General features: G+C 56.4%; 4 protein-coding genes across 4 annotated transcripts in view; 1 reads left to right on the top strand and 3 right to left on the bottom strand.

The window, feature by feature from the left end:
* Positions 1-9179, top strand: part of TCIRG1 (T cell immune regulator 1, ATPase H+ transporting V0 subunit a3) — a 12861-nt gene extending 3682 nt beyond the window's left edge. Inside the window, exons 4-19 of the mRNA XM_065404334.1 lie at positions 250-344; positions 614-740; positions 936-1018; positions 1450-1543; positions 1803-2015; positions 2797-2947; positions 3210-3349; positions 3450-3607; positions 4325-4415; positions 4546-4664; positions 5379-5592; positions 7022-7138; positions 7319-7438; positions 8285-8402; positions 8763-8934; positions 9098-9179. Coding sequence (XP_065260406.1) covers positions 250-344; positions 614-740; positions 936-1018; positions 1450-1543; positions 1803-2015; positions 2797-2947; positions 3210-3349; positions 3450-3607; positions 4325-4415; positions 4546-4664; positions 5379-5592; positions 7022-7138; positions 7319-7438; positions 8285-8402; positions 8763-8934; positions 9098-9179 — 2094 coding nt within the window. The remainder of the gene's footprint in view (positions 1-249; positions 345-613; positions 741-935; positions 1019-1449; positions 1544-1802; positions 2016-2796; positions 2948-3209; positions 3350-3449; positions 3608-4324; positions 4416-4545; positions 4665-5378; positions 5593-7021; positions 7139-7318; positions 7439-8284; positions 8403-8762; positions 8935-9097) is intronic.
* A 2424-nt stretch (positions 9180-11603) lies between these two features.
* TBX10 (T-box transcription factor 10) lies at positions 11604-20790 on the bottom strand. Its single transcript, XM_065403439.1, has 6 exons — positions 20566-20790; positions 14775-14887; positions 13472-13573; positions 12847-13018; positions 12092-12247; positions 11604-11675 (listed from the first exon to the last, which is right to left on the bottom strand). The coding sequence occupies exons 1-6, from the start codon at positions 20788-20790 to the stop codon at positions 11604-11606; spliced, it is 840 nt and encodes a 279-aa protein (XP_065259511.1).
* Positions 20791-26121: 5331 nt separating this feature from the next.
* Positions 26122-39326, bottom strand: LOC135877915 (regenerating islet-derived protein 4-like). Its single transcript, XM_065403438.1, has 8 exons — positions 39274-39326; positions 35977-36095; positions 35030-35176; positions 33852-33966; positions 32899-32971; positions 29560-29623; positions 27043-27122; positions 26122-26224 (listed from the first exon to the last, which is right to left on the bottom strand). The coding sequence occupies exons 1-8, from the start codon at positions 39320-39322 to the stop codon at positions 26122-26124; spliced, it is 750 nt and encodes a 249-aa protein (XP_065259510.1). The 5' UTR covers positions 39323-39326.
* An 18753-nt stretch (positions 39327-58079) lies between these two features.
* MPEG1 (macrophage expressed 1) lies at positions 58080-61463 on the bottom strand. Its single transcript, XM_065403948.1, has one exon. It carries the CDS (start codon positions 61461-61463, stop codon positions 59301-59303), a length of 2163 nt encoding a protein of 720 aa, XP_065260020.1. The 3' UTR covers positions 58080-59300.
* Between the last annotated feature and the right edge of the window lie 7142 nt (positions 61464-68605).

The raw sequence follows: 68605 nt of genomic DNA, 5'->3' as shown, positions 1-68605 counted from the left end.
AGAATGGAAGGGAATCTGGGAGGCAGAGAGGGGATGGGTGGGGGTCCTAGAGGTTGGGGGGCAGGGAGGGGTGGAGCGGGTCACCCCCAGGGCTGGGCACTGGTGTGTGTGGGCCAATGGTGGATTCCTGGGGGAGAACGGAGAGGTTGCCAGGTAAGGAGGGGGGCACCGTGGCGCCGGTTGCCTGGGGAAGAAGGGGGCCCCGTTGGGCTGGGCAGCTCCTCTGATGGTCTCTCTCCTGTGTGGCAGGCATCACTGGGCTCCCCCGCCCGGCCCCGCGCCCTCTCGGACCAGGAGCCGCTGCTCAACCCGTCCACGGCACCGCGACTCGATGTCAAAGTCAAGTGAGTCGGTTCCAGAGCGGGTGGGATGAGTTCCAGGTGGGGCAGCAGCCGTGAGGCAGGCCCCCCGCGGGACGCTGGGCAGCAGCTGTGGGGCAGGCCCCATCTGGGACAATGTGGGGATTAGGGGGAGAGCGGGGCTGTGCCTGGGACACGGCGGGTTCTGTGGTAGTGCCATGGATGCCGTGGTGCCCTTGGGCGCTGTGGGACTGTTCTGCCCTGGGATGCCAGCGCCCCCCCCCCTTGGCTCTCTCTTCTCTCCCCTCCCCCAGCTTTGTGGCGGGCGTGATCCACCCTTGGCGGGTGACCTCCTTTGAGCGGCTGCTGTGGCGCGCCTGCCGCGGGTACCTCATCGCCAACTTTGTGGAGATGGCGGAGCCCATGGAGGACCCAGCCACGGTGAGTGCGGGGCGGGAAGAGGGGTTGGAGCAGGTCTGGGTGTCTGTGAGGGGGGCAGGCCTGGAGGGGACATGGGTGGATCTGAGTGGGGTGGGGCTGGGGGGGTTTCTCTGGAGCCTGGGAGCATGGGTGGGGGTGGTTTGTAGGCACCCCTGTGCTGTGCTGAGGCTCATGGGTAATGTGCTCCCCCTGCAGGGTGAGAGCATCACCTGGGTTATCTTCCTCATTTCCTACTGGGGGGAGCAGATCGGACAGAAAATCCGCAAAATCTCAGACTGGTGAGTGCTGCCCCCCGCCCGTCCCGTCTCCTCGCCGTCTATCTGTCTGCCTGTCCACCCCCCTAGCAATTCCTGCCCCAAGCTCCGGTGCTCCATACGCCTGCTGCTGCCGCGTGAGGGGTCCAGGTGCCACACCGGAGCCGCTCTTGTTCCTGTCTGGGGAGCTAGGAGTCCGGGGGGGTGTCTTGGGGGCAGCCCCTCCCCTGCCGCCTGGTGTGGCTGTTCCCTGGGGGGAATGGGAGCAGAGTGCCAGGGCCCCCTCCAGCTGGCTGGCCCGACTCCTCATGCCCATAGGAGGCGCAGGATTGATGGCAGTCGTTTGTGCTTCCTCCCCCCCCCCCGCCCCCCAGGCTGTTCGGTTTCTCCCACACACAACTCAGCCCCCCTCTCCGCCAACATGCCCCCCGCTCACCTGTGCGTGTCTCTCCCAGCTTCCACTGCCACGTGTACCCCTACGCCGACAGGGAGGCCGACCGGCTGGAGGTGCTGAATGGGCTGCTCACCCAGATCAATGACCTCACCACGGTGAGATGGGGGGGCCCCGAGGACACTCCCCGGTCAACGACCTCACCGCAGTGAGATGGGGGAGCTGCGGGGGGGGAGGGGGCGAGGACACTCCCCGCTCAACGACCTCCAGCGTTAGGGTCCCAGGCTGTAAGGGAGATGGGCAGCAGTTGAGGCCCCTACCAGGGTGGAGAGGAAATATTGGGCTGGGGGGCCCCAGCTGTGTTGGAATATTGGGGGGGTTGGTGTCTGCCCCTGTGAACCTCCCTCCCCCCGGCAGGTGCTGGGGGAGACGGAGCAGTACCTGTCCCAGGTGCTGCAGAAGGTGGTGCTGACGCTGCCGGCCTGGCGCGTGAAGGTGCAGAAGATGAAGGCCATCTACCTCATCCTCAACCAGTGCAGCTTCAACGTCATTGAGAAGTGCCTCATCGCCGAGGTGTGGTGCCCCGTGCGTGACCTGCCACAGGTGCAGGAGGCCTTGCGCCACGGATCGGTATGTGCCTCCACCTGCCCCCCCCATGCCACGGATTGGTACATGTTCCCCCCCCCCCCCCACGGATCGGTACATGCCTCCGCCTGCCCCCCCCCCCCCGCCACGGATTGGTATATGTGTCCCCCCCCCCCACGGATCGGTACATACCTCCGCCTGCCCCCCCCCACGCCACGGATTGGTACATGTCTTCTCGCCCCCCCCCCACGGATTGGTACGTGCCTCCACCCCTCCTCACGCCATGGATCGGTACATGTCGTCCCCCCCCACGGATCGGTACATGTCTCTGCCCCCCCCCACACCACAGATTGGTACGTTCCCCCCCCCCCGCCTCCCCACCGATTGGTACGTGCCTCCGCCCATCCCCATCCCCCCACACCATGGATTGGTACATGCCCCCCCCACACGGATTGGTACGTGTCTCTGCCCGCCCCCCCATGCCACTTATTGGTACATGTCTCTCTCCCCCCCCCCCCACGGATTGGTACATGCCTCCACCTGTCTCCCCCCCCCCATGCCACGGATCGATACATGTCCCCCTGCACGGATCGGTACGTGCCTCCCCCCCCTCCTCCCCCCCCGTGCCAGTCCATGTTCTCCCCCCTCCACGGATTGGTAGGTGTTCCCCTTCCGCGTAGGTGTGCCCCAGCCGCTCCCCACCCCCTCCTACAATGCCGCACTTCCCTCCATGCCCTGCCCTGCCCTGCTCCCCAGGTGGCAGTGAGGGGGGGTGGATTGGTGTTGCCTCGAGGCTCCCTGGTCCCAGGCCCGCCTTCCCTTGCAGCACAAGAGTGGCTCGGGGGTGGAGTCGTTCGTGCACCGGATCCCCAGTTCTGAGAGCCCTCCCACCCTCATCCGCACCAACAAGTTCACCGCCGGCTTCCAGAGCATCGTCGACGCCTATGGGGTCGCCAGTTACCAGGAGGTGAACCCGGGTAAGGGACCCCCGGGGCCACCCCCCCCACTGCCCTTGGGTTGGATCAGAGCCAGCGCCCTCTACAGGGGAAAAGCCCCATGGCCCATTCCCCACCCTCTGAGCCATCCAGTCCCCGGTCCTGGGGCCAGATTGGAACCAGCGCCCCCAAGAGGGGAAAGACCCTGTGTCTGGGCTGTGGCAGGGTGGTCTGGGCCTGTGTGGGGGTGAGGGGCCCATGTGGGGTGGGAGGGCCTCTCTCTGACATCTCCCTGCCCCCACAGCGCCCTACACCATCATCACCTTCCCCTTCCTGTTTGCTGTCATGTTCGGGGACGTGGGCCATGGGCTGCTGATGTTCCTTTTTGCCCTCTGGATGGTGCTGGCAGAGAGCAGCCCCCGCATGAGGGAAGCGCGCAACGAGGTGAGCGAGGGCGGGGGAACTGCTAAGGTGGGGGGATGGGGGAGGGCTGGGCTGTTATGGAGCTGTGCCTCCATCTGTCTGTCTGTCTGTCTGTCCCCAGATCTGGCAGACATTCTTTGAGGGGCGCTACCTGATTCTGCTCATGGGGGCCTTCTCCGTCTACACCGGCTTCATCTACAATGAGTGCTTCAGCAAGGCCACCGCCATCTTCCCCTCCGCCTGGAGTGTGGCTACCATGGTCAACCACTCCAACTGGAGGTGGGCACTGCCCCCCCGCGGGATCCCCGCCTGATACCCTGCTCCCCCCGCGGGACCCCCACCTGGTACCCTGGTCCCACCCGCAGGATCCCGGCTTGCTCCCCTGCCTGGTACCTTGCTCCCCCTGCGGGACCCCCACCTGGTAGCCCGCTCCCTCCCGCGGGATCCCGGCCTGCTCCCCTGCCTGGTACCCAGCTCTCCCTGCAGGACCCCACCCGCTACCACCCCATGGGATCTCCACCTGGTACCCTGCCCCCATCTGCTATCCCCCACGGGGTCCCTCTTCTCACACCCCCTGCCTGCTCCCCCACCTGGTACCCTGTTGTCCCCACCCCAGGACCCCCGCCTGCTCTCCTGCCTGGTACTCTGCTCACTACCCTCCATGGGACCCCTGCCTGCTTCCCCACCTGGCTGCTGCTCACCCCCCAGGACCCTGTCTGCTACCCCACCCCCTACCTGCTACCCCCCACGGGGTCCCTCTTCTCACACACCAGCCTGCTCCCCTGCCCCTATACCTGTTACCTACCTGTGGGATCCCCCTCCCTTCTGTCCCATTCCTGGCTCCCCACCTTCACGTGCCCCCTCCCTGCCACCTGCCCTGCATGCTCCCCTGTGTCAGCACTGCCTCCCCACGTACTGCCCCTCCTGCAGATCCCTATGTGCCCCCCACTCTGCCCAGCCCCTCCCCCCAGCACTGACACCCCCCTGTCCCCACAGCTCCGACTACTTAGCCAGCCACGCCTTCCTCACCCTGAACCCCAACGTCACTGGAGTCTTCAAGGGGCCCTACCCCTTTGGGATCGACCCGGTGAGTAGGGAGGGATGGGGGGACGTGCTGGCCAACTGCCTCTCCCCCCCACACACACCTCCGCTCTGCTCCCCCCACTGGGAGCTGCGTGCCCACCCTGGCTCAGACGCCTCCTCTCACCTGGCTGCAGGTCTGGAGCCTGGCCAACAACCACCTGAACTTCCTGAACTCCTTCAAGATGAAGATGTCGGTGATTCTGGGCATCATCCACATGAGCTTCGGGGTGCTGCTCGGTGTCTTCAACCACCTGTGAGTCGCCACTGCCTGGGGGGCTGCCGACGTCCACCCGCGCTGCCCACCTGTGCCCCCTCGCTTCGGCCCGGCAGGAGGAGAGGGCTACAGAGCCTGGCGCATCCCCCACTCTGGCCCCACCCTTTCCTTGTGCCCGGGGATCTGCATCTGCGGGAAATCCTGGCCCTGGTGGGGGGAGGATATTGGCCAAGGATTGGCACCTGAGCCTGCCGACAGCCCCTCAGTGGGACGGAGACCCCTCGCCCTCAAGCCTTCCCAGCCCTGGGGCATGGCCCCAGCCCTTCGGGCAGGCAGTGGCACTGCTCTGACCTGACCTGGCACCAGTGCCATGTGTCTGTCTGTGCAGGAGCAGCTCCCTGGGGCTGGCATCGGGGCCGGTGCCCAGTGCAGATGGGGCTTGTTCCAGCCCCTTGGGGCTTTGTGAGGTGTGAGCTGGCCGTGCTGCCAGGCTGGGGAGGAAGCCTGCCAGGGCTGCTCTGGGGCTCCTGTTGCCAGGAAGGGATGTGCCCCCAACTCTGCTGCGCTGCCTGACTCCCCTGCCCAGTCCCCCAGGGCACACCCTGAACCCCTGGCAGGATTGCTGCTCTCAGTTCCAGCCAGGCCAGCAGCGCAGGGCCCCAGGCCACCTTGCAAGGGTCGCTGCTCCCTCCATGGGGGCGGGCAGCCCGGCTATGCAGGGCCCGGGCCGACTCCCCTCTTGCTGGCACACAGGCACTTCAGGCAGCGGTACCGGGTGGCACTGGTCTTCCTACCCGAGGCGATCTTCCTGCTGGCGCTCTTCGGCTACCTCGTCTTCATGATCTTCTACAAGTGGCTCACGTTCAGTGCTGTCAACTCCCTGCTGGCACCCAGCATCCTCATCCACTTCATCGACATGTTCCTGTTCACCACGAACCCCGACAACTACCCGCTGTATCCGGGACAGGTAACCCCGACAACATTTGCTGTGCCCGGGATTGGTAACCCGCACAGGTAACCCCGACAACCCCTCTACTGGAACGGGTCACCCCGACAACCGCCCGCTGTGCCTGGGACGGGTAACCCCGAGAACGGCCTGCTGTAGCTTGGTTAGGTCACACCAACACCACCTGCTGTGCCCAGGTCAGGTAACTCCGACACCACCTGCTGTGCCTGGGACAAGTAACCCACACAGGTAACCCCGACACCACCCGTGCCCGTGCCTGCTGTGCCCATGACAGGTAACCCCGACAACCGCCCGCTGTGCCTGGGACAGGTAACCCGCACAGGTAACCCCGACAACCACCTGCTGTGCCCAGGACAGGGAACCCTGATGGCCACTCACTGCTCTGCCCGGGATGGGGAACCCCCACACCAGGCCAGCATCTGCAGCTGCTTTCCACTGCTCCACCCAGTCCAGTTCCCACCTGCTTCCCAGATCAGACCCATAGGCCCAGCCCCACTCTCTGGCCAGACCCAAGGCTGGTGTGGTGGGACCCAACCTCCGGTTCTCATGTGCTGCTCACCCCCTGGGGCTGGGCAGAGCCGGGTCACTGGCCTAGCTCTGGGTCTCTTGGGCCCACACCCAGGGGCAGCCCCACGTCTGCCACCCTTCCTGGGCACACAGGCAGCACAGCCTGGCCAGCTGGGCCCTGGAACCAGCTCCTCAGGTCGCTGTGGGCGCCCTGCGCGTCTCCATTAGCCCCGTCGGGGCCGGTGCAGCAGGCCAGCCAGGGACACGGGCTGAGGCATGTGCTGAACCATTTGACTCTGGCCATTTGACTCTGGACAAAGCACGAGAGCTACAGAGCTTTGCACAGAAACCGTCCTGCCGGAGGGCCCGGGTCCAATCTCCCCTGGATGGGCCCTGGGGCTGGGCAGCCCCTCCACAGCCAGGGCCCCCTGCCCATGCTGGTGTCGGCCCCCAGCACAGAGCAGCAGCCTCTGTAAAAGTCCCTCTTTTTGACCCACGTGATTCGAGGGGGGAGTGCAGCTCGGTGCGGAGAGTGGGATGTGCTTGGGGCCGGGCGGAGCCAAGGGCCTGGATTGCTCTGTGCCAGCTTCTCTGCCAGAGGCATCACACTGGGTGCCGAGAATGGCTGCGCTAGTCCCCTAGGGGAGCCCCTGGAACAACATGGGGTTCACTGCCTGATGCGGCCAAATCCCCTGCCTGTCACAGGGCCCATCCATCCCCCTCTGCCAGCGCAGCTCACACCAACAGGCCCCTCCGGCCTGGTATCCCCCCCCCCCGCACTAGCCTGCTAATCTCCTGCTCTGCACCATGCCCATGCTGGATCGGACCGATGGCCCCTCTAACCTGGTCCCCCCCCCCCCATGTTGGCTCAGCCCGTGTCGGGGGTGGGGATGCTGCTCTCATGACCCTCTCCCCACTGCAGGTGACGGTGCAGAACGTCCTGGTCGTCCTGGCTCTGGCCTCTGTGCCTGTCCTGCTCCTGGGCACGCCCGTGTACCTGTGGTGCCAGCACTGCCGCAGGGGGCACCCTCGTCTTGGGGTAAGGGGCTGGGCGGGGCCCTGGAGGCCCCTGGAGGGCTGGGCTGGCAGCAGGGTTGTGGGGCTCTGTGGGACCTCTCCTAAGGGAGCTGCAGGTGCCGTGGGGAGGGACGGGGGCTGTGATCTGTGGGGTGTGTCCCCCACCCCTCATGTCTGATGTGTGGCTCTGGGCTCTACACAGCTGGGCCCACCTGGGGACGCCGGGGAGCGCCAGCCGCTGCTGAGCTCGCAGGAGCCGGGGAACTCAGTAAACGTGATGGAGGCCGACGTGGAGCGTGGCGGGCGTGGCCCTGAGCCTGAGGTGAGATCACTGTGGTGGCTGGGGAGAGGGACGGGTTTAGTGCCACTGGGTGCCGGGACAGTGTCCTGCCAGTCCCACTCAGCATGGGGGAGCCCCACAGCGGCTCTGGCCCCGGTCACGTTCCAATCTGTGGGCCGGAAATGTCCCTGCACTGAGTGGGGGCGGGGCCATTCAGAGGGGTGGGGCTTGACAAGCTGCTGCCCATCCCCCCAGCATGGCACAGAGTGGCCCCTGAGTGGAAGGACGGGGCCCTGCGGTGGGCAGGAGACCCCGAAGCTATGAATGGCAGGGACGGGATTAGCCCCCCTGCCCATCCCAGTCTTCTCTCGCTCAGCAGTGCCCTCACCAGCGCTCTGGGTGGGCACAGGGGGCGGGAATGGGCGCTGCTGGGTGGCTGGGCTCCCATGTAGCCTGTGATCTGTGGGCTGTCCCCATCCAGCACTGCGAGATCCGGCCCCAGCCAACAGCCAGCTGGGTGAGCTCCAGATGGTCTGTGTCTGCCCGGGCCCACGGCCAGGGGCAGAGAGAGCTTGTGGATGGGCCTGGGGTCAGCTCAGCGTGCCAAAGCTGGAGGAGAGTGGCTGGGCGTGGCGCCCCGCTCCCCCCGCCCGGTCCTGCCTTCCACCCCGCGGCCGGGCGTGGCGCCCTGCTCCCCCCGCCCGGTGCTGCCTTCCGCGGCCGGGCGTGGTGCCCCGCTCCCCCCGCCCGGTGCTGCCCTACGCCCCGCGGCCGGGCGTGGCGCCCCGCTCCCCCCGCCCGGTGCGGCCCTACGCCCCACGGCCGGGCATGGCGCCATAGCTGGGTGCTGCCATTCACCCCGTCCCACTGCCTTGGTGTCTCCCGCAGTTTGAATTCTCTGAAGTCTTCATGCACCAGGCCATCCACACCATCGAGTACTGCCTGGGCTGCATCTCCAACACGGCCTCCTACCTGCGCCTGTGGGCGCTCAGCCTGGCCCACGCACGTGAGTCAGGAGTGGTGGGGGGGGGTGTCTCACAGCCTCCTACCTGCACTGAGCCTGGTCCACACATGCTTTGTGGCTCCTCATGCAGACCCCTGGAGAGAAGGGGAGGAGGTTATGGGTGGCTGTGGGGATGGGGGGGAGGCCTGCCGGTGAGGGGCAGGGCGGGGTGGGTGCGGGGAGGGAGGCGTGGGGGTGGGAGGGAGGCCAGTGAGGGGCAGGGCGGGGATGGGTGCAGGGGAGGGAGGTGTGGGTGCAGGGGAGGGAGCCTGTGGGGGCAGGGTGGGGTGGGTGGCGAGGCGGGGTGGGAGGTGTGGGGGCAGGGGGGCATGCCGAGCTCTGACCCCCCCATTCCCCCTGCAGAGCTGTCGGAGGTGCTGTGGACCATGGTGATGCGGAACGGTTTCCTGCTGCACGTCTACGCGGGTGGGGTGCTGCTGGTGCCCGTCTTTGCCTTCTTCGCCGTGCTGACGGTGGCCATCCTGCTGGTGATGGAGGGGCTGTCGGCTTTCCTGCACGCCCTGCGCCTGCACTGGTGAGCCCCCCCGCCCCGTACTCGCAGAGGGGGGAGCTGGTTTGGACTCTGGGGTGTGGGGGACGGGCGGGTCTGGGGTGGGGCAGCCCCTGGGATGGGGGAGGCCCTGGGTGAGTTTTGGGGGGTGATGTCTGCGCTGACCCCCCTCCTGTGTTGTTTGCAGGGTGGAATTCCAGAACAAGTTCTACGTGGGCGCCGGGTACAAGCTGAGCCCCTTTGCCTTCCCCCCCGACAGCTGGGAGTAGGGCCAGCTCGGCACCAGGTGCCCCCCGCCACCCTCACCTCAAGGGGATGGTGCCCCCTCCCCCCCTGTCCTGGGGCAGGGGGCTCCCTTTGGGTTTGCACCTTCTACCCTGGCTGCTGCCCCCCACCCCCCTAAGCCTGGCGCTGTTTCCCCTCCCCTGCCCCTCCCCTCCCCTCCCCTTTGGTCTGGTGCTGTCATCCGCTGCCTGCCGGAGCCTGGTGCTCCCTGCCTGGGCACAGCTTACGTCTGTCCTGGCTTTTGTACGATTAAAGAGTGAAACTGTCCCGTCCCTGTCGGTGTGTAACGGGAACCCACCGGGCCTCTGGTGGCGCTCACGGGGCCTGGCCAGCTCAGCTCCCGGCTCTGGAGCGTGAACCTGCCCTGCCCGGGCAGCTCTCCCCGCCGGTCTCACTCGAGGGGCACCTTGCACAGCCCCCGCTGGAGTGGCGCTGCAGTTACCTACACTGGCACCAGCTGGCGCTGTCTCCCCTTGTTAAACTGGGCCAGCACCCCTGGGTGTGGATCATGTGCCAGGCCAGCTGGGGCCAAGGCTCCGTTGGTTGCACCATGGTCAGCACTGGCTGGGAGGGAGGGGGGTGCTGAAGGCAGCTCCTGCCTGGGCGGGAGGGGGGGCAGGATCTGACCAGCCATGTGCCCTGGGCACTGCCCTGCCCTGTGTCCTGGGCATGAGCTGTGGCTCCCGTTCCCAGGGGCAGTGCTCAGAGCTCCCCCCACACCAAAGGCTCGTGCAGGGAAGTTTAATGGCCACAAGCTGGGGAGACTTGTGGGGCAGCTCATGGCCCAAAGTGAGAGCCTCGTGGCCTGGGGGGGCCGGCCCTGCAGCAGCGGAGAGGGAGGGAGCCAGGCAGCCCTGCCCCCAGCAGCTGGCTACGATAGGGGGAGCCCAGCCTGGCCAGGGATACTGTGAGCCGGGCGGGCTCCTAGTGAGACGCTCAGGCTGGAGCCTGCCTCTGTCACGCTGCGGCTGGGCTTGCCATGGGGCAGGCGTCTGAGTACTTGGGGGGGTGGGGGTGAGTTAGAGTGGGTCCTATGTGCCCCCAAGCAGCCGGGGGACAACCCCGCTACCCATCACTGCTGCCCGTAGTTGAGGGCAGGGGGGCTGGTGCCGTAGACGTTGAATGGGTGGAGGCTGGCGGGCAGCGGGTAAGGTGCCACCCGTGGCTTGGCCCCGACGTATACGCTGTGGTAGGAGAGGGGCTTGTACAGGGGGGCCCCCAGCTCTGTGGGGAGAGGGCGCCGTGGAGCCGAGCTGTCCTGGAAACCGCGGGCGCCGGCGAGTGGCACGAGCGGGGGGTGCTGGAGCTGGGCGGCCTCTCGCAGGAGGGTGGCGGGGAGCTGCCCCCGGACACGGCGCCGGCCCGGCAGCCCTGGGGAGAGAGCAGAGAACAAGGTTGGGTCACAGCCACGGCAGGGCTGCTGTGCCAAGGTCCCCAAGCCCTGCCCCTGCTAGTGCGAGAGCCCCACCCTCTCCCTTGGCTCCGCCCCTGCCAGTGTGATAGCCCCACCCCCTGCCTTAGCTCCACCCCCTGCCCCCTACCTCAGCCAGTGCTGGAGGCTGAGCCCAAGAGCCCCAGCACCCGTCTGTGGCTCCCTGAGCCCTGCCCTGCCCACATGGCCTGCCCAGCTGCATGTGAAGAGACCCCGGGGCGGGGCTCCTCCAGCACCCATATCCCCTACGACCTCCCATGCCCCCAGCCCTGGGGTGCGCCCTGCCAGCTGTATGTAACAGCCCTGCCCCTGCATGCTCTCCAGCTGGGCTGGGGGGGGGGGGGGGAGCACCCTGGTGTCAGAGCTAATAGCCCTGGGGGTGGGGGTTACCTTTCTCCTGCGTGTCCTTCAGCTGGGAGGAGGGGCCCGTCCCTCGAGTGCGGGCCAAGGTGCCCAGCAGGGGTCCTGATGCCCCAGGCCTGCACATGAGAAGGGGGAAGGTGAGAAATGGGGAGGGGGCCCAGCTGGGGTGAGACATTTAGGGAGGGGCAGGAGGATGGCCAGAGGTGCCCCTCCCCCAGCAGAGCACAGCTCCCCTGGAAGACCCTCGCTGCAAACTATTTAATGAGCTAATTTGCACATATGCAAACCATCCTGTACTGTTTCCGGGGGTGGCTGGTGGGGGCTGGGCGGGAGTGGGCACTGGGGTACATAGCTGGGGGGGGAGCTGCTGGGGAGGTGATAGTGGGCCCCTCCGCCTTGTGCCATCACTTGCCCCTCTTGGCTGCTCTTCCCCTCTTCTCTTGGGACGGGACGGGGGGGAGGGGCTGCGTGTGTGAGGGGCTGCCAAGTGGATGAGCCCTTGGGTGGGAGGGAGACCCCCCCCCCAGTAGTTAGGACAGTGGGACCCTGTGGGGGGAGGGGAGTCACCAGTGCTCCCATCTCCCGCCGGGTGGGGAGGGTGCTGGAGGGGCAGTTACCAGTCGTCTGGCTCACAGTCCCGGAACCCCTTGGCAAAGGGGTTACTGGCGATTTTCAGCTGTGTGATCTGCAGAGAGAGAGAGAAGGGTGAGGGAAGCAGCCCTCCAAAACCAGCCCCGGAGACCCCCCACCTCCCACCCCAGCGGGCTGGCAGCAGCTCGGGGACACCTGCCCAGATCAGCTGCTCCCTCGGCGCAGTGGGACAGGAATCCTGCAGAGAGACGCTGCATCCCCTGCATGAAATCAGCCCTGAGGCCACCACCCAGCAGGGGGCGCTGTGACCCCAGGGAGGGAGCGGAGCCTGCACTGCGTAGCCCTGCCCTGCCCCGCAGGGGGCGCTGTGGCCCAAAGATGGTGTGGGGGGGAGGGACTCCTGTGAGCAGGGATCACAGGAAGGGGGACTATAATGTCCAGCCCTGGGGCCCAGGGAGGGCTGGCTCAGTGCGCTGTAGGGTGGGACCGGTTTCTGGGCCTCACACACACCCGGTGGTTCTGGTAGGCCGTCACCGCCATGAACTGGGTCTCCGCGAAGGTGAAGGATTTGAAGTTCTCGTGGGCGAAGCGCTCGCTGTCCCGGCGCGGGTCCACGTACACCACATGGAAGCGGGGCTGGTACCGGTGCATGGAGTTCAGGATGATCTGCGGGTGCCAGAGAAGAGCCATGCTTGAGATGGGCACCGGGACAGCCACTGCCCATGGCAACATATCCCACCCCCTCCTTCACCCTACGGCATAGCTCTGCACACACACACCCCACTCCAGTCCAACAGCCCACCTTGCCCCGACCCTCACGGCCCATGGCACCCTGTCCCACCCCCCATCCTCCACTCTGTAGGGCCACGTCCCGTGCATGGTATCTCAGCAGCCTCCTGCCCCTGCCAACGGTGCCATATCCCTGCCCCCCTGAGCCAGGCAGCCCCGGGGCTGGATTGGATCCGGCAGTGGCGCCCTAGAGGGAAATGGCCCTGTGCCCATTCCCCACCCTGTGAGCCAACCAGTCCCGTGCCGTGGCCTTGGATCAGAGGCAGCGCCCCCTAGAGGGGAAAGGCCCCCTGCCCCATTCAACCAGCCATTGCTTAACTTTTTTCGGAAGGTGAGGGGGACCCATGTGAGTGCGGGGGGTGTTCCTGTTCTGCCAGATAATGCTGCAGCTGGGCGGTCTCTGGCCTTCAGGGACTGTCCCCTCCCCCCCGCCCCCCACGGTGTGCCCGCTGCCCAGGTGTGGCACGGTGCCTCACGTGGCCGTTGTCGTCCAGCAGGTTGTTGGTGAGTTTGAGCTTGTCGAAGGAGACGATCTGCCTCATCCACTGGCCCCCCTTGGCGGGCGAGTCGGGGTGGAAGTGGACTCGGCCGGGCGCAGCCGGATCCGCTCTGCCAGCCACCAGCCACGAGGAGCTGTGGAAGGCATATCTGCAGGGAGAAGCAGGGCCTGAGCACTGGGGGCACCAGCTCCGGGGGTCCGTCCCCCCCACAGGTGGAGGCCTCATGCATTGACGAGGGCTGTCTGGGTCCCAGAGGTTCCTCCCGCCCCCTATAGAGGCCATGGGGGGCCGGTTCCCAGAGCTCTAGGACATTTCCATGGGGGACGGGATCCTGCTCGGGGGGGAGGGGGGAGACAGTGGTGAGTGGGGGCATGCGACTGAGCAGTGGGGGGAGGCAGGAGGAGTGGAGCTGGGAGGCCCACACAGGCCATGGCTGGGGCAGCCAGAGTACAGGAGGCAGGTGGGGGTGGGCACAGCTGCCAGATCTATGGGCACCACGCCCAGCACAGGGCTGCCCCCTCCCCCACAGGCTGCTCTGCTCAAGGATCTGGTGGGGGGGGCTGGGCAGGAGCTGTGTCCCCCCCACGTGTATCCCCCCCACCTGTATCGCTTGTCGTCCAGGGGCACGAAGTCCATGAGCAGCACGTAGTCGGCCAGCGGGTCCAGCCCCGAGAGCTTCACCTGGAAGGTGGGGAACATCCTCCTGTGGGAGAGGAGAGGGGAAGGCATGGGGCGCTGGGGTCTCCCTATCGCACAGGACCTGGTGACATTGGTCACAGGGGGAGAGGCTGGGGTTTAGGTCACGGAGTGGGGGGCGCCGGGGTCCCTGGTCACACAGAGAGTTGGGGGTCAACCTGTCGCATGTGGGGGGCTGGGGCTGCCAGTCACAGGGGAGGGGCTGGGGGCGTTGGTCACACGGGGCGCTGCGGTTGCCCTGTCTCAGCCCTCTTCCCCGCTCAAGGGGCCCAGCAGGGTGACACACGGGGGCTGGGGTAAAGGGGGCAGGTGCCCACGGACTGGGGCGTGTAGCAGCCTGGACACGGTGGGCGTGAGCATGAGTGTGGGGCAACATGAACCAACACAGGAGCAGGAGAATGAGTGGGAGTGGGGGGGCTGAGGGCAGGGGCCAGAGGGGAGAGCCGGGGGGGAAGTAGGAGGCGGTGGGAGGGTAGTGGGGGGCAGATGCATTTGAAGCACTAAGTGGGAGGGGCAGCGCTGCTGGTGGGGGGTGGGCAGAGCTGCCCAGCAGCCCCCCCCCCCCCCCCCCGGGAACATCACGCTGCAGCAGCAGCTCATGGTCCCTGTAATATCAGACTGGGACGGAGCAGCTGGAAGACCAGGCATGGGGGGGGGGGCAGACTCCACCCCGACTGCCATCCTCACAGCCCCCTCTCAATAGGCCCAGCACCTCCGCAGCCCCAAGACACCCAACCCCATTGGCATCCACCATCTGTCCCGGTGCCCCTTCTGTGCCCAGCCCCCTGGTGCCCAGACAAACCAGGCAGGGAGTGCTGGCTCCTGTCACCGGCCAGGCTCCTGGCAGTCCTTGTTCCACCCACTTCCCCCATATCTCCAAGGGCTGCAGGGCTGGACCCTGGGCAGCCGTGACATGTGGCACCAGCTGCCAGCCCCTAGCGCTGGGGGAGCGGCTTTTCTGATCGGGAATGAGCCACGTTGCCTGGTGCAGCAAGGGGCCAGATCAGACTCCCAGGAGGGTGGGGATGGCACCAGATCCCCTTGCATGGAGCCAGGACAGGGTCGCACAGAACACCAGGCTGGGACATGGGGGCACAGCTCCTGCCATAGGGGTAGTTTTTGGGGGTGGCATGGCCCCTGCCAGGGGCTGTAATGTAGGGGGTACATGGGGGTCCCTGTGCTGCCCTGCCTGAACAATGCCCACCTACCTCCCTGCTTTGGTGACAATCATCTCGGTGCCCAGGCTGTTGAATTCCTCCCACAAGCTCCGCATCTCCAGCTGCACGGACACGTTGGACACGTGCTGGTTCTTCCTGGCCGGCTGGACGCCGTCCCCGAGCCCCGCGGCCCCCTCCCCAGCAGGGACACCGAACCTGACGCAGGCTGGCGGGGGCCCCAGCAGGCAGGGAGCCCCCACGGGGCTGCCCCACTCGGGAGCAGAGGCGAAGGGGCCCCCGTCTGACGTCAGGACACTCAGATTGGCTGTGAGGAATGCTGGCAAAGGAGGGGAGAGGATCAGTGCCAAGCCCCTGTGGCTATGGGCATCGGGGGGCTGGGACATGGACACAGACACCAGCCGAGGCATGTTCTGGTGTGTCCCAAAGCACCTGCGAGCTGGGGAAATGGCAGTGCCCCTTGAGACCCTCGATGCTGCCCCTCAATCCCGACCCGCAGCCCCCTGCTATCCCGGCCCTGAGCTCCCCCACCCTCGCCCCGCAGCCCCCTGTTATCCCGGCCCTGAGCTCCCCACCCCTGACCCGCAGCCCCGTTATCCCAGCCCTGAGCTCCCCCCACCAGCGCCCGACCCGCAGCCCCCTGCTATCCCAGCCCTGAGCCCCCCCCCACCTCCGACCCGCAGCCCCCTGCTATCCCGGCCCTGAGCCCCCCCCCCCACCTGCAGCCCCCTGCTATCCCGGCCCTGAGCTCCCCACCCTTGACCCGCAGCCCCGTTATCCCAGCCCTGAGCTCCCCCCACCAGCGCCCGACCCGCAGCCCCCTGCTATCCCAGCCCTGAGCCCCCCCCCCACCTCCGACCCGCAGCCCCCTGCTATCCCGGCCCTGAGCCCCCCCCACCTGCAGCCCCCTGCTATCCCGGCCCTGAGCTCCCCCCACCCCCGACCCGCAGCCCCCTGCTATCCCAGCCCTGAGCCCCCCCTGACCCGCAGCCCCCTGCTATCCCAGCCCTGAGCTCCCCCACCCCCGACCCGCAGCCCCATTATCCCAGCCATGAGCTCCCCCCACCAGCGCCTGACCCGCAGCCCCCTGCTATCCCAGCCCTGAGCCCCCCCCCACCTCCGACCCGCAGCCCCCTGCTATCCCGGCCCTGAGCCCCCCCCCCCCCACCTGCAGCCCCCTGCTATCCCGGCCCTGAGCTCCCCCCACCCCCGACCCGCAGCCCCCTGCTATCCCAGCCCTGAGCTCCCCCACCCCCGACCCGCAGCCCCATTATCCCAGCCATGAGCTCCCCCCACCAGCGCCTGACCCGCAGCCCCCTGCTATCCCAGCCCTGAGCCCCCCCCACCTCCGACCCACAGTGCCCTGCTATCCCGGCCCTGAGCTCCCCCCAGCCCCGACCCACAGCCCCCTGTTATCCTGGCCCTGGGTTCTCCCCCAGTCCCACCCCACAGCCCACAGCTATCCCAGCCCTGGGCTCCCTCGAGTCCTGCCCAGCAGCCCCCTGCTATCCCAGCTCTGGGCTTCCACCCCCAACAGCTGTGCCAGTGCCCCTCAGTACCAATCCGCAGCCCTCCACGAGCCCAGCCCTGGGCTCTTTCCATAAAGCTCTGCTGATCCAACCCCCACATCCAGCTGGGTTTGCAAAGTGCCTCATGCACGGGAGGGGCCCCCACTGCACTCACTGACCATCAGCATCATTTCCGGCATCGTTACTGCTCCAAGGGCTTCATAGCTCTGATGCTCCAGCACCTCTCATCACCCTGATCCCCCTTTCAGGGAGCCTCAGGCCCCCCCCATCACTCTCACACCAAGCCCCTCTCTGTAGCAAAATCCCCTTTCCCAGGGACGCTTGTTCCTTCCTGAGACCCCATCCCCTGCTGCTCTCCCCAGGCAGTCAGTAACCGGGCACTGAGCTCCGGCTTCTGGAGCCGGGCGACCCCTGCTCGGCTGGTGTTTGGACTTTAGCATCACGGAGAGGCATTAGCCAGGGCTGCTCCCGCAGGCCCCAAGCCAGGGCACTGGGCACCCCATCAACCTGCTATCCTGGCAGCTTGGCCTCCTGCTCACACCCAGCTGGTATCTTAGCCAGCCCTACACACTGGCCCCAGCCAGGCCAGAGATCACCAGTTCCTTCATCAGGGGAATAGAACCCAGGAGTCCTGGCTCCCAGCCCCCCTGCTCCGCTCTAACCCACCAGCTCCCTCTGCTCGCCCCCCCCCCCGCATGCACACGCTTTGTACAGGTATGTAGCATGTACCTGTGTTCAGTACACGCTGTCAGTAAATTCTATGAGCTGTAACGATTCCCACGCCCTGTCCGAGTGGGGGGAGGGACGCTGACCACCCAGCCAATCTGCTCTACACAGAGGCCACCTTGGCATAACCCTGGGCGCTCCTCACGGCACAGCGACCCCTAAATGCTGTACCGAGGCCCTGAGAGCGGTTGCAGGGGTTAGGAACGTGGGTCTCTTGTGCTCAACAGGCTCTCGAGCTTAGCTAGCGACCGAGAGGGCAGGGCCTGACCCTGACCCCAGCCACACACTGCAGTGCTCAGATCGCTGGAGCCGGGGTCCTATGTGCCCTCTCCCCTCACACCCATCCCCCCTGCGTCTCCCCCTGCCCACCCACCATTTGTAGCCGAGTCCCTCGACGCCCTGTAACTCACTGTAGGCTGGACAGGTGCGAAATGCCACAGCCAGGCGGAGTGGGGATGGGGGCGCGAGGCTGCTGGGGGATTGGAGGCGGGGAGGTAAATGGGCCAACGGGAAACGTCAGCGAAGGGTTCCCGGCCGGATTTACCTGCCATCGGTGCAGCGGGCGTCGCGCCGGCTCCCTGGCCAGAGCCCGTCTCCCCGGCCCAGTGTGGCTGTAACTCAGTTTCTGAAGCCTCCGGGCTGGACCTGGCGATTTTATTCTCCTGCTCGGGGGGCGGAGATTCACCCAGCGCGGCGCAGCGCAGCGCTGAGCAGCTCCTTGGGGGGCACTGGCCGGCTCAGGGCGAGAGGAGCCGAGAAATCCCCCCCCCCTCCCGCCCTGGGCAGCAGCTCCGCCGTCAGCTATTGATGAGCAGACCACAAGCGGGGCACTGGGGGCAGCTGCCCTGGAGCACGGGCTGGACTCAGCCAATATCCCCCGAGCCGGAGGGGCGCTGACCTCCCTGCTGGGGGTAGGGCTTAGCTTGGCCGCTCAGACCTGAATGAATTCTTCCTTGCACAGCCCCAGAGCACGGGACACGAACCCAGCCATGAGCGGACCAGCCGGCTCCCCGGCCTGAGGTGGGAGGGATGGTGAGGGACTGCCTGTTCCCTAGCCCCACGCGGCGAGCGGGCCCAGGGTAACCATGCCAGTGGCTGTTCTGACTGAGCCGGCATTGCCGGGAGCAGGAGCAGGCCCAGTGGAAGGGGCAGAGTGCGTTCGACTCTCTCTGCCGTGACCCACTCCCCTGCTACCCCAGTCCTGGCCTCCCAACCACACAACTCAGCCCTTGCCCCTTAGTTCTGACCCACTGCACCCTGCTATCCTAGATCTGGACTCCCTTCCACTCAGCTGTGCCGCCCCTCGATCCCGGCCTGCTGCCCCCTGCTGGGCTAGCACTGGCCTCCCCTTCCCACCTCAGCCCCCATGGCAGTCTCCCTAGCTCTTCCTGCTCCTCCTTTCCCGGCTCTGTTGATCCCCCTCTGGTCTCCCAGCAGCCAAAGGATGAATTAAATAAAACCCCTGGGACATTTGCCCACCGTTCGTCAGACTTTTTCCTAAAAGCCGTTTTATAATCAGCCGTTATTTGGCAAGGTTGGCATTTCTGACACTCGTAACTATTCGATGGCACGTCGTCCCGCAGCCCAAGAAGTTACACGGGCAGATCTCAGTTCCTAAAGCCAATGAACTAACAGAAATCAAGCCAAACAGGGTGGCTGGGTCAATACTGATCCCCAGGACTGCACAGTGCCGTGTGTTACAAAGCAACGACACTCCAGTGCAAACGCTCCCTTGTGTCAGTTACACCCACGTCCACCCCCAACCATTAAAATCCCGGGACGTCCCTCCTTGTGTCACGCACTGCGCAGCACTCAGCCACCGCCACAAATCTTCAGCTGGCCCCGCTAACAGCTGCATCTTCCATCCCACTCAGAAGCAAAACCCCACCCAAGTATCCGGGGGACATCAGAGGACAGGGCCTAGTGGCTGGAGAACTGGAATGGGCTGTTCCCAGCTCTGTCGCCAGCCGGCCGCAATCACTTTCCCGCTCCATGACTCGGTTTCCCCATCTGTAAAACGAGGCGAGTGCTGCGCTCTGCTTTGTGAAGGGCTCTGAGCACTGTCGCTAACAGCTGTTAAGCTTGAAGCTCACGCTGGTCTGGTGCTACTTACGGACTCTGTCCTGGAGCTTAGACGATTCCCTGTTTATGCTGAATACCAGCTTGCTCTCAAATGTCACCACATCAACACTGTAAATGGTGCCCCTCCAGCACGCAACCCCCCGCCCCTCCGTGCTGTGTGGGTTCTGCCCCCTGTTGGCAGGTCTGGGCCAGACAACCAGGAGAAGCTGCGAATCTGAAATCAGAGGCCCATCCCCGCTTCTCTGCCTCCCCCAGGGCAGCAGCTGTTGAGTTGAGTGTGTGTGTGTGTGTGGGGGGGAACCTTTAAATTGTGCTCCCCCCACTCTCAGCAGGTACCAGTCGTCTCTGGTAGAAACCCCTAGCCCCACCACCCCGCTGCAGTGCAGGATCCCCGAGGTTCCCCCCTCCCTGCAGTTTACTTGGCAGAGAATGCGGAGGGGGGAACCTCGGGGATCCTGCACTGCAGCGGGGTGCCACACTTTTACTGCTCGTGAGCCGCGGTTTGGCAAGCTTGTGGCACCATCCGGCTGTTAGACCTGGTCGCAGGATCAGAGCCCTGGTGCTAAAGGTGGCGTTGGCTCGGCTGGCGGAGCCAGATGCTTATTAGAATCATAGAATATCAGGGTTGGAAGGGACCTCAGGAGGTCATCTAGTCCCACCCCCTGCTCAAAGCAGGAAGGACCTAATCCCAACTAAATCATCCCAGCCAGGGCTTTGTCAAGCTGGGCCTTAAAAACCTGTAAGGAAGGAGATTCCGCCACCTCCCTAGGTAACGCATTAGACAGAGGCCAAAGGAGCGTGAGACCGGCAATCAGGTGGGGCGGGACAAGGGAGAGGTGACCAAAGGATCTGGCCAAGGCACTGGACGGGCACAGCGGGGGATTCTGCCCACGCGCCGGCGGCAGCGGTACTCGGCCACTCACGAGCTGGGGCGTCACACTGGACACTGAGGGAGCCACCTGTGATTCATCCTGCCCCTCAACTGGGACGGTGGGGGATGCTGCCTCATGCAGGCCTGGCTGGAGCCCCAGCCCCAGATGGCTACTGGCCATTGCAGAAGTGGCTGGGGGCCAGGGCCGGCCGGAGGCTCCCAGGTGTCCCTGGCTCCGTTTGGCCGTGGCAGGGTGCGTCACAGCCTGATGCCCCAGCCCAGTAGGAGCCCACCCTGGATCCCTGGGCTGCTCCCAGAGCCCCCACGGGGTCTGTACTGCAGACACTGGGGCTGCTGAAGGGGCTGGTTAGCCTGGGGACGGAGTACGGACACGCCCTGTTCTCTGGCTGGCAGCTCCCGAACTGACTGCGCCCTGTGCGGCTGGTGGGCACTGCACACACCCTGTGGGCACAGAGGGACAGCCAGCGGGCACTGCCCATGTGCTGGGGGGCATAAAGGGGCCCAGTTATCACAACAGATGTCACTGCTCCCCCCTCACCCTGCCCCACGGGCCGGTGTCACCAGGCCAGGCAGCCGGCCCAGCCATTGCACAGACAGACTCTGCTGCGGGAGCCCAGCTCCCAGCTCCCTCCCCCTGCTCCAGAGGCTCAGCCAGGCCAACAGCCCCCTCACCCCCGTGCCCAATCTGAGGCCTGCTCCAGTGCTCACCCCCCCATGCTCCCTGCTGTCCCACTAAGCAGCACCAACAGCCATAATTCCCCCTCCCCCGCTCTGGCAGTGCACAGCCCCCAGGCTCAGGACCTCCACGGCCCTCATCCATCTTCCCCCTGCCAAGCTGCTGTCAGGGCCGGGGCGCCTCCTTTCACACCTGCTCATCTCAGCGCTCGATACGCGCCGGCCCTGCCAGGGACTTATTGGAGCTGCCAGCACTTGCGACAGAGGGAGATAAATGGGGCAGAGCCGGATGGCGCTGCAGGGGACAGGGAGGATGAGATGCGGGGCGGGAGGCACGGCTGGAGAAGCTTGTGTTGTGATGGGGGCTGGGGCGAGAACAGGTGAGCCCTGGCCCAGGGCAGAACGCAGCCGGGCTCAGAGAGGGGCGGAGAGCTGGGGGACCCGGCTTGGTGAGGGGGGTTCTCCTGCCCCAGGTCGCCTGGGCACCCCTCGCACTGCAGACGAGCAGGGGCCTGGAGCCACGGGACGTCTCAGACTCCAGTGACCTGCTGTGGAAGGGGGATACAGCCGCGGCTCTGTGCTGCAGGGTGTGGGGCTGCGAGAGCCCAGGGGACCTGGCCGTGTCTCAGTGCCCGAGGTCTCTGGGGGATTCGGTAGAGCAGGGGATGCAGTTGTGGCTCTGGCCAGCGGGGAATGGGGACTGCATGGGAGTGGGAGAGGTGCAGTCACATCTCAATTGCAGGGGATCTCGGGGGGTGTGTGTGTGTGTGTGTGTGTGTCACATACGGGTCTCAGTGCTGGTCAGGCCTGGAAACTGGCGCAGAGACCTCACTCATGTTTCAAGCCCGACACTCCTGGGGCTGTGTCCTAGCAGAGGTGGGGGGTGGCTGTTGTCAAGCTGTCCTGCGACGGCTGCAGAGTGAGTACCAACCTCCGGGCAGGCCGTTAAGGGGAAGGACAAAAACCTCAAATTGCCTGGGAGTTTGAGACTTCGATTCACCAACCACGAAACCTCAGGGATTAGAACAGCCTAGCCAGGGAGTGACAGACAGGCCCCTTGGCTAAGCTGCTCTAGCCCGTCACCTAGGCAAGGTTGCCTGGGTGATAGATGGTCCCGTACACCAAAGATCACAGCAATATTCAGGTTACTCCCAGTCCCAAAGGCAGGACTGGGCTTAGAGAAAATGGCACACTGGGCAAACTTGTATTTTGGTGCCCCTGGCCTGCATGGGCACCCACCGTTGCCCTTGGCCCCCTTGGGTGCCCTGGGCTCCCCAGGATCCCCCCCCAATCACCCCTGGCCCCCACTGTCTCCCTCCCAGTGCTTAATTTGTATTGAAAGAGGTGCTGGGGCCCAGCCTGGCACAAATTAAGCCCTGGTTGGGCAGCTGGAGAGCAGCGGCTGCTGGCCGGGCCCCCAGCTCTGAGGGCAGCACCGCTGCCAGCAGCAGCAGAGAAGTAAGGGTGGCCCGGTGTATGATGTATTGCCGTCCTTTCTTCTGCCCTGCTGCTCATAGGCGCCAACTTTGTCGGTGCTCCGGGGCTGGAGCACCCACAGGGAAAAATTGGTGGGAGCTTAGCACCCACCGGCAGCTCCCCCCCCCCGTCCCAGCTCACCTCCGCCTCCGCTCTGCCTCTGCCTCCTCCCCTGGGCGCACCGCGTGCCCGCTTTTCCCCCTCTGGCTCCCAGCGCTTGCGCTGCTAAACAGCTGATTTGTGCAGCAAGCGTTGGGAGGGAGGGGGGAGGAGGGGCCAGGGATTTGTGGAAGGGGTCCAATAGGGGCAGGGAGGGGGCAGAGTTGGGGTAGGGACTTTGGGGAAGGGGTTGGAAGGGGGGTGGGGCAGGGGTGGGGAAATGGTGGAGTCGGGGCAGGGCCGGGGGGGGCACGAGCACCCACCGGCACCGGGGAAAGTTGGCACCTATGCTGCTGCTAGTGGTGGCACTGCCATCAGAGCTGGGTACCCGACCAGCAGCCGCTGTCTCTGGCTGCCCAGTTCTGAAGGCAAAAAAACAGAGAACGGCTAAGTTACAAGAAAGTTATCACACTATATCACATCATGTGATTTGGAGGCGGGGGCCGGGGGGAAATCAAATTCAAAATACTATCCAGAACAACAGAGCTTCCTATACATCGTAAAAGATGCCACTTCCTAGAGCTTGTCTCATGTCTGCTCTGTCCAGCGGGTTTAATACGAAATGAGAAAGGATCGTTCAGAGATGGGCTTTCCTTCTTGCTGGGCTGTTATTGCAGAGTTAATATTTAAAAAACAAAACAACCAGGCCAAAGACCTATTTTACCCATTGTTTGTGTATTTGTCATTGAAAGCCAAGTCATCTAAAACAGAAGTGCGCACGTTCACACGTTCCAGTAAAAGAGGGTGGACACTGCATCAGCTACTACAGGAATTTCCACTATCCTGAGCTGTGGAATTGGAGTCTCAAGAGATTAAGGCTTAAAAAAACCATATTCACAATAACCAGTCAAACACAATAGAGAACACACAGCGCTTCCTTCACCAGGCTTTTGTTGCTATAATTGTATAATTTAGCAACCATTTAGCAACTTCTATGTTAGCTATAAAATAAAAAGCAATAATCAAAATATGGAAACTAGTGCAAAAACCATGGCATGAGGGGTATACATTTTGGACTTTGACATACTGTTTAATAGCAGACAAATTGTCTTTACAAAAATAATCATTTGATTAGGTTAATCAATATTGCACAAGTTGATTCCAGTGCTTATTCTGAAGAAATGATCTTTATTAAGGAATTAATTTGTAGGGCAATTCCTCATACGCAGACCCATGCATTCTAGCTTTAACATTACGCATCTGCAGTGTCGTCTCAGAATCAGCAAGAAAAAATGCTCTCTCTCTCACAACAGGTACTGGGGCTCAGCCTACGAAACTACGAAACCTCAGGCATTAGAACAGCCTAGCCAGGAAGTGACAGACAGGCCCCTTTTTACTTCGGGTTACAAAGACTGTGTGGTAGAACCTTGAATCGTTCTTTATTCCTCATGGCAGCTGCAAAACATCAAAATGTTTGCAGACAAATCAACACAGATATAGTGCTGCTCCAAAACTCTGAACTGCCGAGCTCCAGCAGGAGCTGGGGACAGATCCGGCAACCTTCACGAGTTCAATGGGATTGAGTGTGTGTGTGTGTGTGTGTGTGTGTGTGTGTAAGGACTCCTTGCAGAGTAAAGGTTTCAGGATCAAATCTTTGGCTCCTGCTGATGGGAGCATGCAAAAACCTAAGAGCAAAAGAAGGGAAAGAGAGAACCCAGGCGGATGGAGGGGGAGATGGACCCATCTTGTGCTCGTGCAGAAAAGCTGAGAGGATGCAGTCACTGATCAAACTGAGCTTCATTTCAGTCATCTAATCTGAGACACGTCTGAAATTATTTGTAAAATACACAATAATAATGAATAATCCCTTTGCCCCTAACCTCTCCTGTGCCCCCTTCTTCCTTAACCCCTGCACTCCCTTCCTATGGCCCTTCTCCCCTAACCCCTCCTGCACCCCTTCTCCCCCAACCCCTGAATTCCCCTCCTGTTCCCCTTCTCCCCCAACCCCTCCTGCGCCCCTTCTCTCCCAACCCCTGAATTCCCCTACAGCCCTTCTCCCCAACCCCTCCTGCACCCCTTCTCCCCAAATCCCTGAATTCCCCTCCTGTTCCCCTTCTCCCCCAACCCCTCCTCTCCCAACCCCTGAATTCCCCTGTGCCCCTTCTCCCCCAACCCCTCCTGTGCCCCTTCTCCCCCAACCCCTGAATTCCCCTATGGCCCTTCTCCCCCAACCCCTCCTGTTCCCCTTCTCCCCCAACCCCTGAATTCCCCTATGGCCCTTCTCCCCCAACCCCTGAATTCCCCTATGACCCTTCTCCCCCAACCCCTCCTGTTCCCCTTCTCTCCCAACCCCTCCTGCGCCCATGTGGGGACACTGACCTGAACGCAAGGAGCACCTGGCATTGCTGCTCATTTCCCACCCCCTGCCCCTTAGGGGGGCCCAGAGGAATATTTTTTTGGGGGGGAGCAGCAACAACAGGCACAGCGTTCATCACTGCTCCCCCCCCACACACACACAAATGTTTCTCCATGGGAAGGAAGCTGGGAAAAATCTGGGTGTCACTCCCATGTGTCATCTCTGCGAGTTTGGGGGGTCAGTGCCCCCCAGGCTCCCCCAAACTCCACCCATGCATGGCGCTCCCCACTGTCACTGCTCTGGGTGTTCCCCTGCCTGCTGGCAGCACCACCTCTGCGCTGCACATGGCGCCCCTCTGACTGCTGCGCTCTCGGCAGTCGCCCTCATCACCCCCCTAAGGCTGGCCCTGTGTCCCAGCCCAGGGCCCCCACCCTGAGCACTCCCTGGTCCCCTGTCACCAGCTCCCCCCTGGACCCGACAGCTGAAGTGTCACCAATGGGCCGGACCATACGTCTTGGAGAGAGATGTCAGTTTTACTTCTTCCCTGCTGGCCACAGGCCCAGACTATTTGGTATCAAGAGGGAACTAAAACACTCCAGCAGACGTGGGGGTGGGGGGAAGCGGTAGAAGGGGGGGTGGGTTGGGGCCGCCATCTGTTAGCTCTTCCGCCCTAAACCTACACCGCTAGGTCATTCTCGGCATGGCTGTGACGCTGCTTCCTCCAGGAGCCGGGGCTGAGCAGGCGCTAACTGCCGAGCTACTGAGTCCCCAGGAAGCTGGGTTGCACCTACAACCTCATCAGTCCCCTCCCGGCTGGGGGGTAGAGGGGACACCAGGACCCGACCAGCAAGCGTTGGACTCACCAAGGAACCCAGGCTGCCAGTGGCCTGAGCGCTAAAGGCAGTGGCCACATGGTGGCAGCACAGGCTGGGGTCTCTAGTATAGAGCACTGACCATCAGCAGATCTGAAAGCGCTTTCCAGAGCAGGTCAGCATCATTCTCCCTGTTATAGACACGAGGAAACTGAGGCACAAAGAGGTGAAGTGACGTACCCCAGGCCAGGAAGCCAGTAGCATAGACCCAGGTCTCTCCAGCCCCAGTCAAGTGCCCTATCCCCTAGGCAACATTACCCCCTTGCATTTCACTGGGAAAGAGCCTCTGGGAATCAAGATGGCCGAGAAGAGGGGTGGGCACTAACCATCTCCCCCAGTGACATAAAAGCAGCCCTGAAGGTTGCAGCATTGGCTTTTACGCTCTGGCGCCAGGGCTCAGCTGCTTCCACTGGGGCTTGAACCCAGGCCCTTGTGTACGTAAAAACAGCTGCAACCGGGACTACACGAGAGAGTCAAATGCCACAAGAAAACCCCATTGAGCTCCTTAGCAAAGGTCACAGCGGCTGCTAGGCCTATGGATGGAGGATATTCTAAGGCCTAGATCTTCAAAGGTATTTAGGCACCTAACTCGCATTAAAACCAATGGGAGTTGGGCACTGAAGTACCTGTGAAGACGTGGGCCTAAGAACCTTGCTCCACAGCTCTTCAGCTGCTAGAGACTGTAGGTTCCTTGCAGCTCTTGGAGGCATTTCCCAGCCTGCTCTTGCAGGTCAAGTGCATAGATCCGGCTCCGTGACTGGCCGTGGCGGCTGCAGCTGTAGTGTGGAGAGACTGGAAGAGAGCGAGAGAGGAAACGGGCTGGCAAGACAATGAGGCAGCAGGAATCACGCCTTGGTTTTTAATAACGGTCCAGAAATGAGGGCACGGACTAAGCTCGCCTCACCGAGCCCAGCTGCAGCTTCTTTCTTGGGTCTCCGGAAGTGGAAGACCAGTGCAGGGATGTGTCATTGGTAGCACAAAGCAGGATTATGCTAAATTAGTACAATAGCTCCTTCTAGTGGTGGTGGTGATCCATAGACTTCTGACCATTCATACACAGAAAGAAACAGCCACAACTAGTGCCAAACAAATTGGCTTCCACCTGGTGTGAATTCCGGCTTTGTTACCTTTGTTTACCAGGACCCACATCCTGTTTGGAACTCTATAAAGTGCATAGAGATATCGAATGGCTGAATAATATACTGCAGGTACATATCATTACACTGGTAACAATACAGCTTCACTTATGATTAGGGTCTACTTAAAATCAGAGAAACCACACATTTTTTGCCGGTTGGTCACAGCATAAATAGCCAATTTTATGGATGTGGTCATACAGTCTATACACAAGTATTGGACTGTACAACTGTAACGTTTGTAAGTCGCCCTGGATAAGGATGTCTGCTAAAATTCAGAGTTCAAGTTAGAACCCCAATTAGGGTGGCCAGACAGCAAGTGTGAAAAATCGGGACAGAGGATGGGGGGGCGGGGGGGTAATAGGAGCCTATATAAGAAAAAGCCCCAAATATCAGGACTGTCCCTATAAAAATCGGGACATCTGGTCACCCTAACCCCAATAGCAGGTCACCCTTACCTCTGCACTGCTGCTGGCAGCAGCGCTGCCTTCAGAGCTGGGTGCCCAGTCAGCAGCTGTTGCTCTCCGACCATCCAGCTCTGAAGGCAGCACAGAAGTAAGGGTGGTTATATCATGACCACCCTACAATAGCCAGATTTCACGGGGGAGACCAGATTTCGCAGTCTGCGACATGTTTTTCATGGCTGTGAATTTGGTAGGGCCCAATTTATGTCTCATAATTGTGGAGTAATAAGCAATTGTCCCAACCGAACGCTGTTAGAAACAGGACACGGGCAGGGTGTGGAGACAGAGGCACTGAGAAGTCTCTTCCTTTGTCTGATTGTGGCTGTTGCAGCTCAGGCTGTGGTGGGAATTAAGGCTGCGAAGCGCGACGAGTGATGCGCTAGACAATGGGAGCCTTGTCTGACCCTGATGACAACGACAGACCCGAAACCGAACAACGTATCTGATGAAACCCAAAGCTTTCGGGATACAAGCACCATTTGTTTTCCCCAAGCCCTGATCCCTAGGGAGCATTCCACAGACTGGCCTAATGGGGGAATGTATTTTATTCATTCCATAAAAAAAATAATACTGCATTAAGATTGAGCGCTGACAAGGCAGCAGATGCCAAAGCTACGGGGCTCTGCACAACCTTAACTCGGACTCCTTGGGTATTTGCATCATTGCATCGCAGCCTGTAATGACAGGTCATCTAGTCGAGTCCATCTCCTCCCAACCTGAGAGCTGGGACTGAGCACTGCAGTTAAGGCTGCAGACCAGATGAGTCATGCTGGAGATGGGATGACTCTACATCCCCGTTTGGCCGGGACAGTTCCCTTTTTAAGCTCTGTCCTGACCATCCGGACTTTTATGACAAAAATGTGCATTTATCCCGTTTGGTGTTTGGCGGCGGGAGAAGCGCTGGGAGGGAGGGGGAGGAGCGGGAACGGTGGGTGCGGGACAGAGGTGGAGGGTGGAGAAAAGCTGGCGGGGCCTTGGACTGCAGCCGAAGCGGAGCAGGCCGGGCTGCGGCCTCTTTGGCCCCTGGTCCCGGCCCCATGGCACCAGTGGCGCCATTGTAAACCCGGTACTGCTCATCGACTGCTCATGGTGACAGAAACAAGGCCCCAAACATCAGCTAATGGCTCGGGCCACAGGGCCAACCCTGGTAAAATGAACATCCTGTGGTGCAGTTTCTTCCTCCAAAGAGTTTGTGGCCACAGCCTTTAGTGGGGCGTTGTCCCCCCAGCCTGTCGCTCTGGGCTGACACTTTGTGGTGAGTACCACAGCCCCGGGGGAAGCACCACCATTCGCTTCCCAGCACCGAGCCAGCCCTGCAAACACTGGGCCACCTTCCACCTTGCGGTGACCCCATCCTGCAGGGCCAGGAAGGGTCCGAGTCCCGGGTGAGGCTGGCTGGCAACCTGTCTGAGGCAAACACCTCAGCAGGAGCGAGGCACCCAGAACAGGACAGTGAAGCACAAGGCTACGGGTGCCCAGCGCAGCTACTGACATACCAGGGTGTCAGGATGCAAAGCGACAAGCCCTTGGAGGGACACTGTTTCGGGGATGGGCGTGTTACGGGGCGCATCACTCGCCGCCAGACTGGCACCTCCTCCTTGTCATGCTGGGGTGGAGCTTGAGGCCGCCCCCGTCTGCAGCTTGCACAGCGTCACTGCATCTGCCTGCAGCCCCCCTCGCCGCCTCAGGAACCACAACACCCTCTTTGTGACTCAGCCCTTCAGCCGTGTCACCATCCGTGTTCCCCCTTCCGGGGTTAGTATCCCAGCCTAACAGTCCAGCTGCTTCCCCTGTGGGGCAGGGAGAGACCCAGGCCCACCCACTACTCCTGGTCCCAGCCCAGGGACCCTGTAGATGGCAGCCACATGCTTCGCCCCCTCCAACTGCTCAGCACATTTTCCAGGGCCACTTCCCCGCGACCCCAACACCTTCTTCACTCTTACCTCAGGGCCACAGTCCTAGCAGCCAACTGGGAGTTCCCTCTCGCTCCCCTGGTCCCTGCCAGCACTGCTCTGCCCATGGTGCCGCAGGGCTCTCCGCCTGCTAGAGACACAGTCCTGACTCCTCAAACTCCCAGCAGCCACTGACCAGCTCTGGCCCAGGGGCTTCTTTTATGTGAGCCTGCTGGGCTCTGATTGGTCGCTCCCTGCAGCCCTTCCTTGATTGCCTGCGCCCAACGCAGCCTCTCTAGGCTGATTGGAGGACCCAACTCCACTGCTCACATGCAGGATTAACCCCTTTTACATCTGTGTGCGGTAGACACCCCATCACACACCCTCCCGCTCAAGACTGCATCCCTTGGGGTGTTGGGCATCTCCTACCCTGCAGCTGCCTAAGCTGCATCTGTAGCTCATCCCTTTCTCTTTCTGCCTCCCTCAACAGGAGACACACGTCTGCCTGGGCCTGCATATCATCGCTAAACGTTTCCCTCTGGTATGTGAGGTGTCCTCTGCTCTTTGCAATGGCTAGTTTATCTTTCACTTGCCCCACTGGGTCCCCCAGCACCCTTACGTTCAGGGTCTGAGTCCCCCCACTCGCCCCTGGGGAAGTGACTGGACAGCTGACTGCCGGGCCCCTGGAATGGGGGAGCACAGATAGGGACTCACAGGATACCACAGTCCTTGGTGTGACGTGGACCCGAGAGCAGACGTGATGGTGGGCAAAGCACCGTTGGGAGAGGGTGCACCGACCTGCCAGCAAGAGGTGCCACTGTGGTGAGTCACGCCTTGGTACAGGGGGCACAAATCACCCCCCACCGGCTTCCTGGAGACTGCTCCAGAGACCGCATTGACTTTCCTGAGGTGCCCCAACCCTGCAGCAGGGCATCTTGGGGGCAGATGCCGGTTGAGGTGTCCCTCTGCTGGCTGTCAGGGGCCTGGAGCGGAGCCGTAGGAGTCCAAGATCCAGCACAGACCTGCCCGGCTGAGCCTGAGGGGGGGAGGGATAGCTCAGTGGTTTGAGCATTGGCCTGCTAAACCCAGGGTTCTGAGTTCAATCCTTGAGGGGGGGCATTTAGGGATCTGGGGCAAAAATCTGTCTGGTGATTGGTCCCGCTTTGAGCGGAGGGTGGGACTAGATGACCTCCTGAGGTCCCTTCCAGCCCTGATATTCTATGAGTGTGCAGTGCCTTGTGGAGACTCATGGAGTTTAAGGCCTGAAGGGAACATCAGATCATCGAGTCTGAACTCCTGTATATCGCAGGCCCTTAAAGTTCACCCATTTCCCCCTGCCCTGTGCCCAGTAATGACTGTCTGGCTGAAGCGTCTTCCCCCAAGGCCTCCCGGCTGGGTTTGAAGGCCCCCCTTCCCTTGGCAGGCTGTGCCCAGGGTTACTCACCCAGCCTGGCAAACATCCGTGCCTTGTTTCTAACTCGAGTGTGTCATCGAGTCCAGTCCTGCCATGCGGGCAGGGGACTGGACTCAATGACCTCTCGAGGTCCCTTCCAGTCCTAGAATCTATGAATCTATGTGCTGCCTTTCTCCTCCAGGATACAGAGCCTGTCGGTACCTGGGCTGTTCCCCCCTTGGCAGAACTTATACGCTGCATCAAGTCAGCTGTAGTCTTCCAAGGGCCTGATCCACGCAGGATCTGGGGATCCAGGTGGGCTGAGGGGGATGAACCCCTCATTTTTCTGCCATGGAGCAAACGCTGCCTCCCCGCAGGAGAAGAGTCTCCATACGGGGCACCTCGTAACATGAGGCTGTAGGGTTGGGCCTGCAGATTTCACACAGCCCTTAGCCAGGGAAACGCCCCAGTGTCACCGACTGGAGAAGGGCTCTGGGGTTCAGTCCATTGTGGTTATGGTCAAGAGCGGACACAGCCCAACGCTTGCCAGAGCAATTCCAGCTCGGGGATTCAGCAGAGCCGCGTCAGGTCGTGCTGGTGACTTGAGATGGGGAATTCAGCCGGGGGAGAGGGGAGAAATCGCCCCGTCCCTTGAAATCTCAGAGAGTCAAGAGGAAATTTGGAACCCTGGCTCATCCCCAAGGTGACACCGCGAGCGAGCGTTCCACCTGGCAAAGCTTTCCCCACAAGTTGCTGCCCTTACCGCCCCCAGCTCATTTTGGGGGTTCAAAACATCAATCATTCAGGAGCAGAACTGAGCCTTACAGACTCCACATTGTCATGGGCATTATTATTTATTAGGTGTATTCTTTATATGGTAGCACCTGAGCACCCCAATCATGGACCAGGCCCCACTGTGCCAGGCGCTGCACATTATTAGGTGTATTACAGTAGCACCTGGGTGCCCCACTCATGGCCAGGTCCCCACTGTGCCAGGCGCTGTACAATGACTACTACATTCGTTCTCTGGGCGAGCAGCTTTTTTATTGATCATTTTGTTTTGGCCCAGAACATTTGTAGGAATGAGCAGGTACATGTATAAAGCAGGAGGAAGAGGCGGGAGAAAGAGAAGCAGGGATCAGAGCAGGGAGCTCTCTAAGCAGATTTGCATGAGCAGAATCGCTGAATGATGCCTTGCCAGTGAGAGCGCAGACAGTGTACAGCTGGGTGGCTCTGGAGTCCAAAGAGACTGTGACCGTTGTTCCCCCGGCCTCCGGCCTGCTGCGGGTTCCCATTGGAAAGTGGCTCCCAGCAGGAGCCGCCAGCTGGGACCGAGGGGGAATACAGGCGGGTGACACTTTTCAGACCAGCCCCTTTTCCGGTGAAAAATGCAGGTTTGGTGAAACCGAATCATTTGGTGAATTGTTTTGGCTTCACTAAAGTGTATTGGCCAAAACTAAAAACCAACCCAGAACAAATCTAAACCTTTAGCGTCTTTGGTCTGAAACTACTTTTCCTTTTGAAATGGCCTTTAGTCTGATTAAAAACAAACAGAGTTTTAAAATGGTCACAATCAAAACAAAATGTTCATTGGACTCAAAATGATTCCCCCCTCCCACCACCACTTCTCCATTTGCAGAATATTTTTTAAAATAAAATTTCAGTTTGTCCTAAAATGAATCCCCTGCCCCCCAAATTTTTCAGAATTCCCAGCAAACCCCCAAACCTGTTATTTGCCCAGTTCTAACCAGGTCACTAAAGACGGGATAAGGACACAGCAGTAATTGGTTCCAGATGTGAAGCTACAGCACAGGAAGGTGACGCAGCCTCCACTGCAGGATACAGGCGGCGTCTTCCACCACGTCCTGTTACCAGGAGGGGTCCCTGCAGCTGTGGGCAGAGGCAGAGAGGAAGAGAAACAGCTGTTGGTTGTGATGCTCAGATGTGGATGGGACCTTTCCCCTCTAGCCGGTACTGGCTCTGATCTGGTGCCAGTGGGGCAGGGAATGGGGTATAGGGCTTTTCCCCTCTAGGGGTGCCAGTTCTGATCTGGCCCCAGAGAGGGGGGACTGGGACATGGGGCCTTTGCCCTGTAGGGGGTGCTAGCTCCAATGTGGCCCCAGGGAAGTGGTCCTGGTGGGTTTAGGGGGTCAGGGAAGGGGATACGGGGCCTTTCCCATCTAAGGCTCTAGTGCCAGTATGGCCAGTTTCAGGTCAGCAGTAACTAAAGGTGCTCCTGTGGATCTCAGCCTGGGAGGAAGGTGCCCGTCTCACAGGAGTCACCCACCCATGGGCCAGAGGAGCCCTGGAGACTAAGCTCCCCAGAGCCGTCTCTTCCCGAGCAGGCGGTGTGCAGGCAGGACGCTGCCATCGCTGTATGTGGCGCTCACTGGGACAGAGACTGTGTCTTCCTACGTGTTTGTACAGTGGCTGAGCACAACTGCAATATAAACAACAACCGGGCCCCGCGGGTGCCCGAACAGTCACCGGGACACCTTCAGCCACTGCTAGAGTTCGCCTGTCCGGAGAATAGCCCACCCTGGTGGGAGCGAAGCTGGATGGTACCTGTTCCGCAGGGTGTATTTGCAAACGAACGGGAAGGACCAGCTGGGGCCATAGTCGTTCCAGGTGACGAAGCCTAAAAGAGACGGAGTCAGAAGGAACCAACCCAGGAACAAACCGCCCGCTGGCAGGAACGGGCACTTCCATGACTAGGAAAGTCATCTGCATGTGAGAGCTAATGTGAGCTCTCTACCTGTGCAGGCATCTGTACAGTCTAGACTGGGGTGATAGATAGATAGATAGATAGATAGATAGATAGATAGATAGATAGATAGATAGATAGATAGATAGATAGATAGATAGATACTGGAAAACACTAGTGGGAACTTAGATGAGGCATGAAAAGAAAGGCTGAGTGCAATATTGCCCTGGTCCATTGCCGCCTTGCATCTTTGGTCATCAGTTTCTCCGGTGCAAATTGGGTATAAAGCTCTCTTTGCACCCACGTAGCTCTGGTAGACCTGACGGCACATGGGGCAGGCCGGAGCTGCTCCCAGCCCGAGGTGATCACACACTGTTCCGTTTGTGGAGTTCACTTTGAAAGTGGGTCACAATGCATTGGAGTTGTCAGTCCTCTGGCACTGATCGGGGTGTATTGGGGAGGGCTTTCCCCAGGAAACTGGCCAGCCACTAGGGAGGGATTTTGTTTGGATTGGGCTGGTTTTGGAGGGGGGGAGGCAGGGGTTGTGTTCCTCCGAAGCATTTGGCGTAAGCCACAGTCAGAGGCAGAGGTAGGTAGGTCAGTGGAATGAGCTGCTAGGGCAGGGGCAGGGGACCAAACCAGACAGCTCAATGATTTGATCGGATGGTGCAGCCAACCAGCAGGAACTGAATCTGGGCAATGTTCTTCTGGTGAGAGTCAGGGGGTCGAGATAATGAGCCAGCCCTGACCAAACCGAGCCACCAAGCATCTGCTCCCCCTCCCCCAACACACAGCCCCAGGACAAAGCTCCCACCGTTTTCCAGGGTCCAAGAGCCCAGGTAGTTTTCTCCCGGGAGACCATCGGGCTGGTCTGCAGGAAATGTCCGGAAATTGTATTCGGAACCATCCGTCCACATGAAAGACCCCTCCTAGAGAAAGGGTGACGGTGTTAGTGACTGAACCGGGGGCCAGGAGCGCTGCGGGGAGAGGAGATGGAGCAATAGCCACTAAGGGATCAGCACTGTCTCTAGCACCTAATATCCCAGCTGTGGAGGCCTCTTCCTCACTGCAGCCCTCTCCAGCACTGACAGCGTCAGCCTCACACCACCCCGGGGAGTGGGGAAGGGTCTGCCCCGGGTTACAGATAGGGAAACTCAGCACAGGGTAGATTAAGTGACTGCACCAAGGTCACACAGGGAGACAGTGGCAGACCCAGGAACTGAACCCAGGACTCCCAAGTCCCCGTGCGCTGCCCTAAGTGCTGGGCCATCCTTCTGTCTGTGGGGCTGGCAGAGTGAGCAGCGCCGACCTGGCTTGGAATCAGCTCTGTCATAACCCTCACCCGCAGCCCTAAGCTGGCACCGCGTTCACCGTCATGTGCCAGCGTCACCTCCACTTTGGGATGGCACCAGCCTCTACCAGATCCCAGCACACCTTCCCCACTTGCAGCAGCCGCACCACGCCCAGCCCCAGCTCTCCCCAAGCTCAGACCTGGTTCTTGGAGAGTGAACGTCAGCTGGAGTGCGGAGGTGACAAAACAGCTGTAGTTTCCACTGCACCTTTTCTACGCCCTGTATCCCAGCATGCTTTGCAGCTGAGGGACAGTAACACCTAACTCTTCTCTAGCATTTTTCATTAGTAGAGCTCACAACACTTCACAAAGCAGGTCAGTAGCGTTACCCGAATTTTACAGATGGGGAAACTGAGGCACAAGGAGAGGCTGGGACTTGCCTAAAGCCACCCCAGCAGCAAAGCCAGGAATAGAACTGAGGACTCCTGGGGCCTAATCCAGGCAAACACTCTTTGCTCTACATCAGATTGAAATAACAAGCCCACAATGTAAGACACAGGGAGCCAAATTCTGCCCTCAACCCCACGATGTCCCCCTGGTATAAGTGGAAATGCCAGTCTGACCCTCCATCCCTGGCGATTGCTCTGAAGTTGCAGTTGCTCTGATTGCGGGCTGTGCCAGACGGGTGAGGCAGGAGCTACCTTGAAAGTGTCATGTGCGCCGATCCAGTAGGCCTGCCCTTTAGTGTAATCCAGCGGCTTGCCCATCAGGTGAAAGATGAAGTCATTTTCCTCTGCGCTGTGGATGGAGGCCAGATGGGAATTCCTGCCGTGGCTTTGACACGCCATCTAAAAAGGCACCGCAAGGACAAATCACACAAGGCTGCAACCAGCGCGCCTGACCCGAAACGCTTAGATATCAATGGAAAAATGCCCATTGACATCAGTGGGTCAGGGCTCTAGAGAAGGGGGGTGGTCTGGTCGTTGAGGCAGTGGGCTAGCCCTCAAGAGAGATGGGCTGAATTCCCAGTTCTGCCACAGACTCACCAGGTGGCCTTGGGCAAGTCTCTTAGCGTCTCACACCTTGGTTTCCCCCACAGGGAGGGGACTAGTCCATTTGCTACAGGGACAAAAGCACCCCTTCCGTGGCTGTAGTAAGTGTCTACGCTAGAGCAGCACAGCTGCAGTTGTGCCATTATAGCATGTGCCAGAATGGGGAAGGGAGGTCAAGGGGCAATTCCCCACCCCCTTTTAAAAGTGGGGGGAAGAGGCAACGTGGGAGCTGGGCTTCGAGGGAAGAGGCGGCACTTGGGCGTGGCCTGGGGGAAGGGGCAGCACAGGGGCAGGGCCTGTTGGGAAGGGGCGGTGTGGGGGTGGGGCCACGGTTCAGGCGCCTCCCAACATGTGCCCTAAGGAGGATTTCCTGTCCCCTATCTCTCTCCCTGCTCAGCAAATATGACCAGCTGTTAATACTCCCTTTACAAAGGAAGTCAGTATCTTTATCCCTATTTTACAGATGGGAAAACTGAGTCACAGAAAAGGAAGTGACTTGCTCTAGGTCACCCAGCAAACCAGTGCTGGGAATAGAATCCAGCTCTCCTATGTCTCTGGCCAAGGCTCTTTCCACTAGGCCCTGCTATCAGACTTGCCTCAGCTTCGTGCCAGTTTGTCGGTTCCATCACAGCCTTATAGCAGGAGTCTTGATACTGCACCCAGCCTTCGTCACAAAAGCCGCGGGCGCAGAGACAGTTCTCCTGGGAGCAGGCACCTAGTATCAAGGGAAGGAACCAGATATGAAATGCGCGCGAGAGAATAAAACATCAGTGCAGCAAGTTTCACCCATCGATCCCAAAGGCAGGTAAGTATTACACCAGTTTCTCATTGCAGGAGAAATCAGTGACACAGAGTCTGAGTAGTTTCTTAGTGCAACTTGTTTATTACATTTTATGCACCAGTCCTGGACAGGGCCGGCTCTGGCTTTTTGGCCGCCCCAAGCAAAAAAACAAAACAAACAAACAAACAAACAAAAACGGGGCAGCCAGAACCGCAAAGCAAAAAAAAAAAAAAAAACCTGCGGCGCGGCCATAGCGCGGGTGCAGGGAGACTGGCTGGGGGGGGGAGGGGGAGGGAGAGGGAGCGGGCGGGAGAGAGAGAGAAGGGGGCGGCCAGGGCTATAGCAGGGGCACTGCCACGCGGCCCCTCCCGCTGCGCCGCCTCCTGCCGCCTGCCGCGAGGGCTCTGCTCCAGTCGGCGGGGAGGGAAGGAAGAGGACTGCCCTGCAGGGTGCTCTGGTTCTCCGCGCCGCCGCCCCCTACAGGGCGGCTGGAGCGGAACAAAAAAAAAAAAAAGTGGCCGTGCCGCCCTAGGATTGGGCAGAATGCCGCCTCGAACAATCTGCCGCCCCAAGCACCAGCTTGCTCAGCTGGTGCCTGGAGCCGGCCCTAGTCCTGGAACAGAGATGGTCAGAAACAGCACACATCCAAGTCCCTCTGTCAGGGATCTCAGGCTATGCACCAATGCCAGGTTTCCAGGGAACAACAAACCCTTCTGCCCTTTGGAACAGTCCACCCCCCCTTCCCCCAAGAAATTGCATTCCAAAACAGTATGTCTGCCAAGACTGTACACTGGCTCACACGCTAAGACCCAGTAAGATTGTGCGTAACAGCACAAGCATAGCAGTATCATTACCCTCATGCAGGGAGAAGAGTGAGCTAGTGGTTGCTATAATTGTTCATAATGTTCACTGATTGCTTCGTTTACCAATAGTAGTTTTCATACATGATAATTATTAATACAGCAGCCGCATTTTGTCTGGTGCTTTACAACAAATGAAAAAGAAGGGGTCCCTTGCTTAAAAATGACACGGGAGAAACATAAACGGTGGTGATAGCCAAGATTCATAGCTGCCAAGGCCAGAAGGGACCATCCTGATATCTAGTGTTACCGCAGATAACACAGGCCAGAGAATTGCCCCCAAATAATCCCTACAGCCGATCTTTTGGAAAAATCCCATCTTGATTTTGAAATGGCCAGTGATGGAGACTCCGTCACGACCCGAGGAAGAGGGGGACGGACAAGAGATGAGGGTGAAAGGAAATTAAAGTACTGTGAACCACATTATTTAAGGTTAACTTATGGCAGCACCCCTGGGGAAAGCTGAAAGTTGGTGCCTAGTCCCTGGAAAAATCATGGAGCAGGTCCTCAAGGAATCAATTATGAAACACTTAGAGGAGAGGAAAGTGATCAGGAACAGTCAGCATGGATTCACCAAGGGGAAGTCATGCCTGACTAACCTAATTGCCTTCTATGATGAGATAACTGGCTCTGTGGATGAGGGGAAAGCACTGGATGTGTTATTCCTTGACTTTAGCAAAGCTTTTGATACGGTCTCCCACAGTATTCTTGCCGCCAAGTTAAAGAATTATGGGCTGGATGAATGGACTGTAAGGTGGATAGAAAGCTGGCTAGATCGTCGGGCTCACCGGGTAGTGATCAATGGCTCCATGTCTAGTTGGCAGCCGGTTTCGAGCGGATTGCCCCAAGGGTCGGTCCTGGGGCCGGTTTTGTTTAATATCTTTATTAATGATCTGGAGGATGGTGTGGACTGCACTCTCAGCAAGTTTGCAGATGACACTAAACTGGGAGGCATGGTAGATACACTACAGGGTAGGGATCGGATACAGAGGGACCTAGACAAATTAGAGGACTGGGCCAAAAAAAACCTGATGAGGTTCAACAAGGACAAGTGCAGAGTCCTGCACTTAGGACGGAAGAATCCTATGCACTGCTACAGACTAGGGACCGAATGGCTAGGTAGCAGTTCTGCAGAAAAGGACCTAGGGGTCACAGTGGACGAGAAGCTGGATATGAGTCAACAGTGTGCTCTTGTTGCCAAGAAGGCTAATGGCATTTTGGGCTGTATAAGTAGGGGCATTGCCAGCAGATCGAGGAACGTGATCGTTCCCCTTTATTCGACATTGGTGAGGCCTCATCTGGAGTACTGTGTCCAGTTTTGGGCCCCACACTACAAGAAGGATGTGGAAATATTGGAAAGAGTCCAGCGGAGGGCAACAAAAATGATTAGGGGTCTGGAGCACATGACTTATGAGGAGAGGCTGAGGGAACTGGGATTGTTTAGTCTCCAGAAGAGAAGAATGAGGGGGGATTTGATAGCTGCTTTCAACTACCTGAGGGGGGGTTCCAAAGAGGATGGAGCTCGGCTGTTCTCAGTGGTGGCAGATGACAGAACAAGGAGCAATGGTCTCAAGTTGCAGTGGGGGAGGTCTAGGTTGGATATTAGGAAACACTATTTCACTAGGAGGGTGGTGAAGCACTGGAATGCTTTACCTAGGGAGGTGGTGGAATCTCCTTCCTTAGAGGTTTTTAAGGCCCGGCTTGACAAAGCCCTGGTGGGATGATTTAGTTGGGAATTGGTCCTGCTTTGAGCAGGGGGTTGGACGAGATGACCTCCTGATTCCAACCCTGATATTCTATGATTCTATGATTCTATGCAGCTGGACGGGGAAGTGCAAGGAAATAATTCAAACCTATTGTCAGCAGGTTGGGCAGGGGTCTCAGCATGCCAGTGGGCCGGCTGGTGTCAAGTTTGTGTAGCCATCGCGGCAGAGGAAAGGTTTGAAGGAGGACGAGGAGTTGGTTTTGTGGATGTGTACAGGGACTTCCTCCCAAGCATGGGGGGGGGGGGGAAGGTATCCTGGGAGAAAGCACCTTCTCTCCAGACTGGGGTGAGCGGAGGGGTCAGACTCCAGGGGCCTCAGTCCTTGGGGTCTTTGCCAAACCCGGCAATGGGGAGCAATGAGTGCTGATGCAGCAGAGGGGGTATGCAGTGAAGACCCCTCTCCCCGCTGATTCCACAAGGTCGAGCGGTGGCACCTATGGAACGGGGCGGGGGAGGGTTAGCAGCAAGGAAGCACAACCCAACTCACCCCAGGCAATGAAGATGAGCACGAGGTAGAGGGATGTCCTGGGATCCATCTCTGGTGAGGATGGGGGTCAGCAGGCAAATCCCAACTGCCCTGCTGGCTAGTGGAGACTCCCCTCGGGTTGGGCTTTTTGGCTTTGCTCACGGCAGAATGATCAGGGCACAGGCGGATGCAGGAACTCCTGGACCAGTGACTCATCAGGGGGAAATCCCGCTCCTCTGACTTGCCTTTGTGTTCCTGCTGTGTCCCTTCTGGCTCCAGCAGCCCGGTTTAACCCTCTCTCCACGCGGAGGCCAGGGGAGTAAGTCCTGCAGCTGCTCATTTTATTGTGCTTGGACAAATGTACTAGTTGTCTTCAGGCAGGGAACTGGCCAGCATGGGAGACAGAATGCACAAGGAAATCTCCCTGGGACCTGAGCAATAGCCACCCCACATCTTGCAATTCCTTTCTTTGCCACTAGCGGAGGGCAGAGTGGCTGCACAGGTAGAAAGGAGAAAAAGCAGAAAAGAAGAGGGCAGAATTTGTCTGTGGAACGATCTAGGTGTGGGAGCTCAAGAAGCCACCAACAGCTTCTGATGCTCCTAAATTATCAGAAAAATTAAAGGACCTTCTATGACCTCTGTCCTCAAGGAGTCATATGAGTTTGATGCATTCACCCACTCAATTAATTTCAATACATTCCTAATACTTATACCACATAAGATTGGGGTTTTTAAAATTTCTTCTTTCAGAAAGGCAGTGTTGCCCCGTGGCTAAGGCACTAGACTGAAATTCAGGAAACCTGGATTAGGAATACAGGAGCACAGGAATGGCCGGACTAGCTCGGTCTCCTGTCAACAACAGTGGCCAGTATCAGATGCTGAGGAAGAAGCTGTAAGGACCTTTCAGGAGGAGATGTGGGGTAATCTTAGGTCTCATCCTGGTCTCCAGTAGTTAGAGATTGCCTTAAGACCCGAAGCAGGAGGTTTAATATCTCTGCCACAATTTTTGTTGTCATTAATTATAATTCTGAATATTCTTGTTATCTGTTGAAATGGCCAGTCACCTTTTCAATCTTGCTATCTTCTTGGTCTCAACGATATCCTGTGGCAGTGAGTTCCACAGGTTAATCCTGAATTGTGCCAAAAAAAAAAAAAAGTACTTCCTGTTATGAGTTTTGAATTTCCCACCTCCCAGTTTCACACTGACTGTTCCCTTTTCCTTGTGTTAGGAGACAGGGAAAACAACACCCCCAACTTCCCTTCTGTAGGCCACTCAGTATTTTATAAGCTTCCATCCTGTCCCCTCCTTCTCATCCCCTCTCTAAGGTAACAATCCCCCATCTTTTAAAACTCTCTTCAGAGGAGATTTTTTCCCAACCTCTGGATTTTTCTCATTGCCCTTCTCTGCTGCACCTGGTATTCAAATGCGGCCACACCACTGACTGGTATAGAGGCACTATCATAGTCCGTGTAGTATTCCCTATCCCATTTCTTATGCATCCCAATATTTTTTTTGCTTGTTTGACTGCAGCTGCGCGCTGAGGGTTTTCACTGCACTGTCTGTATCGATGCCCAGGTCCCTCTCCTGAGCTGAAACAGTTCATTTAGACCCCAGGACGGTGCAGGAGTGGTTTAACTTTTCCCCTCCAGCATGCATTACAGTACTTTGCATTTGTCAACAGCGTCTGTAGTGACTCTTTTGCGGGACTTTGTCAAAGGCCTTTGGGCAGGCTGAAGTCTGGAATCTGTTTCTGGCTCTGCTACTGACCTGCTGGGGAGTTGGGTAAGTCCCGTCCCATCCCATCTGCCCTTTGACAGTTGTTTGTTTAGGCAGGTTTTCCAAACCTCGAATCATTCTTGTAGCTCTTCTCCACCCTTCTGCCCATCCTTTCTGATGTGGGGACAGCAGACTTGAACAGCTGTGCAGAAAGTGCAGGATCGTCGTGAGCCCAGAGCGAGGGACAGTTTCTCTCTCAGCTTCAGTGTTTCAAGTATGGTGTCAGTTTTGGATTTGCTGCAAGGTGTTGTCCCACCGTAAGTTTCCTTTCACAAGCTCTACTCTGTGTATAAGAAGTACACGCCTGCCCAACTAACATGACTGGACCCTAGACTTTTCTGCAAGGCACTATTTAAAAAGCCTGGGTCTTGAGTGAAAATGATTACAAATTCAGGTTCACCAAGGTGTTTTTTAGACCTGGCATGTTTGCAGAGTTTGAGCAGATAATGAAGTCTGATCCGGACCATCTGGCAGAACTGGATAAACAAGTCACTGACGGAAGTAGCTGCAGTAGCTGGAAAAGTTCAGCGGTGTTCTCTCTCTCTCTGGGATTAAGTTGAAAAACAAAATAAATATCTCTCAAAGGGTCTCCTGAAACATTGAAGGGAAACCTTGATTTAAAACTAGCTGCAGGCCTGTGCGGTCACATGGGTTTGATTTGTAAAGACGTGGGTAAAAAAGGCTGAAAATGGCTGAGAACTTAAAAACTGGCTAACAGCTGCAAATCCCCATGATTATTGAACCTATAAACAAAAGGAGAACTCACAACCGTGTTTGTAGCTGTTTCCATGGCTTCACACGCAGTCAGGCAGTCTAGGCTTCTGATGACACACAGACCGAGTAACAAGCCTGGGATCTTATTATAGAGATGTCCCTTTGGGCCAAAGTGTTTGTCTGTGTTTAGTGGCGTCATGGACTAGAAAGTAACTAAATGTAACAGAGTGTCAGTGTCAGGTTCAGGAGATTCGGGGCAGCTGCGCGGCTGTAGCACTGACGTGAAGACGCTCCTATACCCAAAAGGCAGTAGCTATGTTGATGGGAGAAGCTCTGCTGTCACCATAGTGCTGTCTACATGGGCAATTGGGCCGGTATAACTGCATCACCCAGGGGATGAAATCAGGGGTGTGAGTGACGTAGTTATGCCACTGTAGGTCTGTAGTGTAGACCTGGCCTCAGTTAACCCTTTATCAATCTATACAAAAAGAAAGCTAAGAAGAGAGCCATGGAGAAGGTGGTGAGACACTAAAAAGCAAGAAAGCGGATTGAGGGGGAAACCAGCTGAGGACTTGCTATTCTATGAAACACAGACCTGCAATAATGCGATGGGTCAGGTTAAAACCTCATTGAAGCCGATGGGTGTGAACGCACCGTTCATTTAAGACGGCTGTAAGAGACAGTTACGGAGCCCCACCTAAAATAAGGCATAGTGGAGTCTGCCCAGTAACAAGCGCTGTGTGGTCAGGGGTTCGACGGGCTGTTGTTTGACTCTGTGTGTGTGTGTGTGTGTGTGTGTGTGTGTGAGTGAGTGAGAGAGACAAGCTGTGGTGCCTTTGGCATAAGACAGTCCCCAGGTATGAGTGCGAGGGGGGCGGAGTTAGTGGGAAAAATCACCAAAGTGGCATCCCAAAGTCCTTAAACACTAAGAAAACTATCATTAATGCTAAAAACTACCATAAAACCAGGTATATGCTAACTAGCAGCAAGAATAAAACTGTTTTTTGCTAAGTTTGGAAACTGCGTCACAAGGGACGAGAACGGCAGATGCTCCGACTCGGACCATGTGGCAGTGAGAAGGAATTGAAGGCGCGGCCAGTCGGCCCCGCTCCTTGGCCGAAACCATGAGGTCGAAACCATGGGCCTGTACAAGGGCGCATGCGCAGACCAACAGACACTACTACTTTGAACAGCTCCGGCTCCGGGCACATGGCGCATACCCCTCCAGCGGAATACAATTGGGGCCATCACTCGAAGAAAAAGCAGAGGAAGCAAGCAAAGCAGCAGCAGTAAGAATGGGGAGGCCCTGTGTCAGAAACCAGGACTTGGGCGGATGTGCCTAGTGGTTGGAGCAGGAGTCAGGCCTAGTGGTTGGAGCAGGAGTCAGCGGGCAGGAAGAGGAGCCCAACGTCAGAACTGGAGTCAGAAGCCAGATGTCAGAGCTGAAGTCAGAAATTGGAGCCGATGGTCAGGACCAGGTTACCCGCGAAGCGGATCTGGGTGTGAGGCAGAAGCAGGGCTGGGACCAAACAGTCACAGGAGATAGCACCAGCACTGGGCAAATGCTAGTGTGAGCAGCTGCTGGCTTTAAGAGCACAGCCTGCTAGCTTCCTCAGCCAGTCAGATGGGGCCCGCTGCCAGGCGGTCTAGCGGATGCAGCTCATAGGCTCTCAGTACAACTTGAGATCAAATCAGCTTGAGCAATCCAGACTTCTTTACTCCATTACCTTATTCTGCATGCAACCAGATTATTTTACTTTAAAACCTTACCCTACCGAGAATATGTTACCTTTTAGCCAACTGCTCTTTGCACTGGCCAGGTACAGATAGTTGGTGTGATTCAGGTTTCCTCGGTTCAGGGGGTGTGGGTCAGACGGTCAAGGAGAACCACATCCTACACCAAGACACACACACACCTGAGGCTCTACACATTTATTCTTATCTGCCTGCCGTGTTTTGAAGCAGGTCAACCAATCAGGGCCAAATCTTTAATGTGATTAGAGTTGTCGCTTTGGCTGTATAATTCGTGCTTACTTATTTTCTTGTAGCCAATTGTCGTTTTAGTTTTATAAGTTATGCACAAGGAGATAACTTATGTCCATATAGCCCATTGTCTCAACTGTGGTTTGTCTAATAGCCAAATGTTCTAAATATGGTCAATGTGGGCTAGACAAGCTGTGCCTGCGGGGGGAGGGGGGGGAGGGGTACAGCTTATCTCACTTTATAGGAGTTAGCATAATGGGGTAACTGGTAGCAGAGTGTTTTGACTACAAGTCGGTTTCCTTTTGCAAAGCTTGCTTCTTAAAGCTAATTTTACAAGGCTCGCTTTGTGAAGCTTCTGGAAGTTTTAGGCCGAATATTGACAATACTATTGTTCTTTTTAAGCTTGACAACACTCTTGTTCAAATTAATCACATATGTGTCCTCCCCTTTAGCTTGTGCCCTCCCAGTATGGGGAGGCACCAGTCGTCTATACGAGCGGCACAGCTGTACCGATGCCCCTGCGCTGCTGTAAGCTCCCTCGTGTAGCCACTCTATGCCGACGGGAGAGAGCTCATCTGTCAACATCATAAAACCGGCTGAACGAGCAGCACCAGTATTGTTGGCGGGAAAACATCTCCCACCCACATAGTGCTGTGCGCACAAGTGCTTATACCAGCAACACTTGTGTTACTCGGGGGGGGGGGGGGTGTTTTTCACATTCTTGAGCAACAGAAGTTTTGCCAACATAAGTGCTAGTGTAGACATGGCACTAGAGAAGAAGATTCATTTCATCATGGGGGTAGACGTGAAACCCCAGTTCCACCCTGAGATCATAGAATCATAGAATCATAGAATATCAGGGTTGGAAGGGACCTCAGGAGGTCATCTCGTCCAACCCCCTGCTCAAAGCAGGACCAATCTCCAACTAAATCATCCCAGCCAGGGCTTTGTCAAGCCTGACCTTAAAAACCTCTAAGGAAGGAGATTCCACCACCTCCCTAGGGAACCCATTCCAGTGCTTCACCACCCTCCTAGTGAAAAAGTTTTTCCCAATATCCAACCTAAACCTCCCCCACTGCAACTTGAGACCATTACTCCTTGTTCTGTCATCTAGTACCACTGAGAACAGTCTAGAACCATCCTCTTTGGAACCCCCTTTCAGGTAGTTGAAAGCAGCTATCAAATCCCCCCTCATTCTTCTCTTCTGGAGACTAAACAATCCCAGTTCCCTCAGCCTCTCCTCACAAGTCATGTGCTCCAGGCCCCTAATCATTTTTGTTGCCCTCCGCTGGACTCTTTCCAATTTTTCCACATCCTTCTTGTAGTGTGGGGCACAGTACTCCAGATGAGGCCTCACCAATGTTGAATAGAGGGGAATGATCACGTCCCTCGATCTGCTGGCAATGCTCCTACTTATACAGCCCAAAATGCCGCTAGCCTTCTTGGCAACAAGGGCACACTGTTGACTCATATCCAGCTTCTCGTCCACTGTAACCCCTAGGTCCTTTTCTGCAGAACTGCTGCCTAGCCACTCGGTCCCTAGTCTGTAGCAGTGCATGGGATTCTTCCGTCCTAAGTGCAGGACTCTGCACTTGTCCTTGTTGAACCTCATCAGATTTCTTATGGCCCAATCCTCTAATTTGTCTAGGTCCATCTGTATCCTATCCCTACCCTCCAGTGTATCTACCACTCCTCCCAGTTTAGTGTCATCTGCAAACTTGCTGAGGGTGCGGTCCACGCCATCCTCCAGATCATTAATGAAGCTATTGAACAAAACCGGCCCCAGGACCGACCCTTGGGGCACTCCGCTTGATACCGGCTGCCAACTAGACATGGAGCCATTGATCACTACCCGTTGAGCCCGACGATCTAGCCAGCTTTCTATCCACCTTATAGTCCATTCATCCAGCCCATACTTCTTTAACTTGCTGGCAAGAATACTGTGGGAGACCATATCAAAAGCTTTGCTAAAGTCGAGGAATAACACGTCCACTGCTTTCCCCTCATCCACAGACCCAGTTATCTCCTCATAGAAGGCAATTAGGTTAGTCAGGCATGACTTGCCCTTGGTGAATCCATGCTGACTGTTCCTGATCACTTTCCTCTCCTCTAAGTGCTTCAGAATTGATTCCTTGAGGACCTGCTCCATGATTTTTCCAGGGACTGAGGTGAGGCTGACTGGCCTGTAGTTCCCTGGATCCTCCTTCTTCCCTTTTTTAAAGATGGGCACTACATTAGCCTTTTTCCAGTCATCTGGGACCTCCCCCGATCGCCATGAGTTTTCAAAGATAATGGCCAATGGCTCTGCAATCACATCTGCCAACTCCTTTAGCACCCTCGGATGCAGTGCATCCGGCCCCATGGACTTGTGCTCATCCAGCTTCTCTAAATGGTCCTGAACCACTTCTTTCTCCACAGAGGGCTGGTCACCTCCTCCCCATACTGTGCTGCCCAGTGCAGCAGTCTGGGAGCTGACCTTGTTCGTGAAGACAGAGGCAAAAAAAGCATTGAGTACATTAGCTTTTTCCACATCCTCTGTCACTAGGTTGCATCCCTCATTCAGTAAGGGGCCCACACTTTCCTTGACCTTCTTCTTGTTGCTAACATACCTGAAGAAACCTTTCTTGTTACTCTTAACATCTCTTGCTAGCTGCAACTCCAATTGTGATTTGGCCTTCCTGATTTCACTCCTGCATGCCTGAGCAATATTTTTATACTTCTCCCTGGTCATTTGTCCAATCTTCCACTTCTTGTAAGCTTCTTTTTTGTGTTTAAGGTCAGCAAAGATTTCACTGTTTAGCCAAGCTGGTCGCCTGCCATATTTACTATTCTTTCTACACATCAGGATGGTTTGTTTCTGCAACCTCAATAAGGATTCTTTAAAATACAGCCAGTTCTCCTGGACTCCTTTCCCCCTCACGTTATTCTCCCAGGGGATCCTGCCCACCAGTTCCCTGAGGGAGTCAAAGTCTGCTTTTCTGAAATCCAGGGTCCGTATTCTGCTGCTCTCCTTTCTTCCTTGTGTCAGGATCCTGAACTCAACCATCTCATGGTCACTGCCTCCCAGGTTCCCATCCACTTTTGCTTCCCCTACTAATTCTTCCCTGTTTGTGAGCAGCAAGTCAAGAAGAGCTCAGCCCCTAGTTGGTTCCTCCAGCACTTGCACCAGGAAATTGTCCCCTACAGTTTCCAAAAACTTCCTGGATTGGATCATGGTCTGTGCACCGCTGTATTGCTCTCCCAGCAGATATCAGGGTGATTGAAGTCTCCCATGAGAACCAGGGCCTGTGATCTAGTAACTTCTGTTAGTTGCCAGAAGAAAGCCTCGTCCACCTCATGCCCCTGGTCTGGTGGTCTATAGCAGACTCCCACCATGACATCTCCCTTGTTGCTCACACTTCTAAACTTAATCCAAAGATTCTCAGGTTTTTCTGCAGTTTCATACCGGAGCTCTAAGCAGTCATACTGCTCTCTTACGTACAATGCAACTCCCCCACCTTTTCTGCCCTGCCTGTCCTTCCTGAACAGTTTATATCCATCCATGACAGTCATGTGAGTTATCCCACCAAGTCTCTGTTATTCCAATCACATCATAATTCCTTGACTGTGCCAGGACTTCCAGTTCTCCCTGCTTGTTTCCCAGGCTTCTTGCATTTGTGTATAAGCACTGAAGATAACTCGCTGATCGTCCTGCTTTCTCAGTATGAGGCAGGAGTCCTCCCCTCTTGCGCTCTCCTGCTCGTGCTTCCTCCCGGTATCCCATTTCCCCACTTACCTCAGGGCTTTGGTCTCCTTCCCCCGGTGAACCTAGTTTAAAGCCCTCCTCATTAGGTTAGCCAGCCTGCTTGCGAAGATGCTCTTCCCTCTCTTGGTTAGGTGGAGCCCGTCTCTGCCTAGCACTCCTCCTTCTTGGAACACCATCCCATGGTCAAAGAATCCAAAGCCTTGTCTCCGACACCACCTGCATAGCCATTGGGGTGTGGATCTCTCCAATGCCCCAGTAAAACTCTGGGTCTGTGGTAGAGCTGTGAGGATGGGCTCTCTTCATACAAGGGGCCATTCTTGTCTAAGCCAGCCAAGGGCAGGTAACGTTTTGGTGAAAGCCCATGTTAACGTTGTGGCAGCATTTCTTGGGATCCAATGTTGGGTTACATTCACAGGGCTCACCAGCACAGTGTCGGCTGCTTCGAACGTCTGTTTTCACATGGCCTAATGCAAGGTCAGGCATCTAGGCATAGGTCAGATGGAGACAGAGGCAGGACTGGGTCATGGAAAGCAGCGGCACTGAAAAGGGCTTCAGGCTCATGGTAGATAATCAGCTGAACATGAACTGCCAGGGCAATGCTGTAGGCAAGAAGGCAAACACAAACCTTGGCTGTATAAGCCGGGACTATCAACTTGGAGAAGGGAGGTGGTGTTACTTTGTGCATTAGTGAGACCATGACTAGATACTGCGCCCACTTCTGGCGTCTCCAAGAAGGATGTTGAAAAATTGGAAAGGGTTCAGAAAAGAGCTACAAGAGTGATCGGAGGTCTGTCAAATCTTATAGGGTATGTCTCCACAGCCAGCAGCCAAGAGCCTCCAAGCCCCAGGTCAACAGACTTGGGCTCGCACGACGGTGCTAAAAAAGCTGTGTAGACAGCGGTGTTCAGTTGCGGCTCAGGCTCTGAAGCCCTCCCCACTCCCTAAGCTTCTGAGCCCAAGCTCCAGACAAAGTGACAACATCTGCACAGCTGGTTTTCGTGCCATAGCAAGACCCCTGCGAACCCAAGTCTGTCAACTTGGAGGCTCGCTGTCATGGGCTGCGTAGACATGCAAGTAGCGCAATCTATCTTGTTTATCCCCAAGAAGGTTAAGAGGTGACTTGATCATGGTCTGTAGGTACCTACATGGGAAGATGATTTATTTTATGTGATTATTAAAAAAAAAAAATCATAAAGAAACAAATCCCAAGAAATACAGAAAGGTAAATGATTTACAGCTTATATATGCTATCAAATACCCCACATTTCACAGGATAGCCAATGAAATTATGCAATTACTCAACTTTACAGCTTGTTGAAACTGCAAGACCAGAGAATGCAAACATCAATGATATTACGTATCAGCTTGGAGCAGAAGAGATGAGTCGGATCAGTAAGTTAGTCACAGTAACTGATTATGTTTGTAAGTGCATGTAGGGCAGATATAATGATGGGGAAGTAAGCTCGACATAAAACATAACAGAGATGGTACTCAGTTCCTTCTGCTTCTTACGACTTTTGGAACAGATGCGCTTCCTCATCAACTTTGACATGCAACTGAGCTTGAAACCTTATAAAACATTTGATCATCCCCAAGAACAGTTCTTCCCTGCCCCCCCACGAGCTAGTTGCATTATTTTTTCGATTACAGTAAATCTGAGAAATACAACAACCAGTCCTACCTCAGTGCAGGGGACTGGACTTGATGACTTCTTGAAATCCTTTCCAGCCCTCCATTTCTACAAGACTGCCATTAGTAGCTTAAAAGTATTTGACGGCTTCAAGTCAACAGCCTGTCACTATTCAGCAAAGCAAATAATAAGCACACGCTTACATCTGAAGGTCACGCTTTATAGTGAGTTACATTTATAAATGGTTTCAAAGGGGTTATAAAGGCATAATAGATGCTATAAGCATGCTACAGACCTGAGTAGCATGTGTTATAGATGGTTACAAGCACATCAGTATAAGGTGTCATAGAATGGTTATAAGCCATGGTCATACACAACCTGTTGACCTGTTGGACTTTTTGTAACTATCGATTAACTGTTTATTAAAACATCTGTCAAGGCTGAATCTCAACTCTGTCACTCCGAGTGCAGAAGTGGGGCCCGCAAGGATCCTAAAAATTAATACTGGCCACTCCAGGCTTGTATTAAACTCCCAAGGTTACAGCTTTTCTCTGACCTTGGCTTGGTAAACGCTGCCACCACCCAAATGCAAAAATACCCCCTTGGGACCCAGGATGGCGCACTTGGGAATTCCTCCCTGTGGGGCACCCTCAAGCCCTTTCACCCCCACTCCGGGGAAGAGCTGAGAAAGGAAACAAAGGAAATTAGCTTTGGCTACCAGCTAATTAAACAACATGCACAAACCTCTTAGGACACCAAAAATCCAATCCTATTCTTAAACAAGATAAATTTTATTAAAAACAAAAAGACAGAAAATACATCTGGAACTTAGGCTTTTGCTAGATTTGAAAAGAGCAATTCCAAAAATCAAGCACCCAAAATAGCTTTCTTGAGGGTTCAGCTTAAAGGTTTCAAGCAAACAAAAGCATCTGGGGTTAGCACAGAGGAGATCCACAAGCCAAAAGGAAGAAAATAACCTGATCGCGTCTAGCTAAACACTCTGATCTACTTACACATTTGGAGTTCAGAGAAGTAGTTCTAGGCGTGATCTGATGATTTATGATCATACCTGGCTTAGCTGCTGATAGCATGGCTGCTCTGTCTCTCCAGCCCAGAGAACAACAGACAAAGGCAAAGTTTCTTTCCCAATTTTAAAAAGTTCTACCTTCTCATTGGCTCTTTTGGTCAGGTGCCCACTTTCCCCCCCCCTTACCTGGGGGACTTTTTAACCCTTTGCAGGTAAAGCAAGTAAAGAACAGCTACCAAGAGGGATTTTACAGCTAACTGGCTGTCTGGGTGTACATCCAAGGGAGCTATCCCCCCACTTTATTTATCACAACATCTATTACTTGTTTGTTGAATCTTTATGATGGAACTGTACTATAAAGAAACTTTGAGCATGTACTTAACACAGAATGATACAACGTAGCTAATTCAGCAACTCCAAACCTGATTGTGAAGAGGTTCGGTTTTGATGAGTCTCCCGACTCAAAAAATTTGTGAGGAAACATATCCGAATAGTTAAAATTTCCGCATATTCTAACTGGAATTTTTTTTGGGGGGGGGAAGTGGGGGGTGGTGGTGTTTGAGTCAAAACGACTTTTTGCTTCAAAATTTTTAGTAACTGTAGACTGAAAAATGTCGACACTGAAACAAAATGTTTCAATTGACCCAGAACAAATTGGTTTTTGGTTTGCTAAAGTCAGAGCTAGGCATAAGCAGACTAAGCAATTGCTTAGGGCTCCAAGCAGCTCAAAGGCCCTCCCCACATTTGCTTTTTATTGTGTTGGGGGGGGCAAAATATTCCTGCTTAGGGCCCCCAATGGGCTAGCACCAGCACTGGCAAAAGTGTTCGAGATGGCAACTTTCATCACAGTTTGGGAAGGGAATTTTTTTTCATGTCTCAAAAATATCCATGGGCCAGGGTAACCAAGTCCCACGAAGCTCTGCTAATGATGTTTAATTTTGCACCCAGACAAAGCCAGAAGATCTCACTGACCGACTGGCACGAGTGAGTCCCTCAGACACATTAGCCCCCAAGGCAGCAAATTGCAAAACACTCCTTGACCTCAGTGTTATTATTTATCGCTTGTATGGCGATGTCACCTTCCTGATCCCCTCCAAACTCCACCCTGCAACAGAATCCCTCCCCCCTCCCATGCACACACTGAGCCAGGTGGAGGGAGGAGGACTAGGCACCTGCTGGCAGGGCGTCCCAGTGGTAGGAACTTCTTTGGGTCTTTCCTCTAGCAGCTAAACCCTGCGCCCGCCAATCCTTCAGCCCAGCCCAGTCTGAGTTTGCAGCAAGGGTTTCTGTTCTTCACCCGCCAACCACAGACAAAGGAGAGGGGGCCAGGGCCCAGGGCTCTGCTCCTGTATTCAAGGGCACCCTGGGGCTGCTCTCTTCATAGGGGAACGGGAGCAGCAGAGACTCTCACTGCCCCAGGGCTTCTCCTCACCCCTCCCCATGGGGAAGACTAGAGGAGCCAGAGGCATTGTGTGGGGAGGATCAGTCTGGAGCTGCTGGGGCTTTGATCCAGGCTGCACTCGCTCCACCTGCTAGGGCAGCTGCTGAGTGCCGCGCTCCGGGCAGGACGCGCCCAGATTTGCCCACTGATTAAAGCAGCTTGAACCATCCAGGAGCTGGAAGGGTGCTTACCACAGGAGGCAAGGAGGAGGAGGAGGAGCAGTGAGGGAGTCGGGGGAACCATCCCCCCACCCGCCAGGTGCCATTTATTTAAGCCCTGCATTTGCCTCTTTCCAACACACATCTCTGCAGCCCTGCCTGGATCTCCCACATCCCTCCTGGAGCTGAGTGGTGCTTTCCCTGCAATTAGTCCTCCAGCACCTGCACTGAGAACCAGGAGACTTGTCTGCCCCCAGCCTGGGGTGGAGGAAGCAGCCAGCTGCTTTAGTGACTCACAGTGGGGTTGGTGTAGAACAGGGGCAGGCTGGGGCAGACAGGCAGTGGGGGAGAGCTGGGGGATATGGGCAGGGCTGGTTGTTCAATAGGAAGCAGGGGCAGGGCAGCTTCCCCCACAACTCCCTGAAGCTGCAGCCTCTCACCCCCATCAACAGCCCCCCCCGCACCCCTGGCTGCCTCGAGTTCACCCACCTCCCCCAACGACCCCCATGCACCCTGCCCCTCGCTCTCTCCGATCCTCTGGCGCCACAGCCTTCTCCAAGCTCCCCGTCACCTCAGACACCCTCCATTCTGGCTCTGCTCCAGCCACGAGCCCCTGCCTTCCCCGCCCGCTCTTCCCGTGGCGTCTCGTACCCACCACAGACCGAGGCACTATGGTGACGGGGGAGGGCAGAGGTGGCAGGGGCTGGTCTAAAGCCGTGCTCCGCGCCAGACGTGGGAGCCCATGTGCTCTACAGCCTCGGAAACCTGCCAGCTCCCCAGCTGAGGCCTAGCTGCCTGCAGACCAGCGTGGGCAAGCTCCCCAGCGGCGGAGCCCAGCGGCCATTTTGTGCCCTGCCCACTGTGTTGTCCTAGCTGAGCGCGTGAGGATGTGGGCTGGAAAATGAAACCCAAGTGAGCGCTGAGGGGCCACGCGGCTGGGCAGTTTCACTCCTAGGGCACGTTAAGTTCACACTTCTCTGTTTTCTGACCGCCTCAGCCTGGCGCCTCCTGTCCCAGCCACCCCATCATGGAAGAGCTGTCACACACCAAGCCCATCACTCTGCCCTGCCACAGGAAACAGACGCTGCCAGTGGGGAAACCAGCTGCTAACTGCTCTCTCTATTTTTAAGGCAGTCTCTCCAGGCCATTTCCAGCCAAAGGAGCAAGCACAGGGCTGTGTCCGGGACGTGGCTGGTCCTGCCTTGCTGGGAGCTTCCCTGCTTTTCCCATGGCTCCTCCACTTGGTTGTGACTGAGACCCTGCAGCGCAGCTGGTCCCTGGCCTCTCCCAAATCAACCCCCTGCCTTTGCTTCCCCTTGTCCCCCCCACCCCATTGCTTTATTGCCACCATACCAGGGATTGCACCAGGGCTAAACACAAGAGCTGCTACAGTTTGAGGTAAAACTCCCCACCTGGCACTGGGATAATTCACGGCCTTTGTGGATCGGGCACGGGGGGACCCTGTGACACACACTCAACAGTGGGGTACGTGAACACTTCACAAGCATGAATGGAGTGTAGGCTCACACCCGCCCTGGCAAGCCCATTGCCCAGCCACACTAGCTAGATTCGCATCTAGGCCTGGCTCACACAGGCCTAGGATTTGAACCTAGATTTTGGGGGTGCCCATCCAGTGCCTCACCCATGAGCCCACTGTTCTGGGCTGCTACCACATTCCACATTGGTAGCTGTGCCTATAAAATCCTCAGGCCTCATGGCTTTGCCCAAATTAATATATATATCAGGGGTGGCCAACCTATGGCTCCGGAGCCACATGCGGCTTTTCAGAAGTTAATATGCGGCTCCTTGTATAGGCACTGACTCCGGGGCTGGAGTAACAGGCGCCAACGTTCCAATGTGCCGGGGGGGTGCTCACTGCTCAACCCCTGGCTCTGCCACAGGCCCTACCCCCACTCCACCCCTTCCCATCCCCTTCCCTGAGCCTGCCGTGCCCTCACTCCTCACCCCCCAGCCTCCTGCATGCCACAAAACAGCTGATTGGGAGGTGCTGATTGGCAGGGCTGCTGGGAGCAGGGAAGAGCTGATGACATATTACTGTGGCTCTTTGGCAATGTACATTGGTAAATTCTGGCTCCTTCTCAGGCTGGCCACCCCCAATATATGTAAAATATCAGGGTTGGAAGGGACCTCAGGAGGTCATCTAGTCTAACCCCCTGCTCAAAGCAGGACCAAACCCCAACTAAATCTCCAAATGGCCCCCTCAAGGATTGAGCTCACAACCCTGGGTTTAGTAGGCCAATGCTCAAACCACTGAGCTATCCCTCCCCCCGATACACCCACACCCTCACAGTATAGATAGAGATAGATACACAAACACACGAGTATCGCTAGATATATAGACACATATACGCAGTATAGCTAAAGATATTGACACATACAAACACACACAGCATAGATACAAATATAGACACACATACATATAGTATAGATAGATATAGACATATACACACACAGTATAGACAGATATATGTATAGACACACACACATATAGTATAGATATAGCCACACATACCCACACAGTATAGATACATATAGACACACACACAGATATAGACATACACACATAGTAGAGATAGGCACAGACACAGACACACACACAGTACAGACAGATATAGACACAAACACACATCGTATAGATAGATACAGATACAGACACATACCCAGTGGATGCTGGTTATTAGCAACTTCTCAGCAAAACGTTGCTAGTAGCCAAAAGTTGCCAACAAACGAAAGGCCCATCCTGAAGACAGTGATGCAGGGCGGCCCCACTGCCAGGACCCTGCCGCCCACACAGGAGCCCTGGTGCTGTGCAGTGGGGGGGGGGGGTGGGCTGTGGGCAGTAGGGAAGGGGGCGGTGTGATGTTACACTCCATATGCTTTATGAAAATATGCTTATGAATGTGAACATGATGTAACTGGAATATGCTTTATGCAAAAGGTCTCTTGTAAAGTATCATTACAAAGCTTATAATCTATCAGATGTATTCCTCTTATTTGTATGAATGTATCATTCTTGTATCTGAAGCTAGAAATATGAAGTATAGCTCTGAGGTCCTATTGTAATTATGCAAAGTGTGGGCCATTAATGGTGGTTTAGAATCTTGATGGCTCCCATTGACTAGGACAATTGGTTGTAAATGGTTTATTTACCTGCAAGCCTTCCTGTGTAGATGTAGGCCAACCCAGGAAGAATGGAGACTAGGGGTCTCACAGGACATGTGACCATGTCACATGATACCTGAATCCATCTTAAATCTGGTATTTTTCCATTTAGAAGGAGGGGTGGGACCCCAGAGAGACGAACGATTCCCACCTTGTGCCAAAGCTATAAAAGGGGGTGGAACAGGACAAACAAGGTCAGCCATGAGAACACCTCTGCTTTCCACCTAAAATGTCTTCTGGAACTAACAAGGACTATACCAGGGGAAAGGATTGGGCCCAGACTATGAAGCTTATTGGAACATCTCTGAGGGTGAGATATTACCTGTAACCAGTTTCTTAATGTATTAGGCTTAGACTTGTGTGTTTTTCCTTTATTTTGCTTGGTGACTTACTTTGTTCTGTCTGTTATTACTTGAAACCACTTAAATCTTACTTTTTATACTTAATAAAATCACTTTTGTTTATTAATGAACCCAGAGTAAGTGATTAATACCTGGGGGAGCAAACAGCTGTGCATATCTCTCTATCAGTGTTATAGAGGGTGGACAATTTATGAGTTTACCCTGTATAAGCTTTATATGGAGTAAAACGGATTTATTTGGGGTTTGGATCCCATTGGGAGCTGGGAGTCTGGGTGCTGGAGAGGTAACTTACCGAGTTGTTTTCATTTAAGTCTGCAGCTTTGGGGGCATGGACCAGATCCTGGGTCTGGGTTGCAGCAGGCTAGCGTGTCTGGCTCAACAATTCAGGGTTCTGGAGTCCCAAGCTGGCAGGGAAAACGGACTCAGAGGTAATTTCAGCACGTCAGGTGACAGTCCCAAGAGGATCCCTGTGACCAAACCCAGGAGTCTTCTTGTGTGGGGGATGAAGAACCTTAGATGATGTTACTCTCCTGCCTTAAATAGTTTTTGCATAGGGTGGGGACCCTTTGTTCCCAAAGCTTGGTTCCAGACCAGTCTGTGGAAAAGTACTGACCTCCCAAGATGGAGTCCAGAGACATACGTTCTCATCACATGTCCTTGTAGAGTCACAGCAGCCATTACTCACAGGCTGTCTGTAGTGTTCTCAGGGAGGCTCCCCAGGTGGGGGATAAGCTTCTCCTATGGCCTATTGTTTTTCCTAATGGCCCATTGCCCTGAACAGGCCCTTCCCCACCGCTATCTAGACTAAAAGCATCTTGTCTAGTGGGCGTTACCCAGGTGTAATTACATTTGAAGTATAGATACATAGTATTTATAACTTCAGATACAAAAATGATACATGCATACAAATAGGATAATCATATTCAGCAAATCATAACCTTTCTAATGACACCTTACATGACTTGTCTTGCATAAAATGCATCATAATTATGCCATAATCATATCATAATAAAATCACTGCGAAGAATATGGGGTGCAGTATCCCAATTACAATTTTTTTTAATGCATTGTCCCCTGTGCCATTAACTGCTGGCTGAAATAAAAGAGAAAAGCTGCATCTTTCTAATCTCTTGGAGTAACCTGCCGGAGGTTACGGAGAGAAGGTAGTGGCTGACTCCGGATACTGGGTTCCTTTTCTATATCCCGTTCCTAGGAGGCCGTCTGTCCTTAATGGCACGTGAGCCGACCGTGCGCGCTCAGACAAGGCTAAGGGGGGAGGATTGGGGGGGGGGGGGTATTTTCAATAGAACACAACCTAGAACCATTTTTGTTCTTGCTTTTATGGGTGCCGCCTGGGAGCACGCTGGAAAAACGTCCTATGGATGGACAAAGGCCGCTCCTCTCCTCGTGTCTCATGATGGTTGTCCAAGAGCAGGGTCGTTGGCTTTCATTGGGGTTTGCGCTGCCTCCCTGGGTGCTAAGGAAGTCTGTTCATCTGCTAGCACCTTCTCCTCCCCCTTCCTCCCACCCCCACTCCCCGGCCCAGGGTGAACATCATCCTGGCTTTCCAGCTGGGGAACCTAATGTGGGGCAGTGGTGGGGCCGCGGAGCTGTGAATGGAGCTCTGCGCTCTGCCAATCTGCTGCTATCACCCAGCAGCCCTGTGGCACCCATCTCCGTGCAGAGGAGGGCTAAGGGAGGTCTGGGGCCTGTAGGAAGGGGGAGGAGAGGCTGGTGCGGGGGGAGGGAGGTTCCCCTTGTTGAAGGATGACCCTAAAGACACCCCAAACTACAGAGCGCCCCCGGTGGGGTCATGTGGGCATAGGTGAGACGAGGGGCGTTAAGCCGGTGTGGCTGGGCAGTGGGTGCCAGGGATTAGGGAGAGAGGCAGGCTGCAGACAGGGTTCCTGGGGGGGATGGGGGCTCTGAAATACAGAGTGCACGTATTTCCCCGTCCCTTGGTGTCTGCCCCCGGCATCGCTGCATAGGAGGGTGGGTGTCTATGTGGCTATGGGCTGAGATCGCTCTGCTTGCCCCCCCCCCCCCCCAGTAGATCCATGACATCCCCTATTCAGATACCTCTGAGTTTTGCGACCCTGCCCTGCTCGAGCTACTCCGGGCTCCTCCCCTGGCTGGTTATGCTTTTCCCTCTACTCCTGGGCATTGGGAAGGGGCTCATGGCTTGGCGGGCCCAAAGTGACACCCCAAAAGGGCTGGGTGCCAGGCCAATACGAGTCAGGTGTCTTTAAACGGCCTCAGGTTGGGCCCAGTGGAAATTGAGGCCCCTGGATCACTTGGGAGAATTGGCAGAAGGGGTTTTGTGCGGGAGGGAGCTGGAGGTGAAAGGGGCAGAGAAGCTCTGGGCTGGCCCATGAGGGGGGGTGACAGGTCCCCCGGGGTGCAACCTGGAAGTGGGGTACCACTAAGCCCTCTCTCTGTCCAGCCTGGGCTCCCTCTTATACTGGGCTGCTGGGACAAGTTACCAAGCCCGCCATGCTTGCACTTCCACCAGCATTCACACAGGCAGGGGCACACCCAGTTGCAGTTACATGCAGGCGTTGACCAGCCCCCTGCATGAACCAACAATAGAGAGACTGCAGCCCAAAACACCCCCAGCTGCCCAGCCTGGGACCCCAGAGCTGTACCATCTTTTCCTGATCAAATCTGGCCAGTATATGGGTTTAATACCCGGTCTGCCTCTCCCTGAATGTGAAGAGAACAATGCACAGCTTTCTATTAACGGAGTTGAGATTCTTCCCCAAACTCTTCAGTCAAAATGCACTGGTTTAGAGAAAACATTTTTATTAACTATAAAAGATAGATTTTAAGTGATTATAAGTGATAGCAAACAGATCAAAGCAGATTACCTAACAAATAAACAAAACCGCAAAGTAAGCTTAACACACTAGCTAGACTGAATATGTATTAGCAGTTTCTCACCCACAGAGATGGTACAATCAGGCTGCAGATTCTTAAGGGGCAACCTGCACTTGCTTCACAGCTTGGAATCCCCAGGTCCTTCATACACAGGCTAGAAATTCCTTTAGCCTGGGTCCAGCACTTCCCCCAGTTCAGTCTTTGTTCCTTTGGTGTTTCCAGGAGTCTTCTTGTGTGTGGGGAGTGAAGAACCCCAGATGATCATGTCACTCCCTACCTAAAATAGCTTTAGCATATGGCGGGAACCCTTTGTCCCAAACCTCAGTTTGTGGAAAAACACTGACATCCCAAGATGGAGTCTAGAGACATGTGACCTGGTCACATGCCCTTGCATACCTTGCTGAGTCATAGCAGCCATTACTTGCAGGCTGTCTGGAACATTCACAGGAAGGTTAAGTTCTTCCAGGGTCCATTGTCTTTGCTGATGGGCCATCAGCACTGTCTGGCTTCTTCATTGTTATACCAGAAAGGCTAATTGTGGGTGTCACCCAGAGTAAGCAGGATTGAAATACAGATTCCTAGTCAATATTCATAACTTCAGATACAAAAATGATACATGCCTACAACTAGGATAATCATATTCAGCAAATCATCACTTTTCCAATGACACCTCACATGACTTATCTTGTACAAAATGCATCATAATTATGCCATAATCATATCATAATAGTTCTATGATGTATATGGGGTGCAGTGTCACAGGGGGTATTGAGAGTGATCCCTGCATTGTGTGCCCCCTGCCCAGTCCTCTCCCACAGTGAGTGCTCTCTCACTGTCTCTGCATCTAATCGCTGGGCGGTTCAGAGCACAGACAGCACCTGGCTCCACTCCAGTGTCACCCTGAGGTGGGATCAAGGGTTACCCCGACCCGACTCCTGTGCACACACATCTCTAGTTCCAGGGGGCTGGCCGGTGGGGGGTGGGTTGCAGCTCAAGCTAATAATGCAGTGGGGTCACAGCTACAGCCTGGGAGGGGGGGAGCTCACGGTTCTGCCCAGGGGGAGAGGGGGAGCTCACAGCTCTGCACAGCGGGAAGCTTGTTGGGGTGCCTGGGGGCGGAGGGGGCTTTCCCCAGTAGTAGCCAGCAGGAGTTAACCCGTCTGGCTCTCTGGATCTTGCTGGCATCTCTCCCCCAGCTCAGCAGCGGTACCATACGCGGAGCTGTCTGGTACCAGGCTCTGCCCCTCCTCCACAGTGCGGTAACCCCTGGCCTTGTACCGCCGGGAACCGTAGATAGCCAGGGCGATGAGGATGGCCAGGCCAGTGGTGACGGCCACCGTGACGCCGGCTGTCTCCTTGCCCGACAGGCCCCCTCCACCACCCAGCCCTGCAGCGCGGCGCGTCTCAGTGGGATCCCCGAGCCGCCACATCTGGGTCTGGGCGTCTTTGACCCAGGAGCGCTCTCCGTTGGCATTGGTCACCAGGACGGTGTCCATGTCCACCAGGGTCATGGCGGGTGGGCGGGTGTAGGGAGGGAGCCGCGCCGGGGGCAGGGCCCCTCCAGTGAAGATCCCAGACTGGACGCAGTACTCCACTTGGCAGCCGTCGCTGATCAGAGCCAGGTGCTGGCTGAATCCCGCCGGGCAGCGCTTTAGGTAGGGGTCATTCACGGTCCCCTGGTGGGACCCCGCCAGGGGGTTCCCTGTCTCGCAGCTGAAGAACCCCCCGAAGGGCACGGAGTACCTGTGCCCCATCTCATAGTCCGTGCTGACGCACAGCTGGAGCTGGTCGAAGAGCCTCAGCTGAAAGAAGCCGGAGGGGCAAGACTGGGCGTTGGTCAAGGGATTGACGCTCCGAGAGCTGAAGAGACCCCCAAAGAGGTACCCCGAGTTCTCAGGGACCTGGCTTCTTGCCATGCACCAGAAGGCGCTGAACTGGACCTTGGACAGCCAGAACACATCCTGGCACACTCTCTTGCAGAACAACAGCAGCTTACAGGAGCGGTGGCACTCCAGGTGGCTGTAGCCTTCCTCCCGCTCCTGCGTGCTCAGTCGCACCGGGGTGTAGCCCACAGGGCAGGAGAACGCCCCGGTGAGCGGGTTCCTGTGTTCTAGCCCCTGGCAGAGGACTGATGCATCTGGGCCCCACAGCGAGGCGCACTCCTGGTAGGCGCCCCCGAAGGTAAAGTTGGTCTCAGCCGCTTTGCAGGAGCCGTCGTCGGCATTGGCGTGGAAGTTGAAGTTTGGCGAGGTGGTGTCGGTGCAGCCTGGGTAGGTGTTGAAGGTGTAGTAGCGGCGGGCGGCTAACTCCACCCTCCGGGAGAGCTTCTTTACTGTGGGGCTGGGTAGCTCCGGCAGGCTGCTGGGCGTGATGAAGAAATGCAAGGGCAAGCCAGAGCGGTCAATAGCCACCAGCTGGTTGGTGGTGCCCTCTTGCCAGGCCTTGAGGGTGATCCCTGGGTAGAAGGGCACGCCACCAATGCTCTCCACCCTGGAGTTGGTGCGGTTGGACAGGTAGTGCTTGGTGAAGGAGTTCTCCATGCTCAGTGACTCGCTGACACTGAAGTTGATGATGCTGTGGAAGGAGGCCCCAGCTGCGGCGGTGATGGCACTCCGTGCGGACATGTTGTCCTGGACAAAGGTGGATTTGATCTGATCCTCTTGCACCAGGCTGGCGCCAGCATCCACCGAGGTAATGACATGGGTACCGTAGTTCAGCACCAGCACCTCTGCCAAGTAGTCTGCCATCCGGCTCTGGTTGTTCTCCAGGTGCCCAGCGATGGCCACCAGCTGCTGGCGGAAGCCCTTGTCCAGGGCTGCCCCGGGGTCAAACTTGGCAGTGTAGACCAGGTTCCTGACCTGGACCCGGGTGGTCATGGCCTGGTCCTTCACTTGCTGGGTCTTCATCTTGCGGAAGTCGCTGGAGAACTTGCCGTTGAGAGAGGAGAAGAGGGAGACCTCTGTGTTGACTGAGGCAGCGATGGCGCTCTTGTAGTCCATCCAAGATTCTATGATCTCTGAGTTGATCTCCAGGTTGCTCTGCTTGCGGGGGATGGTGAAGACCTCATCTGGGATGATGTAGGACCCGTCCTCTGTGGTTTTGCACAGCGAGTAGCCCAGGCTGATCACTCTCCCCATATCCAGGTTCTTGAGGTTGTCCCAGCCCCCGCCCGGCAGTACCTCCAGCCCAGGGAGCTTCAGGGCTTTCTTACACCCCTGAAACCCAGCAGCAGCTGGCGGCTCTGGAGGCTTCTCTGCTCCTTGCACCCAGGCCACTAGGCTCCAAGAGAGGAGAGCCCCCAGCAACGTGTTCATGGCTGGGGCAGCGCTCGGAAGATGCAGCCGTCCGAGCGAAGAGGAGGGAGCTGTCAATGCGTGCTGGTGGCTTAGCAGCGCTGAGCCCAGCTGTCTGAGAGTTCCTCCTTTCCGTGCTCCAGTTAGTGTTTAGAAAGAGAGAAGTGAGAGTGGATCCCTGTCAGAATCAGACGGTGGGAAGGGGATGACAGCTGACAGAGGGAGAGCCAGCAGGTATGTCAGGGCCCTCTGCCTTGCTCATCGTGGTGGCAGGAGATGGCTATTTCCTGATTGTTACAATGCCCAAAGTGTGCTAGGGGCTGTACAGCAATCAGGGCTGGCTCTACCATTTTTGCCGCCCCAAGGAAAAAAAAAAAGCCACCCGGACTGTGCCGCCCCAAGAATGGACAGAATGCCGCCCCTTAGCATGTGCCGCCCCAGGCATGTGCTTCCTCCGCTGGTGCCTGGCGCCGGCCCTGACAGCAATGGATTATTGCCCCATCTTCTCCCACCTGTCTTCCAGTCTGACACCAGTGTTGCCCAGCTGTTGAGTGGGAGCAGCTGCTGAGGCCTTCCCAGAGCAGGAGAAATCGGAATCCACCCAGACTCTGCAGCAGTGAGCATCATTTGCTATATTTACATATAGGCATCAGGCCTGGAAGTGGGGTGGTCATAGACACCGTGTAGAGCAACAGCAACCCCTTCTCCCAGGAACCTCAGCCCAGCATAAGTGCTAGGGTCCCAGGGAGAAACTCCACCTCAGCAATTGACTCCAATGGGAGCCCAAGTTAGACAGCAAACTCTCTTGTTGCTTGCACAGGTCCCTGTTCTAAGAACGTAGCATCACCCAAAAGCCACCACCCCATGCATGTCTTCTGACACTAAAAACTTGCTCACACAGTCAGAACGGGGAAGACTATTACAGCATTCTCTGGTGACGCCTGCTGTAACAGGGTAAAGGGACGAGGTCCCTGCCCTACCCCACCTCCACAGTCCAATGCTGGGTGGGACTTGCTGACACAAGGGCTGGGGGAGGAGGGACTCTGGTGTTGATCCAGTTTCTGCACGTGCCTATACCATGTTGAGGTTAACTCAGTGCAAGAGGCTGATGTGACGGGGGGGAGAGTTGGTTTGGCAAAAGTGAATTGTGTGTGTGTGTGTGGTGGTGGTGGTGGTGTGCTTTGCTCCAGAGAAGGCATAGGCAAAGTTAGGGGGGTGGGAAGAGAGAAGGAACGAGGGAGCAGGTATCATTCGGACGGGGCAGGATGTAGGAGAAGTTCACTTCTTTGCAGAGCCCTGGGGGGAAAGGGCTGTGAGTGCACTTTCACTCACACTGCTGTGCCATCTCCCCAGGCCCAGGGGCTCTCTGGGGCTCTGGAGTGTGATGAAGGGGCGGTGAGTGCTGATTAGGGGGCAGTCCCTTCGGAGTGCCGGCGTCTCGTCAGCTCAGCTTTGCCAGTGGGCCTCTATACTGAGCTACCGTGGCTTCCTCTGTTCCAGTCCCAGCCTCCCAGGTGCCCCTCAATCCTGATCTTCAGCCCCCTGCTATCCCAGCCCTGGGCTTCCCACACCCAGATCTGCCGATGCCCCTTAATCCCACCCTGCTATTCCGCTCTTAATACCCTCATCCATCTCCACTGCTCCCCCTTCGTGCTGCTGCACAACGTCTCTGGGCCGGGAATCGGGCGTAGCCCCACCGCTGTGCTTCACTCCTGACCCGAGCCGTATCACTGCTGCGCTGGACGAAGGGGGAACCGAAGCTGCGGTCAGCAAGTCGATGCAGCCACCAGACAAAAGCTTTTTCTCTTCCAATGAGTCACGCTGCTGAGCTGCCATTTCACTTCAAGGGAGAGCTATGGAGCACGTGAGGGAGGGGAAGTTGCGTTCTCTGCTTGACAGATGGCTGTGATCTTTGCCCAGTAAGTGCCTAGGTCCTAATTCTGATGGCCCAACTATTTCACCAGTCAGGGCCTGGGTTTCCCCCACCCCCACAAGAGATGCTGAGCAAATGCTATGGCCTCCAACTGGAGCAGCGGGCGCTTGGCCCCCATCAGCCAATCAGGCCCTGCTAATTGTATTGCAGTAGCGCTCAGAGGCTGTGGTCGGGATTGGGACTCTAGTGTAACAAACCTGCTGACTCGTTACCAGGCGCTGAGTTAGCACCCAGTCAGATGCAGGATCCGTGACCCCGCTGGCCAGAGGATGGCGCAGTGAGGGAGCTAATGCTGGGCAGGAGGTGGCTGTTTGGTGCAGGTGTGGCACCTTTTAAAGCATATTATGCAATGGACGTACACAGGGGTACAACACAAATTTTCACGCCGGGCTGGAGCCCGCGCCCACCCTGCAATCAGCTGGCAGCAGTGGCTCCTGTCCCCCGGGCTGGACCTGGCTCCTCGCGCTGGGCGTTGCAATGTGGTGCACAGGGCTGCATGGGGCTGTGACCCTGTGTGCTATGTCGCAATGCCAGTCACTCAAACTTGGCCCGCTTACCCCTCCACCACGACAGAAGGGCAGCTGGGCCGACCCTGTAGAGCACTGCAATCCTGTGCCCTAGGTTGCCACTCCCAGAGTGAGGCCCATTTTGGTAAATTTCACGGCCATAGCATTTTAAAAATCTTGACTGTCATGGTTTCAGATATTTAAATCTTGACTTTCACGGTGTTGTAACACAGCAGAAATATGTATTTAAAAAGGGCAACATATAAACATATCAAGCCCTTAAGTCAGCGTTTCTCACACTGGGGGTTCCAACCCAAAAGGAGGGTTGCAAGGCTATTGTGGGGGGATGCGGAATCACCACCCTTTCTTATGCCGGTGGCAGCGCTGCCTTGGGAGATGGGCACCTGGCCAGCAGCTGCTGGTCCCAGGCCATCCAGCTCCGATGGCAGCGCAGAAGTAAGAGTGGCAATACCGCGACCCCTCCCCCCACAATAGGCTAGCGAGCCCCTTTTGGGTCGAGACCCCCGGGTGGAGAAAAGCTGTGTACTTTTGCATACTTTTACTCCATAGTACCCTACAATATAGAGTAAAAGCACACAAAAGACCAGATTTCATGGGGGAGACCAGATTTCAAGGTCTGTGATGCATTTTTCACGGCCGTGAATTTGGTAGGACCCTACCCATGGGGCTAGGTGAGGGCAGGGCAGCCCCGCCCCACCCAGGGCCTCCCCTCTGCCCTGGGCTGAGATTAGAGGTGTGATGCCGGGGCAGAGGGGGCAGCAGGTTGATACCGTGGGAAATACACAAGCGTAATAACGTGTGGAATTAGCCAGCCAATGGGTCTAACTGAAGGTGGCACCCCCAGTGACCCAGGGTTCAGTTCCCCACGCTGCCACAGACCTGCGGCAGATCCCCCAGTCTCTCCGTTCCCGGCTGTACCATGGGGATGACAGCACTGGCCTGCCTCACTGGGGGTGTGAGGGTACATGCAGCAGAGACTCCGAAGTGCTCAGACGCTGCATTGGGGGGTCCTTTGAAGTACCCAAGCCTGACACATCCTCTTCCTTAGGGCTCCCCCAAACCCCACCTGTGGGGACAGGAGGCCCCGGGTAGGCAGAGCGGCACACGCACCCTTATCTGGCCCACAAAAGGTTAACGCTGAATCTCGCTGCTCCAGAGAGTGTGTAAACAGGAATGAATCTTCCCTGACCTGCCCGTGTTACTTCCTCTTTCCCAGCACATCACTTCCTCTCACAGGACAGTTTCAGCAGAGGAAGAGCCTGGGTTAGGTTTCTAAAGGGGATGGGGGTGTTCTGTGGATACCAGCTATTAACTATCCTGCTACTGACAACTTTTGGTTATTAGCATTTAGCAACATTGTGGGAACCAGTCCCATCCCATTGACTTCAATGTTAATGGGAGTCCGATGTTAGAACTGGCAGGCTGCTAGGGAACAACTTTATTTATGTATTTATTTGTCTTGCAGCCCCGTAGCCCCCAGTGGCCCTGCTTCCCATGGAAAGCCCTGGCTGCAGGCAGGTTGGTGAGGCTGCAGCCAGGGGAGGCTGCAGCCAGGGAAGGTGGCACTGGGACATGCTGAGCCTGGGTGCCCAAGATGCCGCAGAGGCTTTCCATGGGTGGGGGGAGCACTGGGTGCCTGCATGGTCCTTCTCCATGCATTCTCTGGGCTGTGCCCTGCAGGGACCAGGGGCCTGGGCCCAGCATGTCCCATCACCCCCACACCCTGTGGACAGCCCTGGCCACAGGCAGGTTTGCTGGGCTGCAGCCAGAGACGGAAGTGCCCTGGTGTCAGGGCAGGGCACGGCCCAGAAAGCGCAGAGCGAGGTACCATGTAACTCTGCAGGCCCCCAGCGCCCCCGCTCCCTTTGGAAAGTCCTGGCATCCAGGCTGCAGCCCCCTTCCCTGCTGCCCACAGTCCCCTCTCCCACTCCACAGCATCAGGGCCCCTGTGTGGGCGGCAGGGTCCTGGCAGTGGGGCCGCCCCACACCACTGTCTTCAGGATGGGCCTTTCGTTTGTTGGCAACTTTCGGCTACTAGCAACGTTTTGCTGTGAACTGAGAAGTTGCTAATAACCAGCATCCATTGGGTGTGTGTCTGTATCTGTATCTATCTATACGATGTGTGTCTGTGTCTGTGTCTATCTATACTGTGTGTGTGTCTGTGTCTGTGTCTATCTATACTCTGTGTGTTTGTGTCTGTATCTATCTATACTGGGTGTGTGTCTGTATCTGTATCTATACGATGTGTGTTTGTGTCTGTATCTGTCTGTACCAGGGTGTTAGGATACAGATATTCAGGCCTGTCTGTAAAGGCCTATACTTTAAGAATTTAGGTACATGTTTATCATTTAGCTAGTTATAGAGGTATAAAAGAAAGAATCAAAATCACTGTCTGCCTGTGTAAGGGCCTTCTCTCACTGTGACAGTCTGAGGCCCTGTTCTTAAGCCAAGGCCTTTGGCTAAGCAGTGGGAGCAGCCATAAGCTGGAAAGCCGAACGGTCACGTCCTCACACATTTCAAACCAGTCATATTGAAATAAGGCAATCTGGGGCTGTTAGAAAGGTGATCCGATCTACCACCTCCAGAGAAAGGGAAGAGCCTAGAAGATGTAAAAGGAAATTTAGTTTGATAGTTTTCTGCTTGGCGAGAACTCACATATCAGTCAACATAGTTGGAAAACCCTTATGTCTTTATAGATGTAGTTGTGAAATCCTCACTTCTGCATTGTTTTGTCATTATAGTTCCCATTTTGCTGTTGTTTATTTGCATGGTCTCTGGCTGGTTCTGTGATTGTTTCTGTCTGCTGTATAATTAATTTTGCTGGGTGTAAACTAATTAAGGTGGTGGGAAATTATTGGTTAGCTAATCATGTTACAATATGTTAGGATTGGTTAGGTACATTTCAGTAAAATGATTGGTTAAGGTATAGCTGATTATATTACTATATAATTTAGGGGCAAACAGGAAGTAAGCTGGGATTCAAAAATAAGGAAAAAGGAACTTGGATTTAAGCTTGCTGGAAGTTCACCCCAATAAACATCGAATTAATTGCACCTTCAGACTTTGGGTATTGTTGCTCTCTGTTCACGCGAGAAGGACCGGGGAAGTGGGAGAGTGAAGGAATAAGCCCTCTATACTGTGTGGGTGTATCTATATCTGTGGGTGTATTCTGTATCTATCTATACTATGTGGTTTTGTGTCTATAGCTGTGTATGTGTCTATACCTATTGTGACGGGTTCGGTCACAGGGATCCCTTGGGACTATCACCTGACGTGCTGAAGTTACCTCTGAGCCCATTTTCCTTGCCAGCTTGGGACTCCAGAACCCTGCCTTGTTGAGCCAGACACACTAGCCTGCTGCAACACAGACCCAGGCCTGGTCAATGCCCCCAAAGCTGCAGACTTTAACCAAAAACTGCTCAGCAGGTTTCCTATCTCCAGCACCCAGACACCCAGTTCCCAATGGGATCCAAACCCCAAATAAATCCATTTTACTCTGTATAAAGCTTATACAGAGTAAACTCTTAAATTGTCCGCCTCTATAACACTGATAGAGATATGCACAGCTGTTTGCTCCCCCAGGTATTAATCACTTACTCTGGTTCATTAGTGATTTTATTAAGTATAAAAAGTAGGATTTAAGTGGTTTCAAGTAATAACAGACAGAACAAAGTAAGTCACCAAGCAAAATAAAACAAAACATGCAAGTCTAAGCCTAATATATTAAGAAACTGATTACAGGTAATATCTCACCCTCAGAGATGTTCCAAGAAGCTTCTTTCACAGGCTAGACTCCTTCCTAGTCTGGGCCCAATCCTTTCCCCGGTACAGTCCTTGTTAGTTCCACCAGACATCTTAGGTGGAAACTCGGGGTTTTCTCATGACTGGCCGCCCCCTCTGTCCTGCTCCACCCCCTTTTATAGCTTTGGCACAAGGTGGTAATCTTTTGTCTCTCTGGGTCCCCACCCCTCCTTCTAAATGGAAAAGTACCAAATTTAAGATGGATTTCATTATCCGGTGACATGGTCACATGTCCCTGTGAGACCTCAGTCTTCATTACCCATGGGCTGGCCCACACATACACAGGAAGGCTTGCAGGTAAATAAACCATTTACAACCAGTTGAGTCAATGGGAGCCATCAAGCTTCTAAACCACCATTAATGGCCCACACTTTGCCTAATTATAATAGGACCTCAGAGTTATACTTTGTATTTCTAGCTTCAGATACAAGAATGATACATGCATACCAATAGGATGACCACACTCAGTAGATTATAAACTTTGTAATGATACCTTACAAGAGACCTTTTGCATGAAGCATACTTCAGTTACATCATATTCACATTCATTAGCATATTTTCATAAAGTATATGGAATGCAACATTATACCTATATCTATACTGTGTGTGTGTGTGTCCTCAGCTGGGGAGCTGGCAGGTTTTCGAGGCTGTAGAGCACATGGGCTCCCATGGCTGGCGCGGAGCACGGCTTTAGACCAGCCCCTGACACCTCTGCCCTCCCCCGTCACCACAGTGCCACGGTCTGTGGTAGGCACGAGACGCCACGGGAAGAGCGGATGGGAAAGGCAGGGGCTCGTGGCTGGAGCAGAGCCAGGATGGAGGGTGACTGAGAGCCTGGAGAAGGCCGCGGTCCTGGGGGAAGCTGCCCTGCCCCTCCTTCCTATTAAACAACCACCCCTGAC

The sequence above is a fragment of the Emys orbicularis genome, chromosome 4, assembly GCF_028017835.1.
Source record: "Emys orbicularis isolate rEmyOrb1 chromosome 4, rEmyOrb1.hap1, whole genome shotgun sequence".
NCBI classification, from domain to species: Eukaryota; Metazoa; Chordata; order Testudines; family Emydidae; genus Emys; species Emys orbicularis.
This window is presented reverse-complemented; position numbering and strand designations above follow the sequence as displayed.

What these genes read in the sequence shown, in the direction of transcription:
- TBX10 (XM_065403439.1), bottom strand. Translation starts at nt 20,790, where the DNA reads ATGGATGAGGGCCGTGGAGGTCCTGAGCCTGGGGGCTGTGCACTGCCA. An exon ending in CTGGACGACAAGCGATACAG is followed by an intron (nt 13,019 to 13,471) that starts GTGGGGGGGATA and finishes TTCTCCCTGCAG; the next exon opens with ATATGCCTTCCACAGCTCCT. An exon ending in TGCTGGACGACAACGGCCAC is followed by an intron (nt 12,248 to 12,846) that starts GTGAGGCACCGT and finishes TGGCACCCGCAG; the next exon opens with ATCATCCTGAACTCCATGCA.
- LOC135877915 (XM_065403438.1), bottom strand. Translation starts at nt 39,322, where the DNA reads ATGGATCCCAGGACATCCCTCTACCTCGTGCTCATCTTCATTGCCTGG. An exon ending in GCGCACATGACACTTTCAAG is followed by an intron (nt 33,967 to 35,029) that starts GTAGCTCCTGCC and finishes CCCTTTCTCTAG; the next exon opens with GAGGGGTCTTTCATGTGGAC. An exon ending in CTGCCAGCAGCAGTGCAGAG is followed by an intron (nt 26,225 to 27,042) that starts GTAAGGGTGACC and finishes TCCACACTACAG; the next exon opens with CTGCAGCCGCCACGGCCAGT.
- MPEG1 (XM_065403948.1), bottom strand. Translation starts at nt 61,463, where the DNA reads ATGAACACGTTGCTGGGGGCTCTCCTCTCTTGGAGCCTAGTGGCCTGG.